This window comes from Tenrec ecaudatus, chromosome 17 (genome assembly GCF_050624435.1).
Source record: "Tenrec ecaudatus isolate mTenEca1 chromosome 17, mTenEca1.hap1, whole genome shotgun sequence".
In the NCBI taxonomy this organism is placed as follows: Eukaryota; Metazoa; Chordata; class Mammalia; order Afrosoricida; family Tenrecidae; genus Tenrec; species Tenrec ecaudatus.
The window spans coordinates 69,412,758-69,484,846 of record NC_134546.1 but is presented as its reverse complement, the minus strand read 5'-3'; the positions used below and the strand labels follow the sequence as shown (position 1 = coordinate 69,484,846).

The window sequence follows — 72,089 nt, the reverse complement described above, 5'->3', positions numbered from 1 at the left end:
ATGGGGGAATGAACTACAGAAGAGTGAGTGAATGGAATGTCAGACAGTGTAGGATATGACAAAACAATAATATTTTATAAATTATCAAGGGTTCATGAGGCAGGGGGAGCAAGGATGGAGGGGGGAAATGAGGAGCTGATATCAAGGGCTCTCGTAGAAAGCAAATATTTTGAGAATGATGGTGGCAACAAATGTACAAATGTGCTTGACACATGGATGTATTTATGGATATTGATAGGAGTTTTACAACCCCCCAATAAAATGATTTAATAAAATTTAAATTTTTTTTAAAAAGAAGATAGTAAAGGGTTATGATGATTTTTGTATTTCTACTTCAAAGAGTGAAAGTTAGTCGTTCCGCAAGCCTGCATTGAGAAGAACATTTAGACAGAATAAAATGAAAAGGCAAAATTGTCCCCGGGGATGCTGAGAGCTAACAGAGAAATCCTTAATTCCAACAAGATATCCTGTCATCCATCTGTGCCTGTTTAGGGTTGGGCATTTGTCTGTGCTTTGTGTGTCCTGGGCACCCCAGTGTCTTCCCTGCAGGGGAGGTTTGTGTCTGGCCTCACACTGACTTCCCATCACTGTGTGTTTCCCTTGCACAGTAAAACACGGCCATGTCCTCAGCAGTCACAGAACTCAGCTGCAGAAAGAACCGATTCTTCTATGTGTCTCTGTTGATGGAGAGTCGGCTTTGGAAGGATGGGTTATAATCTGTATCGCCATCAGACCATATCCATCCCATCCACTGCAGCCCCTTCCCCGAAGTCTGACGCATCCAGCTCCAGCGGTAACCACTGCTTGTGATGGAGAAACCAGAGACAGTGCAGGTGAGGGACAGCTTCTGGGAGGGCTTCACCAATCCTGACTCCTGAAGCTGTGCCTGGGAGAGGACACCTGTAAATGAAGATAATTGATTTATATTAGTCACTTGCAGTCACAACCATCACCAGATTACACACTGATATGAGACCCTCACCTTGGGAACTGCCACCAGGCACAGGAGAACACATAGCAATAGCATCTTTAGCCCACAGCTGTGCTTTCCTAAGGGACCCACACCCCTGTCAGAAGAGAACTGATAGTCTTCAGTGCCCAAGGCTGGGATTTTAACCTAGTGCCTGAAGAATTATTTGAATAGGAGGGAGGCCTGTGCTTATAAACAGTGTTTTTTTGTTTCTTCTAAGGGTATTGTAAGCTCTTTCTTCTTCTGAACACATCTGTGTGTTAGTCTGCAATGAGAGAACACTTTTCCTAGGAGGTGTCTGTGAATGGTCAAAGGACAGCCCAACATTTCTGAGCCTAGAATTCTCACCCTCCAGCCCTTCATTGCTCCTGTACTGACTAAGGCTCCCATATATCCTATGTGTCAAAGACTGGGCAGTATAGAGTTCCTTGAAACCATCAGCTCCATCCCACAGTGTCTCCATTACCTCACACTCTCCAAACACATTTCTTCTTTATACACTGATGCCACTTAATCAACCTCTTCAACGTCTTTAGTAATTTTCCTATGTGGTAAATATATGTTTTAGAAGAATTAATACCATACCAGTCCCAAGGAGTTGGGGATTAATGATGTCTCAAATATCCTCCTCTCCCATGATGCCATTCAGTGCCCTTTTCCACCCCCTCCTCCCTTGAGTATATGTCCTCAAGATTCTGGGGTCTGTGAATTGTTGAAATGTCCAACAGATACTAAGGTCAGGCAGCGGTAAGCTGGGGCCAGAGACTGTCCTTCACTTCTTTCCCAGTATTTTATTAATGCTCAGATGCCCTGAGGCCTCTGGCAGGATGTCTGCAGTAGTCATTGGCCTCCGACTAAAGTTAATCAGCCAGGTCTTTCCCACCTTGGCCATGATCATCACAAACCCCACCGCCCTTCCAAGCAATGCCATCACAGCATGCCAGTGCCGGATTGCTAAGATCAATCTCAGTGTAAGTAAAGTGAGTCAAGTGTCAACGTGTTTCAGGGAAGAAGCAGCCAACTAGAAAAGTTGGTCCCCAGACAAGACAAGGTTTAAACTCTGTGAGAAATGAAAGGTTCTGAAGAGAGACTCTTTGTTTGGCAGAGAATGTTCAGAAGAGTGCAGACCAGTCAGGTGTCATGACTTCACGTGTAGAGATACAGCAGAGCAGGGAGGGGGAAAGAGTTGCTCAATAGACAGGGCAACATAAGAATAAGATCCAAAAACAGTATTTCAGACCCTGAACCAAAATATACCAGTTTGAGACACAAAGGCACTCTGGATTAAATGAGGTCCTTTCAGGTCCTGAAATTTTAGGAAGGATTATAGACCATTTAACTATTCTTTACCCAGGTGACTAGGGCTCACCTGAAATTTGATCATTTACAACCAAAGTCTGCCCCTCTATTTGTGCTGTAGGTATGACACCTTGATAACTGCAGGAATCTCAACATTTAATTTATTACCCAACTCACAGATTGTCTGATTTTGGAATAATTTGCATATTATTGACCATGAACTCAGTAGTACTACCTTTAAACATGCATTTCTAATGTTCACTTTCCATTAATATTTATCATTGATATCCACCATGACAAGCATTTTCTCCAGTCTTACAGTTGACACAATTCATTTACGGAATGATTAAACTGTCTGTTAGTTTTCAGTTGAAGATCATTGGAGTCATTCCCTTTCCACATACATTCTGGTATGGCATTACGTGAATCTGGGCAATCCAGCACACACTCATCTCATAACATCTGCTGCTGCTGGCTGGCAGGACAAGTTAAGGATCACACTGTGATGTAGCTGCACACTAGTTCAGGTCACCTACATCAATGAATGTGAATGCCATGATTGTCTAAGCTAATCCTATGACAGGGGTTAGCATGGCTCTTCTTAAGTGTAAATGTGTTGACATTACCCCTGTGCATATAACTTTCACACTAATTATGCTACCCATATGCTGAATGAGCTCATAAATTCTCACTACACTCTGAAGAAGCAACACATGGATCTCTAGATTCAGATATTCTGGCCACTAAGTAATCCCAACATTCTGAAATGTGGAAATGATAGGATGTATGACTCCAAGGAAAATGTAAATGTATTTGCTCTAGTTGTAGACTGTTGTACATTAAGACTTTTCAGTACAGTGTTTTGTTTTTCTGATATTATGACTGAGAAATAGCATGGAGGAGAAGGTTTCTTCCCACAACCCATGTCGTGCCTGTTTGAAAATCTTATGGATGGATGGTCACCCTTCTTCCAAGAAGGCACATTCATAGGTCTGCCACGCTGCCCTGGCTGGAGGCCCAGAATACATTTGGGCTGAGGGTCAAGCACTTGGTCCAGAACCTCGACCTCTCCTTTGACTCAGCGTCCTCCTAGCATGGTGCATAGGTGTCTCCTGAGAGCAGAAATAGAAATAAGGTGAAATTTAAATTATATTAATTATTGAATTCTATTTGTATTCAAATTAAAAATTAAGTATAACTATTTAAATTAATATACACCTATAAAATTCTGACACGTGCACGTTTAAATGTTTGTGAGGGGTGGGGAAAATTTGAAATCAAAATACAAGGCAAACAGTGGACAAGAGGTTGCTCCAGTGAAGCACCTCTCCTTACTCTGCACAAGGTAGCACAATGCTCCAGGCCCTCAAATGTGTCCTCTGAAACCCCTCCCCTGTTTTGTCCTGATTCCCAGCCAGTGTCTGAGGATGTCAAGGGGATGAATACAAGCCATGTTTAGAGATACACAGGACAGCTCTGATGCACAACTATGGCTTGAGGACACTGTGATGTGCTTGCTGGTTCATGCTGAACTGAGCTAACTTTATGGAAATCCCAGCCACCCTTTCCTCCCAAAACCCTTACTGGGTACAGATTTGAATCATAGCTGAGAGATCCTTTATCTTTGCCTTGTACCCTCTGTGTGTATCTGACTCCATATGTGTCTTTCTGCAGTTTGGAAATGGGAGCCTGTTTCCTCCCCTGACAATGCAAAGTTTATAATTCAGCAGTTGATACAAACCCTCACATCGAGAGAAGCTCCAATGGAAGTCATAAGATGGAGAGGAAGCCCCAGACACTGACAGGAAGCCAATTCTTAACTCCTCTCCACATTGTCTGCCAGAACCGAGCACTGTGGCTGAGAGTCCTGAGAAATCCCTGAAGTCCATACCTCCCTGTAGGGAGGTTTGTGTCCAGACCCTGAAAGATTCCCTTTTCTGTGTCTCCATCAGTTAAATAGAAGGTTGTGTAATCAGTGTTGTGGCTGTACATTTGAAGATGCAAAATGTTCTTGGGTTTTCTCTGGTGACTTTCAATCAGGTATTCACAGTGTATCTGTAGGATTTGGAATAACTATTACTCACTTCAGGCCCTTCATGGAATTGGCTGATGACACCCATGTCATCACTGCTGGGAATGGGTACACTGGTTGGACAGGAGAATCTCAGAGGGGACATAGTCTCCCAGAGGGACCTCAAGTCTCCCAGAGCCTCCAGCTGCATTGGAAGCATGCGAACACAAAGACATCCTGATCAGGAACACCATCACACCTGGTTTCACGCTCTTTTTCAACACATTTTCTTTTCCTATTTAATATTGCCAGAAGGGAATCTCAGGTCAGCAAAAATTCCACTGTTACTTATGTATAATTATACCTTTCCAGGGAATGGGGAGACCTGGACATCCTATGGGGTGTGTCCTCTCTCCTAGAGTTGAGGGCTGTTGCTGGTCTCGTTTTCATCAGCAGAAAAACGTGTCATTGTGTGTGCAATTTACTATAAAAATAGTTGAGGGCATATGTGTTTCCTGGAGGAAGTAGCTGGCAACTAAATATGTGGGAAAATATGATTTCTTATTATCCCAGGTAACTGTAGTGGTAAAGTCACACAGAGACCAATAGAAACAAAGGACATCATATGATTTCCCCCCAGAATATAGGTCCTATCTTCCATAATACACAAATACCAAGATGTACAAGCTAAAGACTCCAAAATAGGAAGTTATGGTCACATGTGATAAACTGTAACAAAGGAGGGGGAAACAGATGCGGTAAAAACAGAAGAAGGTCTATCCTGGAAGGGGGTCAGGAATTTCTCCTGGGCCCATATTGCCCCTGAGGAAGAAACGTGGATGTTTGTAAGGCCACACCTCAGACTTAGTTTCACAATGTTTCCCTAAGAATGCTGCAGTCAGAAGATCAGTTAATCACCTCTCGCTTTATCAGAGCTCCAGACAAACTTACAATCACCAAAAATAAGAACACTGGAATCCACCTGAGGTGCTGAAAAGGCAAGTGCAGGTTGTTTTCCCCTTGTCAGACCGATGCCAAGACAGAAAGGAAAACAATAGCATGTCAGTAGAGGCTGGAAGTCCTTGGCATCCAGAACAAAGAGAACTTCCACAATGAAAGCCCTGAATTTAACCTCTAATTCTATTCCCTCCTCTGATCTTGGTTTTACCTTTTGAAATCATTCGGTCACATTCTGAAGCCCATGAATTTAGAATAGCAACCACCAGTCCCTCCCACACCTGGGATTTTCAGCTTTAAGTTCAACAGAGTAGTTTGGTTCCTCTGAGAACACCATTGCAGGAGACTATGGAATTGAAGTAATCCTGTGGCGCTGCTGAATGTCAGAAGCTATTTACCATTTTCCAATTCCTGCTATCTGACAAGTGCCCAAGTTTGAGTGGAGCCTCCACTGCAGGCGTTTTATGTTTTGTTTTTGCTTCATTGTTTTCTGTGTGTGTGTGTGTGTGCACGCTCAAATGCGTGTGGTTGTCTAGTTTCACTCATGTCTATGTCACAATGTGCTTTGTTGTCCCTCTAGTACTTTCTTGGCATGTATAGCTTTCTATCAACGTTTCCATATTTTGAATATATCGACGTTTCCATATTTTGAATATATCGACGTTTCCATATTTTGAATAAGTGATTTTCAGGAAACCTCCTCACAAAGTGATGGAAGAATATACTGTGAAATTTGCAGCCAATAATGTTGGCACTTAATAGTTACCTTTTCCAGTCTCCCATTTCCCCTGAGTCTGATTGGAAAGTATCTATCCGAGCGTAATGAGAACTCTGATGCAGGGACGCCTGACAGAGTCTTTTCCTGTCCTTAAGGGACAGACTGTTTGTTGCTGTAAGACAGACTATATTCTCCCGTTACAATATACTTTTTGATTTCACAGATACCAGAAGTAGGCACAGAATGAATATTTTTTAAATTAGAGAGATTCCCTAGTGAAACTGAGATTTAGCAGAATCCGCAGATACCCACAAGAAACAAGCCTTGAAGCTCCAGCTGCACCTGCTTCTGGGTCTGAATCCTGTGCTCTGTGGGTCCTGAGCGCCCCCTGGAGACCACCGTCCTCCCTGCAGGGGAGATTTGTGTCTGGGCTCTCACTGATTTCCCCCCATTGGGTGTCTCTTGCACAGTAATACATGGCCACACCCGCAGCGTTCAGGCTTTCCCTTTGAAAATAGAGTGTGTTCTTGGAGTTGTCTCTGGAGATGGTGAATCGACCCTTCACGGAGTCAATGTAGTATGTACCACCACCAGTATTAATACTTGAGAGCCACTGCAGGCCCTTTCCTTGAGCCTGGCAGATCCAATTCATGTCATCGTTATTGATGCTGAACCCAGAGGTTACACAGGAGATTTTCAGAGACCCCCCCCCCCAGACTTTCTAATATCACCCCCAGGCTCCACCAGCTGCACCTCACACTGACCACCTGCAAACAGAGAGGCACTGTGCTTAGATGACCCACATACAAACTAAATCACTCACCATTACACACACACACACACACACACACACACAGAGTACACCACAACTGCCATGTGAAATAGTCAAAATGAAAGCCAGAGTTGCTGCAAAATTCATGATGTGTCCTCTGGACTAGCTCCTGGCATGAAATGGTAACAGCAGAGACCCAGAGGCTGGACTGTCCTCTGAGATCTCCCACATCAGGGGCTGTGGTCGGTTTACCAGCAGGCAGAGAGCTGCATTTGCATCTTCCCTGATATTTAGAAGCGGATGAGTGGAGATTATGGGCACCTGTTCTCCCTCAGACTCAGAGAAACACAAGCACTCTCCTAGGAAAACAGAACTCTTAAACAGGCTCTGTACCAAGTATTTCTTTGATTGTTACACATTATTAATTTTTAAGAAAGTAACTTTCAAGTTATAAGCTGTAAATGACATGCACAACAGCCTTTGCCATCTGAGAGCTCACAGTGCATCCCCTCTAATTCCCCTCAACAGCTGGATAGGCATGATGACAGTGAGCAGCTCTATGATCCATTTCTTGTGTGAGGACACTATTAGATTCTTTTTAGCCTTTCAAGGAATTTCCCCAATTTAGTTATATTTTTAAACTGTGTGTATGAAGCTGTTCATAAAACATGCCCATAAAACCTGTGGAATGGTATCTCTTCTCTGGTTTCTGATCTGGGAGATTCCAGCCACCTTTCTTTTGTCATGAGTGGAAAAACTGGGTCTTTATCACTTTACCTCGTCTTCTCTGTTTTCGTTTAATTGGCTAATTTATTGTGTGCCTTCTGTTTCAGTTATGTGAGTTTTTATATTTATTAGTCCCTACCTGCCCACCCCTGCCCTGCTAACCTGTGATATGGCATACTTAACTTTTCTAGTTCCATTCGATGGACACTGAGGTAATTCATTTCAGAGTCATATTTCTACATTAGACAGATATCTGTGGCTATTAATCCACCATTAAGTTCTCTGCAGTTGAATCCCACAGTGTTATGTTGTTCATTCATTATTTTTTTAGTCCAATACAGCCATCCAGGGTATACAAAGCATTGAATACATGCCATAGCTATCAATGATACAAATAGAATTTGTATATAAAACAGGTAATCATGCACACAGACAATTTTGTGTGTGCATAAAATGTACAAATGGATGAAAATTATAATATTTGTGGGGCTTGGGAATAAACATTTAAGAAGACGGCATTCTTGGAGGAAATATTTTGGAGGGAATGGAAACCCTAGATGCTAACAGGAAGCTGCTTGCTCCCAGGCCTCCCCCATTGCCGACGACCCAGAAATATAGTAGCCCCTGTGCTTTCGACACCCCACGTTATCACCGTAGACCAATGCCATGAATGAAGTGATATTTGTGTCTGGGATGGCACTGAGTTCTCTCTCTGATTCTTTCCCACATGAGTGGACAGCTGTGCTCTCAGTGTGATTTAGCTCAGATGTAGGATAACTGATTTGTGGATATTCTTCTGGAGCTTGAGTACCAGTTCCATAGAGATGGGAAACTGTTTTCTGCTCCTAAAATATATTGCTCACAACTACTCCAACCTCTTCTGCAAGTTTTGGCAGATCCAGCTCTGGCATATAGCAGTCACCAGAGACAGCAAAATTTAGGTTGAGAATCTGTGAGTGATTCATCAATCTTGGGTCCAAATCGTGGACAACTATGCAGAAGGAAAATAATCACTGATGACATGTAATAGAAACCTTATTATGCCAACCCATTTTGGGAATTTTGACACTACCAGAGAAAGGTAACTGCTTGGCAGAAGAATCTCCACAGGGAATCCATAACTACGGACAAAGTCTGTGGATCCTAGAGAACTCTGTCCATGATGTAATGTTTTTCACTAGATTTGAGATTTTATGTGGAAATTGTTATTTATTGTTTGTTTCCTTTCTTTTTAGTAACTTGATAGTGATTGGTAGACATTGATGATCAAGGAATGTACATATTATTTACTATTCTGTTCTTCCTTCCAATGACAAACAAGAGCTTCGGTCAAAAATTAAAGAGTTTATTGAAGGAACAAAACAATCTAAGAATGAACAATAATAATGGTAAGGATTAACAAAGTTCCACAATGAAAGACAATGTTCAGAGTTTAAATGCAGAAGGATCCTGGAACTTAAAAGAAAATTTCAGTCCTTTGAGCTTTACTACATTTGGCTCAAACAGACAAGGCAATATCAAGGCCACTATATGAAGATTTATATAGTGTAACATTTTTTATTTGTTTTGCTTACTTGAGCTATTGGGAGAGAGAGTGAATGCTCTTCCTGGCAGCTTGTTGTAAGAGGAACTAGGAGGAAGATGGGTGTATGGAGTTTTAATGAAGTATGCTGACTTTTCAAAGTCAGTTCAAAATAAACAGTAATCATAAACAACAACAGAATTGGAATATGGTCTACATTGTTTGGTCTTCTTTACATTGAATCAAAATGCATAATGACCTTTGCAATTCTTGATCATTATCAGCAAGTGTTTCAAGTCCTCACTTTCAACAGGGAAGATTGTGTTATCTTCATATCACAGGTTGTTAATAAGCCTTTCTATAGGCCCAATGCCATATTCTTCTTTATCCCAGTAACTAACTGGTATAAGGTCTGGGATCCATGAGCAGTTTGTTAATGCCACAGTGCCACTGCTACACCAGGAGAGTTTCATAAAGCTGTTTCTTGAATCAAGTTGAATGCAGGCAACTGAATCAAGTTAAAAAGCAAGCAAAGATCATGGCTACTTATTAGAAAGAAGTTCTAGTAACATTGGGTATAGCCTTGATGAGGAAAAGGCCAGAAAATTTGAGCTGAGGAGTGTTTTTTATATTATGACAACGTACCTGCTCATTCTTCAAGAGCAGAAAGGGCTGATCTCTGAGAATTTCATGAAGAAACCTTTCACCATACACTCTATAATCCTGTGGTTAATCAGAAGTTACACAGTGGGTCACTCCATAGGGCCACTCCAAAGAACCTCTTACTGGTAAGAGGCATCAGTGCCCCCACGTGTGGAGATGTCTCCCTGTCGCATCAGTGGCCAGTGTTCTTGTTCTCATTATCTAGGAGACAGCAGACTCTGTGTCCTCTGGTGCTGGACTGAGAGATGCTCTGAGACTCCTGCTCTGCAGCTGCATCAGGCTGAGGGTTTCTGCCCCTCTCGGGAAGGGGATTCTCTCACTGTGTGTCTTGCAGAGTAATACATGGCCGTGTCTGAGTCCTTCAGGCTGCTTCACTGCAGGGACATGGTGCTGATGGAGATGTTTGTGGAGATGGTGACTTTTCCTTGGAAGGATGGGTTGTACCTGGTTTCAGCGTCACTAGGATAAATTATTCCTATACATTCCAAGCCTTTTCCAGGTGTCTGCCTAATCCAGCTGATCCAGTTTCTAATAAAGCTGTACCCAGAATTCACGCCGAAGCCTGGCTCATGATCCAAGTGAGTTTAATAAGAGTTAGAAGTTTCAGGTTTTACGCGGCACCTATAGGACTCCTCCCGACCATGCAGCCTGATGGAAACTGCTTAGCATCACACAAAGATCTGTTTCCCTGCCACTCTATGTTAGATCTCTCCTCAAGTTCTCCTCCTCCAGACTCTCGGCTCCTGCCTTTTCAAGGATTCCACAGGGAGGCATGGTGGATGACCCCAGTTCAACCCCATTGGCTGAACTGAATTCACCTGGTCCAGGTGGGTCGAACCAGGTTTAACACCCACCCATACCCACCAGGGGAAACCCTGAACCTCTGAGTGTGTGCAATGTGCCGCCCTTTGTTCTCGTGCTTGGCTCTCTGGGCATGTGTTAACGGACATCCCCATCCCTGTGCTTATCTGCCTAACAGTTCTAGAGGGCCTTGTGGGAGGAGGGGGCTGGGGGAGAGAGAGCGGTGATCAAACAATTCCATAGATTGGGGAACAACTAGGGAATTAAATCAACAATGAGGAGGACTTAGAGATCCTGGGGGTGTTCGAGCAATAGCAATTTAGCTGAGAGGCATTACTAAGATGCAGCAAAGGGATGAATGTGATGGTAGGACAGGGAGAATGTAAAAAAAAGAGAAAATATCTAGGAATCAAAGCTATGGTGAGAAGTACAAACATAAGGGTGTACATACAGAAATATATTAATTCATAAAATAGAGGTATTGTACATATATTTGTATGGCCATACATTGAGGAAGTGGATAGACTTTGGACTTCTGCTCCAACACAACACAAGAACACTCCCTGAACACAAGAACACTTTGTTCTAACAACTTGGCATTTTATTGTATTGTTATTTAAGTTCTAGTTAATTGGGTACAAACATAACAATGGTTGAGAGAGAACACTTAACAATACATTCTATGAGATCAGTAATATTCTGATACCAGTGTCAGATAATGATACTTCAAGAAGTGTAGACCAACATTGATAATGGAGCTACATAAAAAGTTATCTTTTTTAAATATTACGAACTGATGTTAAATGTTAAATGTTGAATGTTGTCTGACTCAGTCCCAAATAACTTGAACTTAAAAAACAATACAATAAAATGGTATTTATTCGTAACCGCCAGAATCTGCACTTTTAAAAACCTTACACTTAGGCTAGAGGTAGCTCATGGAATTTTATTTTTTTATTAAATACTCTTATTGGGGGCCTTTACATCTCTTATCACAATTCATATATTCATCCATTGTTTCAAGCAGATTTGCACAGGAATTAACAAGGCTAACAATAACATTGACCACACATGCTAATGCTCCTGAGAAGTTGGGGATGGTGACATGTCTCATGTAATTTGAATATGTTATCAGGAGAGATCCATCCTGGGAATGATATCATGCCTGGTAAAGTAAAAGGGCAATTGAAAAGAGGAAGGCCCTTGTGAGGGACTGGATCATTGGCTGCAGCAACAGGCTCAAACATACATAAAAAACACTCTGAGGTGGAGCAGGACTTGGCAGTGTTTCATCCTATTTTACCTAGCTTCTCTGTGATTGAACCTACTTGAGGGCAACTTACAATAACAACACACTATCCACTTTGTCCAATACACTCCGGCTTCCATTCTTACCCATCAGCTAAATCCTGTCCTTGATCTTACTTACATTACTGGTTAGCCTAGCAGAGGGTGAGTTGAGTTCTGGGCATGAAAGTGACCAAAGGCCATTTTCTTGAGGGTCTCTTTTGTGAGTCTGAGTTTGGGTTCACATTTTTCTCCCATTCTCTCCAGGATTTGGGTCCACATTTTTCTCCCACCTTCTCGGGTAATCTGATCACAGGCTTACACACCAAACGTATATGGTTGTATTTCACCCATGTAACCCATACACGCTCTCTGCAAAGGGGAAAGTATTGGTGCCTCGGCCATTGTTATCTGAGTTTTTGCAGCTGCAGTCTCAGCCACAGGTGTTGGCCCTTTGGCGGAACCGCCTCTCCCTGGCTCCTCCCCGAGCCCCACCCGAGGCGTGCCAGGCCCCGCCCACCCTCTCACCAGTCACCTGTGTTGGTGCAGCAACAGAAATGGGCGGGGCAAGAGCTGCCTTGAGAGGAAGGGAAGGCAGAGACCCTACCCCTCTCTGACCCCACTAGCTCCTCCCACCCTGGGTCACGCCCAGAAAGGGCCGGAAGTGGCGGTGTCTTATACTGAACTGCAGAATGACAGTGAGGATTCCACTGTCCGTGCTCTGCTCACGTTGCCAGAGAAGCGCCCACAGCCTGAGCACCCTGTTGCCTGCGATCCCAGGTGGGAGGCTCTGGGCTCTGGGACATGTATGTGCGCGGAGGACATTTTAGTCCAGCTGGCTAGGATGCAAGCGCCCTTTCTTTTCCCCCAGGAACCCTGCCGGGGCTTCTCTTGGTGAGAGGTGGGCGGGTGTCCCCGAGGCCGGTCCTATTTCCCCACTTTCGAATTGATTGGGGTCCATGGTGGGAATCCCTGTTGGAGAAAGAGGATCCCGCTGGGGTTTGGGGCTTAGGGGTTCCCTGATTCTTTGCGGGTCTCCTAACCCCTATCCCTTGTTTCCTTTCACACAGTGGCGCATCCTCCCCAAAACTCCTTGCGCCTCCTCAGCTCAAAGGTGAGCCCAGGGTCTTGTTCTGCTGACCTCCCTCTGGACCCGACCAGAGTCTGTTCTAGGCTCAAGATCTCTTGCTGGTCCATGACAGAAACATCTTCCCTGGTTTTATTTTATTTTATTTATTTTATTTTATTTTTTTAAATTTATTGGGGCTCATACAATTCTTTTCACAGTTCATACATATACATACATCAATTGTATAAAGCACATCTGTACAGTCTTTGCCCTAATCATTTTTTTCTCTTTTCTTCTTTTACATTTTATTAGGGACTCATACAACTCTTACCACAATCCATACATATACATACATCAATTGTATAAAGCACATCCATACATTCCCTGCCCCAATCATTCTCAAGGTATTTGCTCTCCACTTAAGCCCCTTGCATCAGGTCCTCTTTTTTTCCCCTCCCTCCCCATTCCCCCCTCCCTCATATGCCCTTGTTAATTTATACATCGTTGTTTTGTCATATCTTGCCCTATCCGGAGTCTCCCTTTCCCCCTTCTCTGCTGTCCCTCTCCCAGGGAAGAGGTCACATGTGGATCCTTGTAATCAGTTCCCCCTTTGCAACCCACTTACCCTCCACTCTCCCAGCATCGTCCCTCACACCCTTGGTCCTGAAGGTATCATCCTCCCTGGATTCCCTGTACCTCCAACCCTCATATGCACCAGTGTACAGCCTCTGTCCTATCCAGCCCTGCAAGGTAGAATTCGGATCATGGTAGTTGGGGGGAGGAAGCATCCAGGATCCTGGGGAAAGCTGTGTTCTTCATCGATACTACCTCACACCCTAATTAACCCATCTCCTCTCCTAAACCCCTCTATGAGGGGATCTCCATTGGTCGACACTTGGGCCTTGGGTGTCCACTCTGCACTTCCCCCTTCATTTAATATGATATATATATACATATATACATAAATATATACATACACACATATATACACATACATACACAAACTTATATCTTTTTTTTTTTTTGCATGATGCCTTATACCTGATCTCTTGGGCATCTCGTGATCGCACTGGCCGGTGTGCTTCTTCCATGTGGGCTTATTTGCTTCTGAGCTAGATGGCCGCTTGTTCACCTTCAAGCCTTTAAGACCCCAGACACTATCTCTTTTGATAGCCGGGCACCATCAGCTTTCTTCACCACATTTGCTTATGCACCCATTTGTCTTCAGCGATCCTATCATGGAGGTGTGCAGTCAATGATATGATTTTTTGTTCTTTGATGCCTGGTAACTGATCCCTTTGGGACCACTCGATCACACAGGCTGGTGTGTTCTTCCATGTGGACTTTGTTGCTTCTGAGCTAGATGGCCGTTTGTTTATCTTCAAGCCTTTAAGACCCCAGTCACTATCTCTTTTGATAGCCGGGCACCATCAGCTTTCTTCACCACATTTACTTGTTCACCCACTTTGGCTCCAGCCGTTGTGTCGGGAGAGTGAGCATCATAGAGTTCCAATTTAATAAAAGAAGGTATTCATGCATTGAGGGAGTGTTTGAGTAGAGGCCCAAGGTCCTTCCGCCACCTTAATACTTCACCTATAAATATAGACACATAGATCTATTTCCCCATCCTCCTATATATATTTGCATGTACATGTCTTTGTCTAGACCTCCATGAATGCCCTTTGACTCCTAGCTCTTTCCTCCATCTCCCTTGACTTTCCTCCTGCCCTACTACCATGCTTCATCGCCACATGGGCTAGAGTATACCTCTTCACTAAGCAACCTTACCCTTGATCATTTCCCACCAGGCCTGCCACTCCCCCTTCTCTACCATTTGGGGTCCCATGTTTTTCCCTTGTCCCTGGGTTTGTTAACACCACTTCCTTACCCCCCCTAACCCCCACTCCAAGTCCCCCCGGAACTGTTGGTCCTGTTGTTTTTCCTCCAGATAGTTCATCCAGCCTGTCCTATTCAGACAGACCTGTGGAGACACTAACATGCACGAAAACTAGACAGAGGAAAACAAAGCAACAGTATACAACCAGACAACAAAACAACAAAAACAAATCACCGACAAAGAACAGAACAAAACAGTTCACAAGAGAAAAGCTTGCAGTTAGTTCAGGGATCGTTTGCTGGCCCTTAGGAGCGTTTTCCAGTCCAGTCTGTTGGGGCACCACGCCCTGGCCCCAAAGTCCACTTTCAGCATTCCCTGGGGACCTTGCCACTCCATTCCCTTGCTGTTCCGCTGCACTCCCCCAGTGATTTGCCTCGGTGTGGTGGGATCAGGTCAGGTGCAATTCCCACACTGTGTCTCCGGTGCTGTCCCCTGTATCGCCCTTAGTCACTGAGGGGCATCATGTCTCATAGTGGGGCCAGCCATGTTGTTCTCTCTGTGGACTGGCTGCTCTACTCAGGAACATCATCCTCACCGCCTGGTGGGCCAGGCTGTACTCCCCTCTCTCCTCCTGCCCCTTCATCTGCTCCCGTGTGCTCTGATCAAATATGTCCATCTCCCAGAGCTGCAGAGTCAATGTCGTCCTTTGGAACAAATTCTTTTCGGGGGAGGGGCAGGAATCCACTTAATTTATGGTGCTGGGGCCAGCCTCCCAGACCTCTCCACCGGTTCCCTCCTCCACGCCGGGATATTGCATTCACACCTTGCGACACTGGGTTGAAGTCTGGTCCCACTTTCCCTGTGGAGATATAAACAATACCCTCCCCTTGGGTGGATTAATGCCCCATGACGCCACTACCCTTTTCTTCCTTGTATTCATCCTTTTGTTTTCCTTTCCCCACCTCCTCCACCATTGTCTACCATGTACATCCCTGGTTTTGGTCTGGTCTCTTCCATACTACCCCGTCTTCACCCCTAAAATGTTTGTATACAGTAGCTTTTTTCCCTATGCCACTTTTGCTTTTTTTAAAAAAATTTTTTTTTAATTCTTACCTCAGCGGACTCATGTTGTACTTGTCCTTTTGTGCCTGACTTACTTCGCTTAGCATGATTTCCTCCAGTTCTTCCCATGCCGCTATGTGCCTCATACGTTTATCACTGCTTTTTAGTGATGCGTAGTATTCCATTGTATGTATATACCACAGTTTTTTATTCCAATCGTCAGTTGATGGAAATTTGGGTTGCTTCCAACTCCTTGCAATTGTGAACTGTGCCGCAATGAACATTGGAGCACAGATGTCTGGTCTTGATTTGTTGCTTGCCTCTTTTGGGTATATGCCCAGTAGGGGGATTGCTGGGTCATATGGTAACTCTATTTCCATCTGTTTTAGGTATCGCCAGATTGATTTCCATAGTGGCTGTACGTACTTACAGTCCCACCAGCAGTGGATGAGAGTTCCTGTCTCCCCACAGCCCCTCCAACATTTATTGCTTTCTGATTTTTTTAATTGGGCTACCTTTGAGGGTGCCAGGTGGTACCTCATTGTTGTTTTAATTTGCAATTCTCTTATGGCTAAAGATCGGGAACATTTTCTCATATGTTTGTTGGCCATTCGGATTTCTGCCCCTGTGAAACTTTTGTTTAAGTCCTTTGCCCACCTTTCAAGTGGGCTATTGGTTTTTTTCTTTTTGGAAGCTAGCAGAGTACTGTAGATCTTAGTAATAAGGCCTTTGTCTGATGTGTCTTTTCTAAAGATGTTTTCCTAGTCTGTGGACTCTCTTATTACTCTCTTGGTGAATTCTTTACATGTACACAAGTGTTTTATCTTCAGTATATCCCATTTGTCGATTTGTGCCTCCTCTGTGTTTGTGTCCTTCCCTATTTCTGATAGCCTGTGTATTCCCTGCGCCAAAGTTCTCAAGTTGGTCCCAATTCCCTCATTGATGGTCCTAATAGTTTGGGGTTTAACTTCAAGGTCTGTGATCCACCTTGAGTTTATTCTTGTGCATGGAGTGAGATAAGGGTCTTGTTTCATTTTTCTGCATGTTGATATCCATTTTTTCCAGCACCACTTGTTAAAGAGGGCATCTGCTTCTCATTTGATCTTTTTGGGGCCCTTATCAAAGATCAGCTGTGTGTATGCTGATGCTTTTATTTCTGGGTTTTCAGTTCTTTTCCATTGGTCTGAGTATCTGTCATTGTACCAATACCATGCAGTTTTGAGAACTGTGGCTGTATAGTATGTGCCAAAGTCAGGTAGAGCAAGCCCTCCCACAGTGTCCTTCTTCTTGAGGAGTTCTCTGCTAATTCTGGGCTTCTTCCCTCTCCATATGAAGTTGGTAATCAGTTTTTCCATTTCTTTGAAGAAAGATGATGGTAATTGTATTGGGATAGCATTAAACTTATATAGTGCTTTTGACAGAACTGACATCTTAACTATATTAAGTCTCCCAATCCAAGAGCATGGAATATTCTTCCATTTGTTGAGGTCGCTCTTGGTTTCTTGTAATAGTGTTCTATAGTTTTCCCTGTATAGATCTTTTGTTTTTTCAGTCAAGTGTATCCCTAGATATTTCAGTTTGTGTTTGGCTATTGTGAAGGGTACCACCTTTTTGATCTCTTATTCTGTGGTCTTATCTGATGTGTATAACTGTCCGATGGACTTCTGTTTGTTGATCTTGTATCCTGCCACTCTGCCAAACTCTTTTATTGCTTCCAGTACTCCCCTTGTGGAACTTTTGGGATTTTCCATATATAAAATCATATCATCTGCAAATAACGATAGTTTCACCTCTTCCTTCCCCAGACGAATACCTTTGATGTCACTTCTTTGCCTTATGCTGTTAGCTAAAACCTCCAGCACGATATTAAATAGGAGTGGAGACAAGGGGCATCCTTGTCTGGTTCCCTTTTTCAGTGGGATTGTGTTAGTCTTTTCTCCATTGACTATGACTTTGGCTGTTGGTTTTTCATATATAGCTTGTATTGTCTTGAGTAACTTTCCTTCCATTCCTATCTTCGCTAGTGTCTTAAACAGGAATTGGTGTTGGATGTTGTCGAATGCTTTTTCTGCATCTATTGATATCATCATGTGATTCTTATACTTTTTCATGTCAATGTGACGAATAATACTAATGGTCTTTCGTATGTTGAACCATCCCTGCATCCCTGGTATGAATCCCACTTGGTCATGGTGAATTATTTGTTTTATATACTTTTGTATTCTGTTGGCTAGTATTTTGTTAAGGATTTTTGAATCAATGTTCATTAGGGATATCGGTCTGTAGTTCTCGATTCTTGTGGGATCCTTGCCTGGTTTGGGTATCAGAGTTATACTAGCTTCATGGAAGGAGTTTGGGAGTTTGCCATCTTTTTCTATGTTCTGGAAAAGTTTGTGTAGGATTTGTATTAGTTCTTCCCTGAATGCTTGGTTGAATTCTCCAGTGTATCCATCTGGTCCAGGGGATTTTTTTGTTGGTAATCCCTTGATAACCGTTTCTATTTCTTCTATTGCGATGGGTCTGTTGAGATTCTTGATGTCCACCGAGGATAGTCTAGGGAGGGATTGTTTTTCCAGGAATTTGTCCTTGTCTTCCAAATTGTTGAATTCATTGGAGTACAATCCTTCATAGTATTGTGTCACTATCCTTTTGATTTCATTAGGGTCTGTTGTTATGACCCCTCTTTCATCCCTTATTCTTGCTATTGAGATTTGTCCCCTCCTTTCTTTGGTTAGGTTTGCCAATGGTCTATCGATCCTGTTTATCTTTTCAAAGAACCAACTTTTAGCGATATTAATTTTTTCCATAGTTTTTTTATTTTCCCTCTCCTGAATCTCAGCCCTGATTTTTATAATTTCTTTTCTTTTGCTATTAGTAGGGTTGTCCTGCTGACTCAGCTCTAGTTTTTGTAAATTTTGTGTCAGTGTATCCGTCATGAGTCTCTCTTCCTTTCTCAGGTGTGCTTGTATTGCTATGAACCTTCCTCTGATGACTGCCTTTGCTGTGTCCCATAAGTTTTGGTACGTCGTGTACTCATTTTCGTTGGTTTCGAGAAATTTCCTGATTTCGTCTCTGATCTGCACCAGTATGCACTCCTTTTGCAGTAGAGAGTTATTCATCCTCCAATTATTTGCTCTTATTTTCTTTGTCTTCCTTTTGTTGATTTCCAGTCTTATGGCACAGTGGTCAGAGAGAGAGGTCTGTATTATTTCAATGTGCTTAACTTTATGTAGATTTGCCTTATGCCCCAGCATGTGGTCTATCTTCGAATATGTGCCATGAGGACTTGAAAAGAATGTGAAATTTTTTGTATTTGGATGAAAAGCTCTGTAAATATCTATTAGGTCAAATTGTCTAATTGTGGAGTTTAGCTCTCTAGTCTCCTTGTTGAGTTTCTTTCCCTGTGATCTATCTTTCTCAGTGAGTGGTGTGTTGAAGTCACCCACTATAATTGTCGAGTCTGTGATTTCTTTCTTAATCTTTTGGAGTGTTTGGTTCACGTATTGAGCTGGTCTCTTATTCGGGGAATATATGTTTACAATGCTTAGTGGTTCATTGTCTATCATTCCCTTGAGCATTATATAGTGTCCCTCCTTATCTCTTTTTATGGTTTGCACTTTGAGGTCAATTTTTTATCCGAGATAAGGATTGCAACCCCTGCTTTTTTGTGTTGCTGTTTGCATGGTAGGTCCTTCTCCAGCCTTTGATTCTCAGCCTATTTTTTTCTGTAGCCTTGAGGTGTGTCTCCTGTAGGCAGCAAATTGATGGGTTGTGTTTTCTAAGCCATTCTGCTAGTCTCGGTCTTTTAATGCCTGAGTTCAGGCCATTGATATTCAGGGTTATTATCTCCATGTGCGGACTCTGTGATGCCATTTTATACTTTTTGTGTTGGGAGTTTTCCTACTTTCCTTTCTCATTAGTGTGTGTTTTGTGTGTGTATGATTCTTGACTTCTTTCCATCCTTAAGTCATTGCTATCTTGGGGTCTGTTTTCTCTTTGTTGTGCTCTGGGTGAGGTTGTTCTATGTGTTGGTCTCTTATTTGTGCTTGGTGAGTGTTGTTCTTCTGCCCATACTGAGTCGGCGAGGATCTTTTGTAAGGCTGGGTTTGTTGTAACATATTTTTTGAATTTTTCCTTGTCTGGGAAGACTTTTACTTCTCCATCGATCTTGATCGATAATTTGGCTGGGTAGAGTATTCTTGGATTTGCGTTGTTTTCTTTCAATTTTTGGAATATGTTACTCCACTCTCTCCTTTTTTTCATAGTTTCTGCTGATAGGTCTGAGCATATCCTTATGTGGGAACCTTTATATGTGATTGCTTGCTTTTCCCTAGCTGCTCTCATGATTTTCTCCTTTTCCTCAAAGTTTGAAAGTTTAACTATTATGTGCCTTGGTGATTTCTTCTTGGGGTCCCATCGTGCTGGTGTTCTTTCAGCCTCCTGGATGGTTGCTTGTTTTTCATTCATTAGGCTGGGGAAGTTTTCCTCCAAGAATTCTCTCGCTATTGTTGCAGATGACTTCTTTGTTGTGTCTTCCTCCGGTTGGCCAATAATTCTAATGTTGTTCCGCTTCATAGCATCAGACTTAGCTCTTAGGTTTTCTTCGGCTTCTCTGATGCTCTTATTAGATTTTTGTTCACGTTTATTAAAGTCTGCTTGGCTGTCCTCCACGCCACTGATGCGGTTCTCTGATTCCTCCAATCGATTCTCAAGGAACATGATTCTGCTATTGTTTTTCGTTACCTGCTCCTCAAGCTCCTGTATTTTCCTTTGGTATATGTCTTTTATCTCCTCTATCATTTCATCCTTTTTCTGTAGTGTTTCCCTCATATTCTGCATCGCTCCAAGCACCATTCTGAGAGCTTCTTTGTATGGCATCTCAATGTCTGCTTCTTCTATGTATGTTGTTATGTTCAGGACATCTTCTTCCTTTGCCTTTTGTTTCTCCTGTTTTTTCGTTGAGGTCGTTGGGGGTGATAGCTGTTTGCGTTGAGTTGTTTTTGAGGGACCAGGTGCCATTTTCTAGTCTCTCTCTGGAAGACTTATAGGAATTCTTCTTCGATCTGCCTACAGCTTATTTTGCTATGGGATTAACCTACCAATTTATCTTCCTGTAGCTTCCCTATCAGGGGAGTGCCCCAGATGGCAGATCAACTGCCTGCACCAGTGTTGCAGAGGCTGGGCTGAAGTTCCCGCTATTGGTTTGAATGTCAATAAGTGTTGGCTGAGCTGCCTTATGTCCCCAGGTACCCAAGCAGGAACTCCCTGGTGAGAAGTCTGAGGAGTATCCCCTGGAGAGCAAGCAGGCCTTACCTTAGCCTTGAGCTATCTATGCAGGGTGGAGCTCACCTAGCTGGGTGTGTCCCAGGCGCAAATGCCCTAGGGCAATGGGAGTGCCCCGTAAGTCCGCAATGGAGTGTGAGAGAGCAGGGCAGGAACAAGGGGGGTGAGAAAAATCAAAAAGTGATACTAGACTGTGCAGGGGTACAGGGAAGCGAGGGAAGCAAAAGAACCTATGTAGCTGAGTCCCACTCCCTGCCTGTGGATCTATAAGGGCTTACTCCATGCCCCAAGCCCCAGCGGTAGTTTGCAGCTGATCCCCAAGAAGGGTCGCAAGAAAACTGCTGAGTCGCCCCCAGAGAAATGGGGGGGACAGAGAGCAGAGATGTTAACAGACGCCGCCGTGTAGCTGAAGCTTGATCCCTGCCTATGGAGCTGTGGGGGTTTGGGTTTAGTCCCTGCTCAGACCACGCGGCGTGGCTGCGGCTGCGGCTGTGCCTTGAAAAAGCCCCTGTGCAGCCCTCCAAGGCTGTGTGGGAATATAAAGCAGAGACGCAAACAGAAGCAACAATGTAGATGAACCCCGATCCCTGCAGGTGGAGCCGCAAGAGTCCTGTTCCTGCCCTGAGGCAGATAGGGAAAAACTGTGGCTGTGCTGAGACCAAGCCCTGCTACAGGCTCCAAATGGTCCAGGCTTGGGCAGATCCGGCAACTGGACTAGGGTCGAGCCCCAGCTGGTTTCCACTGAGGTAAGCCAAAAGCCCCCAGCCCCTCAAAACCCCGTGGATCTGTGCCTACTTATCTTTATGATGCACCTCCTGCAATCCAGTGGCTTTGAATTTCACTCTGAGCAACTCTCCTGGGCTGGATTCTGCGGAGTCCCTCTGGTGTGTGTCACTCCGTCGCCATCTTCCCGGAAGTCCTCTTCCCTGGTTTTAAAATATTGGTTGCAGCCCCTTTTTTCTTGCTTCTTGTTTCGATTTCTATGTATTACTATGGTTTTTAAAATCATTTCCATTTCATTTCCTTTCTATTCTGTATTGTTTATGTTGTGTTCAGTTTGTGAAGCACAGAAGGAGTGGATGTCTGGAGATGAAATAACATGCGAGTGTCTGTAAGGATGTCTGGGTGGGGTGGGGTGGCTGGGTGCCGGAGTTGGAAAGGGTTAGGGGATGTGGGAATACAGAATGAAGGAGGGGACTGAACACTAGAACTGAAGGTGACTAATAAGCCTTTTTAAAGGCGATTTAATCATGGTGGGAAAATAGACAATGTGAAATCGTTTGAGGTAATGATTGTGCAATGCTTAAGATGGCTGACTGGAATTGTGGGATTATTTGGGATGTGTGCCCCCAAAAGTGTTTTAAAAAAAGGAAGAAGCTCTCCATCACAAAAGCAATCTAACTAAACTATGCACAGAAGAATCAAAAACCAAACTGAACCAAAGAAACCAAAAACAAAGTAATGCTAAAGTGTTCAACCTCTATTTTGGGGATGAAAATGGAAGCGACCCTGTTACGGGCCCTTGGGTTTTGAACGTTGTGAGGCTGAAGGACAATTTACTTGGCCTAGGGTAGTGGGCGTTGGCCCTGGTGCCCTCAGCGTAGGCGTGCTCAACCAGCTGTCTAGGCAGCAGCAGGCGCACGGTTGCCAGGATGCCCCAGACCTTGATGGTCGAGCAGTTTGGAATGTGCCAGTTGAGATGCCTGGTAGGCGATGAACCCAAAGGTGTCGTTGATCAATGAGTGAATGATGCCCATGGCCCTGAATGAGATGCTGGGGTCTGAATGGACCTACTGGGGCACCTTGTGCACACACACAGAGTAGGTCCCTTGCTGCTGCACTGGCATTTCTTGCTGTGCTCCCTCTGAGCCTTAGCTGCAGTCTCCATGGTGCCCCTCCCTGTGGCAGGCAGGGACTTAGCAGGGTCAGGTGGATTGTTTGACTGGGACGGTATACCTGGCAAAGGTAATGTAGGTGTCCTAAGGTGAGCTGATGGAGGATAAAATCCTTCCCTGGAGCAGAAGGGCTAAAGCTTGCTGGATCTTGATTTTCAGGAATACAGACTGTGAACGTAGGACCCTAGATCCCTCTAACCTTTTGGGTTTTCAGCAGGAAGTGTTGGAAAAGTTACCACAGGCATAACTGGCTTGTGGTGGCCAGTTTTCATAGTGATATCACTTTTTAATCCTTTAATGTTGAAATGATTTCATCTCATCTTCCTTGTAAGATGGGGGTGGAAGGGTGAGGGGCTGGGGGAGACAAGAGAGGAGGGAGGACAGAGGAGGGGAAGGAGGAGAGAGGGAGAGATTGGAGCAGCCTCCACACTCTCTGGTGGCCCCTAACCTGGAATCTCGGGCTGCCCCCTGCTGGACAAGGTGGGTAGCCCAGCCACTGAGTGGGGACTTATTTTTCTCGACACTATGTAGGTGGTCAACTAGGAGGACCTATTAGGAAAACGGGTCAGAGATGCTCACATTGTGCACTTGTATGTCAGCACGCTGGTTGGATCTCTGACCTGCTGTCAGCGCTCTCCCACCCTGGGGTCCCCAGGGTCTCCCTCCTGTTCTCACAAACTTTTAAATAGTTGAGTTGGATTCCATTTTACTTTCTTACATCTTACCATTGTTTCAAAATATTTCACACACAAAAAAATCTGTTTTCAATTCCATTATTTTACTTATGTGATTTCAGTGTATACATACGTGCATGTGTGTGTACCATACACACGTTTTTGTAGAATCCTTCTGGATAACCAGTAAGGAAGTCGACCAGTAGTCTTGTTCAGGAAAAATGTGTGCTACCTGCCAAGTGTGTATATAAATCCTCTAGTCCTGTTTCTGCCCGTTTTAGCCCTGTAGACAGGCTGGCCAGTTCTCACTGCTCTCTGGCAAAGAGCATCACCTCCTCTTCCTCTTGTGTTTTAGGAGGGTATCGGTGTGTTGGAAAGATGGTCAGCATCTTAATATATAAGGGGTAAAGTTTGGGAGTTGGAGATTAGCAGTTAATCATTAGGGATTTAAGTACCAAGTTTTTTGTGTGTGTTGAAATATATCCTACAACATTTTTACATTTATTAGCTATAGTATTTATCACCTATTTGACATCTTTTTATATGAAATCAATTTATGATGAATAAGGAATTTTCATTTCTTCTTTTTGGAAGTTATTTTTCTTCCTTTTATTCTTTTTTCTGATTAATCTAGCTAGTACAATTTATAATATGAGTGGTGAATATGGACATGTATGTTTATGCTGATTCTGAGGTAGGGTGAATTTTTTTCTTCTGCATGTGATATTTGCAATTTTTTAAATGAATGTATATTAGGATATTGGATTTGACCTATTTCATGTTAGATTTGTAGTTGTTTTGTTTTTAACATGAAAAGCTTTTGACTTTGTTTAGTATGCATTCTGTGTCTATTTAGATAATTGATAATTTCCCCCATCAGTAGGCATATTTGAGTGTTTATTTTCTTGTGTTAAATCAATTCTAGGATGAATTAGAATTAATCATGATACATACTTATTTTAATTTGTCTGCCTCAGTTTCCTACTTTTAAAGTAACTTTTTCATTCAGATCCAATATCAACACTGGTCTACAGTTTTCTTAAGGTATTATTATCTGATATTGGTATCAGGTTATTTCTGGTCTCATTGAAGGTGTTACTAAGTGCTCTCTCAAAACTATTGTTATGTTGGAACCCAATAAGTTGAACTTAAACAACAAAACAGTAAAAAAGTGTTTATTGATCTCATGTGAATACTCTGACTGCCAGAAGTTTTTAGTTTTTATCTATCTCACAGTGAGGATGGAGGTTTCTCATGAAATTTTATTTTGATTCAATTGATTATAGACCTTCTAAGCATCCTGAAATCCAGTGAGTAATTTTTGTCAGTCCCTTGCTCTGCTGGATCCTCTGATCTTCCAGCTGAACCCTCAGTGTACAGGACTGCATGATTTACTGTTTCCTTGAAAGACAAATAGCTACTCACAACTTAGTGACTGTGCTGCCCTTAGACTATAGCCCATGTTCGTGAAAGTACTCTGCCGTATGGCATGCTGTGAGGCCCATAGAGAACTGACTTGAGCTCACCAAAAGAATGGATTAATGAGGGGTAGAAATGTCTCAGTGATTTTGTTGTCACCTTGTTTGTTCTAATTTAATTAACTGAAGAATCCTCTTCCCTTTTTGAATGAGAGAAATAATATCCTTTGTAATAACAACACACTAATTAATGTCTTTGTGTTTGTGCTGGGTGTATATTTGTAGTTTCTGAGACTGTTGTCATATCAGCTCTCATTGAGTCAGTGTCATCTAACCGGGACCCATTGCACAACAGAACAAAACACTGCACTCTCCTGTGCCATCTTCACAATTGACGATGAACGCATGTTTAAAAAAATAATTTATTTATTTATTTTAACTCATTTTATTAGGAGCTTGTACAGCTGGTATTACAATCCATGCATACATCCATTGTGTTGAGCACATTTGTACATATGTTGCTATCATTGTTTTCAAAACATTTTCTTTCTACTTGAGCCCTTGGTATCAGCTCCTCATTTTTTTCCTCCCTCATGAAGCCTTGCTGATTTATACTTTTTTTTATTGCTTTTTCATGTCTTATATTGACCGATATCTCCCTTCACCCACTTTTCTGTTGTCCATCCCCCTGAGAAAGGATTATATGGAGATCGTTGTATTCATTTCCCCCTTCACCCCCACCTACCACTTACCTTCCTGGTATTGCTACTCTCTTTATTGGTCCTGATTGGTTTTATCTGCTCTTGATTCCCTGTGTTTCCAGCTCTTATTGGTACCCATGTGCATTCTCTGGTCTAGCCAGATTCGCACGGTAGCTTTGGGTTCATGATAGTGGGGGTGGGGGTGGGGAGCACTAAAGACGTAGAGAAACGTTGTATGTTTCATTGGTGCTATCTATACTGCACCCTAACTGGCTCGACTCATCCTTGTGACCCTTTCTGATAGGTTGGTTTATTGTGCCAACCTAGCCAATAGGAACATGGTATTAATAATGTTTCAGTTTGATTGGAGGGCAAAGAGATAAATGGCTAGGCAAACTCCACCTCTCCCTCCCCCCACTCTCTCTCACTCTCTTCTGATCAGATCAGGGGGCGCCAGCTAGTTTTCCACCCCAACTTGTGAGCTACACTAACTGTTGGACTGCCAACCTGTGGATCATGTCACTAGAACTTGAGATTCCTTTGAGAAGTGTTTCCTCATGTTGCTGGTGTATACATCACTTGAGCTTGGGACTGTTGGATCCTATCGTCTTGCTGAATGTTGATGACCTGCCTTCTATTTGCTGCCGGTGTCCAGACTGCCTGCATTGCTCTACATAAGATGCACCTGTCTGCTTCCTTGACCTTGGACCCAGTGACTCTCATGAGTTGAAGAACTTCCAGTGTATTAAATGTTTCACGGAAGTGAGTTGAACTCAGCACTCTGTACAGCTGTGTGGACTAATTAGCTGCTATATTCTTTTGTGCTTTATGTCTATCCATTATATATAATACATAATAATATATAATGATTATATATTATAAAGAATGATTTTATATATAATTATTATATTATATATAATAGGTATATACAGCACATAAATATATATATATATATATATATACATATACATATGTATATGTATTCACAAGTGTCCTGGTTTTGTTTCTGTAGAACACACCCTTCTGTAAGGGGGTGTCCACTTGCCTACAGATGGGCTGTATGTCTCACTCTACACTCCCCCTCTTTCACATTGACAGGATTTTTTTTGTGTGTCTCTGATGACTGATACCTGATCCCATATGATCACACGGGTTTGTGTGCTTCTTCCATGTAGACTTTGTTGCTTCTCAGCTAGATGGCCTTTAGGACCCAGATGCTATTTTTTTGATAGCCACACAGCATCAACTTTCTGAACCATATTTGCTTATCCACCATTTTGTCTTAATCGATCGTGGCAGGAAGCTGACCATTATAGAATACCAGGTTTTAGAACAAAGTTTTCTTTCATTGAGGGAATACTGGATTAGAGGTCCAATGTTCATCTGCTACCTTAATATTTAAAATTTAAATATATGTACATAGATTTATTTCCCTTTGGTCATATATATATTTAAATATGTAAATGACTGTATTTAGAACTCTATAAATGCCCTTTGTCTCCTAGTTCTTTCCACTATTTCCTTTTCCTTTCCTCTTGTCCCTCTATCATGTTTGGCCTTCATCAGTTTTGAGTAATTCCTCTCATTACATTGCCCTTGATCATGTCCTACCGGGCATCCTACACTATCCTCAACATTGATTTTAGATTACTTGTTGTGTCCTTGACCCCAGGTTAATACCCACTTCCTTTCCCCCGCTTCCCCGTGTCCTGCATCCCCCCAGAAACATCAGCCCCATTGTTTTCTCCTCTGGTGTATTTATCCTGCCTATCTTATCTAGGTAGACATGCAAAGACAATAGTAAACACAAACACAAGACAGAGCGAAACAAAACAAAGCAAAACAAAAAAATAACCACCAGAGAAAAAGAGAAAAGACTAGAAATCATTCCAGGTTGTTAGTTGACCATTAAGAGTATTTTACTTTTGGTTGAGTCTGATGTGGTACCGTGCCTTGGCCACACAGTCTATTTTTGTATTCCCAGGTGACTTCATTGCTTTCCTCCCCTTGCTGCTCTGGTGCATGCCCTTAGCGTTTTGCCCCAGTGTGGTGAGTCAGATTGAGTACATTTCCCGCAATGTGCCACTAGTTTTGTCCCTCATAGCACTATAGGTCATTGAGGGATGCCATATCTTGTGGTGTGGCTAGCCCTATGGTTCTCTCTGTACATTGGCCAATTTGAGCAGGAATATCATCCTTGGGGTTTGGCAGGCTCTGATGAGAGGGTGAACAAATTGTTGCAGTCACTTTCTTAATCCATTTAGTAGAAGGATTCATGTTTTTCACTGCCCTTTGTCTTTTCCAAACAGAATATCGTTTTCAAGGAATGATCTTTTCTGATATGTCCAAAGTATATAATATGAAATCTCACCATCCTTACCTCTAAGTAGCACTCTGACATTTCTTCTTCCAAGACAGACTTGTTTGTCCATTGCCTGTCTATGGTATGTGGGATATTCTTGACCAGAACTACAATTCTAATGCATTTATTGCTCCTCAGCCTTCCTTTGTCCATCTTTCAAATGCACATACATCAATTGACAATAGCATGTCTTGGTCAGGTGAACCAAGTCCTCAAGGTAATTTCTTTTCAATACTCTAAAGAGGCTTTGTTCAGCAGATTTATCTAATGCAACGTAACTATTGATCTCTTGACTGTTTCTTTCAGTATTCAGGGTTTTTGTTTGTTTGGTCTTTTTTCCATAAGCTAACCATTTTTCTGGAAGGAGTTAAAATTTGCTCAAGCTTTAGATTAAGAATTTTGATAAAGGAGGGGCTGTTGGATCCAGCCAATGAGTCAAAAAGTCCTGAAAAGGGAAGTGAGGAATTAGGAAAACAGGAGAGACAAAAAGTATTGGGAGGGCAACAGGGGATACTGAAGTCTCGAGTTTATTTTACATACTCCTTTTATCCATGCAGAAACAACCTGGGGTTAATGATCTCATTGTCAAGCTAGTACATTTGATACACTTAGCAACTCTATCTTCTGCCAAGCAAGACATCCTTGAGAAGATTAAACAACCTATCTTCCCAGACCTTGCATAATTTTTTGTTTTTGTTCTTAACAGTCTTTTCTAAATGTGAAGTCACAGAAGAAATCAGCACACACTGACACATAGGTCATGAGACTTCTCAGACGTTTCAAGGCTGAGTCTTAATGGCCTTTAACATCTCCCCCTTTTTTATTTACTGAAGATGTCTTTACTCAAAACGTCGGCAGATGACTGTGCCTGTCTTAGGTTGTCGAGTCCTCAAATTGCCCTTACCCATCATCAGTCAGAGTCCTGAAGGCGACTATGACCTGTCTTAGTTTGGGAGACTCAGACTCAATCTTACGCATCTCTGACTAAACAGCCTCCACCTTACACCCCTGTTTGGGGAGGGGGCAAAGTGCATAGGTGTACTTCATGAAGCTTTGATTTTAAGGCTAATAATTCAACCATAACCCTGCACAGTATCATAAGGAGTATACATAAGATCAACAATACACACACTCCCACTTTATCTAGAGACATAAGCATGTGAGGTAGGCCTCTGCGATTTCTTAACGAAGGGAAAGCATCTCAAAAATGCTGGAACTAATCCTCAGCAAGTTTAGTGGCTTCAAAATCAAGAGACTTAGCATCTTTTATGGCTAATATTTCTTGATGGAGTTGTAATAAATCTAAAGACTTATTAGCATTGTGCCAAATACCTTGAAGATGATTCTTCACTTTAATCCAGTTATATTGTACTATTTAGGTGTTACACAGATCCATGTATATAAAACATGACACTGTAGAGTAGACCTGGCCTTAAGCCCCTGAACCTTGTCTCCTAAATACATGACCATGTCATATAGAGTATTTACTTTTTGTTCTAACTTCCTGTCTATATCTTCTTGAGTATCCAACACAGTAGTCACATTTTGGGATAATTCATTTACACAGTGGGCAGTTTTTATGTTTTGTGAAAGTGCAATTGCTGCAGTAGTAGCAGTAGCAACTAAACTTAATATAGCTAAAATACTTGCTATAAGCAAACCTACAAAGTGCTTAGGTATGGTTAATGCTTTTTCAATCTCTTATACCTGTAACCCTCTTTCTGAATATCAAGGCACAGTAATATCCACTGGCAGTATAACAAACGAAGGTTTATACAAAGTGGCGATGACAATACCTTCAGGGGAAAAGGTAATACAATCAGACAAATTACAATTATTACAAGACATATTAAACTTAGAATCATCATGATCTATTGTAACATTCCCTGCCAAAAATACATAAGGTAATGGTACCCAGGCAGTAATGTTTCCCTGCTGTCTGGAGGAAGGGCCCATAAGCGTCATGTGCCCCAAAGCAGTCCCTATTTTCCACCATTGAGTTTGTGGAAAACCCGAGTCTGACCACCAGAGTCCTGCAGACAGCCCATTTTCCCATTCGGCAGTATTTTTTTGAGTACTGACATGATTGCTGGACCAATCGATATATCTCTCTTTTGTGATGTCTACCGGATGGGTTTGTCCATGAAAAACAATATCTACAATATGGTTTTATTATTCTTTCGAGTCTCTAGTCTACAAGGGGAAAATGATTGTGGAGTGGCAAGGATTTCATTTCCTTCACTTTGTACGGGGACGGCGTGAGTCATTTACCCACACCTTGATTTCTGGACCTTCCCAGAGAGCAGGATGTAAGAGGGGTGGATCAGAAATGTAAGCTTAGTTCTGCTTACTGCGCAATGTCCCCAGAAGCACTCCAAGGCAAATTACCATCTGGATAGTTTTCAAACCACAATTGTACATTAAGAACGCATCTTATTCCAGTCACGTCCAAACCCATAAGTCCAGTATTAGCCCATATGTCTGATACCAATGTATAAAGCCAACTTCAGATTCACAAAATGCATGCAATGATCCTGAATGCAAGATGATCACAGGCCAGTGGGCAGAAAGTCTTTGGTTCCAGTAGCATTGTAAGATTCTCAGTGCTGACAGGGGGCTCTAGATGACTTATCCAGCAGCCAGGGCTGCATGAGGTAGGTCCACATGGCTTCTACCCAGGGATGTCTCACAGGGAGTCACCCTTGTCAGTAGGGTGTCTCCCAGGGATTAGAGAGAGTGTCTTCCTCTCCAAGATGGAATAAGGGATTTCCCAAGATTCTCAGGAGAAGGTCATGCCCACACAGAGGCGTCATTGGCTATGATCCAATTAACAGACTCCAACCGTTCCGGTTTTATCCTCTCAAGTTCCAAGTTTACACTAGATTATATAGCTACCATACTGTGATTCTTTTCCACAGAACTACAGAGCTGTGTCCTTGAATTTCAGATTGTCCATTTGAAGTTATAGTATGTTCTTATCATTGTCTCTGGAGATGGTGAATTGGCCCTTCGGAGTGTCTGTGTGACTTTTCCTACCAATACTATTAATGTATGAAACCCACTGCCACCTCTTCTCTGAGGCTAGGCAGACCCTGTGCATATTATAAATACAGACAATGAATGCAGAGATTGCAGAGGAGAGTCTCAGAGAAGCCTCAGGCTGCCTCAAGTCTCCCTCAGATTCCATAGCTCCACCTCACACAGTACACCTGAAAACACACAGACATCCTGATCATGAAAATCATAACATATTCACTGCCTCTCACTCATGCCCCCTCATACACACTTTCTTTCCATCAAAACACCTTTTGAAATTCCATAAAGGAAAATTGAGCTCAATACAGATTCCATGGTGACTTGATGTGTTCAGTCCTGAATGTTGGCACATGGGAATTCCAGAGTTGGAGCACCTCTCCAAGAGCTTCACAGTTGGGACTTGGATGGTTTTCATCAGCAGGGAAGATGTCTGTTTGCATACCTTTTGCCTATATAGTCATAAGTAATGTTGAATGACTTCTAAGGGAGTCACTCCAAGAGTAGCTAAGGATGTTCTAGATATCTTGGAGAGCTCTGCGTGTGGAGTTCATCATGCAGTGGGGTGCTAAATGCAAGGTCAGTCATTTTAAATCTCCAATGGCTGTGCAGGGGAAAGAATGCTCTCCACAGCCATGAAGGTTTATAGACTCAGAAGCCTAGAAGGGAAGTCCTATTCTATCCTATGGAGTTGTTATGAGAAAGAATTGACTTAATGGAAATGTCAACCTACAGTTAGAGACACTGCCTTGAAATGTGCCCTCCTCCACCCAACCCCTTAAGTGTGGTGCTCATTCTTTTCTTGATGCAGTTAAATATTCCCCGTAGAAATATATATTTAAACTGACACAATCTTCCCTTGTCTAATTCTGTTTTAAATGATCTTTTGGGAAAGAAAATACATATGCTAAAGTAAAAGCCTCCCCAGCCCCTTTTAGACCTGCCCTTAATAGTTCCCTTGAGCTGAATATGACAGTGGCTCCTGAGTCTCACTCCTTCCCTGCAGGTTTGTCTTGCCTTAAATCAAGCTTGCCTTCCCTTCACAAAGCTTTTGAACACCAAGAATTTTAAGGTACCAAGTTAAACTTAGAAGTTCTGTAAATGCTGAAGGTCTCTACATCTCCCAGAGAAGCCAATGTTGTTTGTGAATTTGCATAACACATCCGGACATTCCCAGGGTATCTTCCAAAAATGAGAGGAAGTCTCCCATGGTTGAGGAGTTGATTGTACTTTCCAAATCTAGTTATTATGCTTTATAATTCTAATGCTTTCTTTGTTATTAAATACTTTTATTGGGGGCTCTTATGGCTCTTAGTACAATCCATGCATTCATTTATTGTCAAGCTCATTTGTACATATGCTGCCATCATCATGTTCAAAGCGTTTGCTTTCTACTTGAGCCCTTGATATCAGCTCCTCATTTTTCCCCTCCCCCGCCCACTCTTCCTCCTTCATGAACTTTGATAAATTATAAATTATTTTCATATTTTACATTCTCCGCTGTCTCCCTTCACTCACTTTTCTGTTGTTTGTCCCACTGGGAGGGAGTTATATGTCAATCTTTGTGATCAATGCCCCCTTTCTACTCCCACCTTCCCATTACCCTCTTGGTATCTCTATTCTCATTATTGGTCCTGAGGGGTTTATCTGTCCTGGATTCCCTGTGTTGGGAGATCTTATCTGTAGCAGTGTACATGTTCTGGTCTATTCGGATTTGTAAGGTAGAATTGAGGTCATGACAGTGGGGGCAAAAGCATTAAAGAACTAGACGAAAGTTGTTTGTTTCATCGGTGCTGTAGTGCATTCTGACTGGCTCTTCTCTTTCTTTTGACCCTTCTGTAAGGGGATTTCCAATTGTCCATAGATGGGCTTTGGGTCTCCACTGCACACTCTTCTTCATTCACATAGACATGCTTTTTTTGTTCTGGGTCTTTGATGTCTGATACATGATCACATGGACACCTCATGATCACACAGGCTGGTGTGCTTCTTCCATGCGGCCATTTTTGCTCCTCAGCTACATGTCTGTTTATCTACAAGCCTGTAAGGCCACAGACACTATATCTTTTGATAGCCATGAGCCATCAGCTTTCTTCACCACATTTACTTATGCACCCAATTTGTCTACCGCCATCGTGTTAGAAAAGTGAGCATCACAGAATGCAGGGTTTCAGAACAAAGTGTTCTTGCATTTTGGGAGTGCTTGAGTTGAGGCCTAGTTTCCATTTTCAACCTTAATACCTAATATTTAAATATAAGTGCACACATCTATTTTCCTACCATTACATATAAATATATTTACATAGATACATGCCTATATTTAGACCTCTCTAATTTTTCATACTTTTCCTGTTACTTTCATCTTGTCCCACTACCATGTTCAGCCTTCATTTGGGTTTCAGTAATTCCTCGCTCTTACTTTGCCCTTGATTAATCCCCACTAGGAATCCTGTGCTTTCTCTCCATTGATTTTAGTTCATTTGTTGTTAACCTGTCTTTGGGTTGCTTGACCCAACCCCCACCACCCCGATTTCTTTTCTCCCACCTCTCCTTCTCCCACACCCCCCTGGGACCACTGGTCCTGTTTTTTCCTTCTCTGAATTGTTTATCCCATCTTCTATCTAGATGGACATGCTGAGACATTAATAAGTACACAACAAGGCAAAGCCAAACAAAACAACAAAAGAAGAGTAAACCAACCAACAAACAAAAATAAAAACTAAAAGATAGCCAATGACAAAACAAGAAAAGACTTTAAATTGCTCCAGGTCTGTTTTTTGACTTTTAGGAATGCTTTTCAGTCAAGTCTGAAGGGGTCCTGAGCCACACTTTGTCCCCAAAGTCTAATTTGGGTATCCCCCACGGACTTCATTGCTTTGCTTCGCTTGCTGTTGCATGCCCTTAGTGTTTTGCCCAAATGTGATGGGGTCAGCTCAGACACAAATCCCATCCTGAGTCTCCAGTGTTTTCCCCCATATTGATATGGTTCAGTTAGGGACATCATGTCTTATAGTGGGATTGACCCTATGATCCTCCCTGTGCATTGTCTGCTATGAGCAGGAATATCGTCCTTGGGGATTAGTGGCTCAGGATGTGTTCTTCTCACTCTCCTACCCTCTTCGCTTCTCCTGTGTGCTCTTATCACAGATGCACCTCTCCCCAAGTTTCAGCTTCAGTGCCTTCTTTGGGTAGGGCTGAGGGGAAGGGAAGGGGGAGAGTCCACATAGTTGGGATTGTGGCCAGGCCCATTATATGATTTCTAATGACTATGAGACACTTTGATGCTTTATTAAGAATCTCAAAATGTCAGTTTCTCCAAGTTTCAAAATAATATACAACTATCAATTATTTCAGAAATGGTAAAACCAGGTTTGCTTTTATTTTTCTTCACAGGAGATATTTGGACTGGGATTCACACACATATAGTTTCAACCTACAGTAACTTGGTAAAAAGAATTAGGAGGGAGAGTAACTGATTGTGTTGAGAGAACCACATGGAGGTCAGATTTTAACGGCCTAGAGAGACTACCAGTCCTTTTGGGATTGATTTCTACTTGGCCCAAGTGTGATTTCTTTCTCCCCGGTCTTCTCAGGAAGAACAATGAATTTTAATTTTTAGGATCTTCCCTTCAGGAAAATTAGAGACATTAGAACTGTAGATGCTGAAGTGTCCTTGAAGAGGTGCTCCACGTGGGTGAATTGGGAAACTCCAGACACAACAGAAAACAAACACTTGGCATCCCCTGCACCTGCTCCTGTGGCAAAGATTGTGTCCCATGTACGCTGAGCTCCCTCTGCTGCACAATTAGTGCTGTGATGCTTGAGATGCTTGACCATTTAGCCTTCATTGTGTCTCCTGGTATGTTTCTGACATTTACATGTAATTGACCTCAGGTTTCAGATTGTTCAGTTAAAGCACACCCAGCTGGTTGAGCTATTGTGGTTTCCATCCATCAATATGTGAAGACTGAGTTGTTGCTAAGACTCTCATCACAAGGCTTCTTTACCATCTAACACAGGTTGTGTTTCCCAGAGCCTGACAGATCTAGAAACTGATATCTGCAGACCTGAAAGTTAGACCTAGCACTTTGAGACATAGCACATAGCTTTCCCAATTCATGACTGGTCTGTAGCAGCTCTACCTGAATGATCACACCTAGGAATAAGGGGTGGGGGATATAATTTAAAACCATTCTTAGATGAAAATCACTGTTTTTGACATGATGGTGCTTACAGGGTAAGACATTCATGTCACCAAGAAGAATCTAGAAGGGTGTCACCTCCACAGGCATCTATGATCAATATGGTAAGGATGAAGGCCTAAGAAGCCTGATTTTCATGTGTGACTTGGAGCTCTGTTACCATATTTTACTGTAGGTGATTCACATGTGCTGTGCTTGTGGAAGCAGAAGGAGGATGGCTCTGAGTAGGAGCAGTAGGGGCCTCTAGAGGGGATTTTCCTGACCCCTGCTATGCAAAGTCAATTTCTACCCTTCATCATTTGCACCGACTGTGGACAAACAAGTCTTCCTGAAAACCATGTGTAGATTTGTAGAAATGCACGCAGTTGGCCTGAGGTGTGAGCCATAATGAAGGGAATTCCTGGGGATACTATTGTCCTAGGAATGTTCCACTTTCTCTCTGGGCAGCCCAGTTCTACCCTTATGAGATGTGCAGGCTGTTGAGTTAAAGTGGAAGGTAAAATGTTGAACATTTCTGAGCATCCACTTCTCTTTTTTTTAGGTTATTTTATTTTATTTTTTAAACAATTTATTAGTGTCTAATACAACTCTTATCACAGTCCATACATATGCATACATCAATTGTATAAAGCACATCTGTACATTCTTTGCCCTAATCATTTTCTTTTTTTTCTCCTCTTTTCTTTTTTACATTTTATTAGGGACTCACACAACTCTTATCACAATCCATACATATACATACATCAATTGTATAAAGCACATCCATACATTCCCTTCCCCACCCATTCTCAAAGCATTTGCTCTCCACTTAAGCCCTTTGCATCAGGTCCTCTTTTTTTTCCCGTTCCTCCCCACTCCCCACTCCCTCATGTGCCCTTGGTAATTTATACATTGTTATTTTGTCATATCTTGCCCTATCCGGAGTCTCCCTTCCCCCCCTTCTCTGCCGTCTCTCTCCCAGGGAGGAGGTCACATGTGGATCCTTGTAATCAGTTCCCCCTTTCCAACCCACTCACCCTCCACTCTCCCAGCATCGCCCCTCATACCCTTGGTCCTGAAGGTATCATCCACCCTGAATTCCCTGTGCCTCCAGCCCTCATATGTACCAGTGTACAACCTCTGCCCTATCCAGCCCTGAAAGGTAGAATTCGGATCGTGGTAGTTCGGGGGAGGAAGCCTCCAGGATCTGGGGGAAAGCTGTGTTCTTCATCGGTACTACCTCACACCCTAATTAACCCATCTCCTCTCCTAAACCCCTCTATGAGGGGATCTCCATTGGCTGACACTTGGGCCTTGGGTCTCCACTCTGCACTTCCCCCTTAATTCAATATGGTATATATATACACACACACACACACACACACACACACACACACACACACACACATATACAGATACACACATATATCTTTTTTTTTGCATGATGCCTTATACCTGGTCCCTTTGGCACCTCGTGATCGCACTGGCCGGTGTGCTTCTTCCATGTGGGCTTTTTTGCTTCTGAGCTAGATGGCCGCTTGTTCACCTTCAAGCCTTTAAGACCCCAGACACTATCTCTTTTGATAGCCGGGCACCATCAGCTTTCTTCACCACATTTGCTTAAGCATCCACTTCTCTTAAAAACAAAACAAAGCACTTTTATTGGCACATTTCCACTTATCATATAATTCAATACTTCAACCATATCAAGAAGTGTTGTACAGTCTTTACCACAGTCAATTATATAACACATTCTCCCCTCCATAATCATTATGAATGTAATATATTTCCCATACTTGCAAAAATGTATGCAAAAAAACTTTGACCAGTTCAACAACTTCTACATATGTAATTCAGTGCCATTGAGTATTCTTTTCACGGTGTACAATTATTATTTTTATCCTCCTGCATATTGTTCCACCACCATTAAAATTAATTCACTGCCCCTAAGCAAAAAATCTTCCACTTCTCACATGACAACCATAGATCAAGTTTTCCTTTTCTTTCTTTCTTTCTTTCTTTCTTTCTTTCTTTCTTTCTTTCTTTCTTTCTTTCTTTCTTTCTTTCTTTCCCTTCCTTCCTTTCTTTCCCTTCCTTCCTTTCTTTTCTTTCTCTTTCTCTTTCCTTTTTATAATAAATCATTTTATTGAGGCTTATAAAACTATTATCACAATCCATACATACATCAATTGAGTAAAGCACCCTTATACATTCATTGCCCTCATCATTCTCAAAATTTGTCTTCCACTTGGGTTTCTGGAATAAGCTTATTTTCCTTTATTCCCTCCCCCGCCCTCCCTGCTCCTTCCTCCCTCACAAACCCTTAATAACTTATAAATTATTACTCTATCCTGTCTTACACTGCCCAGCGTCTCCCCTCACCCACTTTCCTGTTGCCCATCCCCAAGAGAGGAGGTTACATGTAGTTCCCCAAGATCGGTTCCCCCTCCCCTCCTGGTGTCGCCACTCTCACCGCTGGTCCTGAGGGGTTCATCCGTCCTAGATTTCCTGTGTTTCCAGATCCCTACTGCACCACTGTGCATCCTCTGGTCTAACCCGGTCCGCAAGGTAGAATTGGGATCATCTTGATTGGGTGGGGAGGAAGTGTTCAAGAACTAGAGAAAGGTTTTGAGTTTCATTGTTGCTTCACTGAACCCTGAGTGACTCATCTCCTCCCCACTACCCCTCTGCAAGGGATGTTCAGCTGTCTACAGATGGGCATTGGTTCTCGATCACACACTCCCCTCATTCACGGTGGTATGATTTTTTCCCCACACCATTGTTGTTTTAAACCTGGTCCCCTCGGCCATTCATGATCACACATGTTGGTGTGCTGCTTCCATGTGGGCTTTATTGCCTCCGGGCTAAAAGGCCGCTTGTTTACTTTCAAGCCTTTAAGTTCCCAGACGCTATATCTCACAACAGCCGGGCACCATCAACTTTCTTCAACGCACTTACTTATGCACACATTAGTTTTCAGCATTTATGTGGGGAAGGTGGTCACACAATGATGATTTTTGTTCTTTGGGGTCTGCTACCTGGTCCCTTCAACACCTCGTATTTACTTAGGCTTGTGTTCTTCTTTGCTATGGGCTTTGTTGCTTCCGAGCTAGATGGCCACTTATTTGCCTTCAAGCCTTTAAGACCCCAGATGCTATATCTTTTTGATAGCCGGGCAACATTAGCTTTCTTCACCACGTTTGCTATGCACACGCTTGTCTTCAGCAATCATGTTGGGAAGGTGGGTATCATGGAATGACTGTTTAGCTAAGCAAGGTGTTTTTGTATTGAGGGAGTGTGTGCGAGGAGGCCCAATGTCTACCTGCTACCCTACTACTTAATCTATAAATATATACACATAGGTCTATTTCCCACATAATCATAAATACATTTACATATGTACACATTTGTATTTAGGCTTCTATGTATGCCCTTGGCCTCCTACTCCTTTCCTCAATTTCCTTGTTCACTTGTTTTTCCCTTGTCCCTAGGTTGGCCAATACCACCTCCTTTCCCCCACCTCCCCCTCTCTCATCCCCTCCCCCAGCTCCGGTATCCTAGGTTCCATTGTTTTCTCCTCCAGACTGTTTATCTAGCCTATCTTATCTAGATAGACCTGCAGAGATAACATGCACAAAACAAGATAGAGCAAAACAAAACAACAACAAAAAACCCAATGACCCAAAATTAATTAATTAATTAATAAAAAGAAAACCTATAAATAGTTCAAGGTCTGTTTGCTGACCTCTAGGAGTATCCCCCAGTCCATTTTGATGGGGCGCCAGGCCCTGGCCCCAAAGTCTATCCTTTGCACTCCCTCGGGACCTCCTATCTCTGTTCTCCCCATTGCTCTGCCACATGCCGTTAGTGTTTTGTCTCCGTGTGGTGGGGTCAGACTGCGCCAATCCGGACACTGTGTCTCCTCCAGTGTTGTTGCCTATAGGGCTATGGGTCAGTGATGAATGCCATTTCTCTTTGTGGGGCCAGCCATTTGGTCCACTCCGTGCATTGGCTGCTCTTAGTGGAGACATCATCCTCCAGGCTTGTGGGCCAGGATGTGCGCCACTCTCTCTTCCTCCTTTTTTATTTGGTCCCTTGCACTCTGATCAGACATGTCCCTCTCCCTGAGCTGAAGCTTTGGTGTTGTCCTTTAAAGTAAATTCTTCCTGGGGCAGCAGCTAGTGTCCACATAGCTAGAATTGGGGCCCGGCCCTCAGGTCCCTCCACTGGCTCCCCACTCCATGCCAGCATGCTGCATTGACATCCGGGAACACCGGGTTGAAGTCCGGTCTCTCTTTCCCTGTGGAGATATAAACAATACCCCCCCCCTTGGGTGGGTTAATACCCTATTCTCCCACTACACATTTATATCTTTCCCCCCTCCTCCTTTTTTATTTGGCTACCATGTGTACCCCTGGATTTAGTCCTGCCCCTGCCATACTACCTGCACCTCCCCCAGGAACATTTGTATACAGTAGATTTTTCCTATGCCTCTTTTGCATTTTTTTGCAATCTTATTCCAACGAACTCAAGCTACACCTGGCTTACTTCACTTAGCATAATTTCCTCCAGTTCTTCACATGGGGCGATATGTTTCATGCGTTCATCACTACTTTTAAGCGATGAATACTCCATTGTATAATATGTACCACAGTTTTTTAATCCATTTTTCTGTTGATGGAAATTTGTGTTTTTTCCAACTCCTTGAGATTGTGAACTGCACTGCAATGAAACTTGGAGCACAGATGTCTGGCCATTGTTTGTTTCTTGCCTCTTCTGTGTATATGCCCACTAGAGGGATTGCTGGGTCATATGGTAGCTCAATGTCCATCTGTTTTAGAAATCACCAAATCGATTTCCATAGTGACTATACATACCTACAGGTTCACCAGCAATGGCTGAGAGTTCCTATCTCACCACAACCCCTCCAACACTTGTTGCTTTCTGATTTTTTGAATTGGACTATATTTGAGGGTGTTAAGTGGTATCACATTGTAGTTTTAATTTGCATTTCTCTTATGGCTAATGATTGGAAACATTTTCTCACATGTTTATTGGCCGTTCTGATATCTGTCCCTGTGAAACTTCTGTTCAGATCATTTGCCCACCTGGTTGGTGGGCAATTAAGTTGTTTTGTTTTTTTTTCTTTTTGGAAGCTAGCAGAGTATTGTAGATTTATACAGCCTTCATTTGATGTGTCATTGCCAAAGCTGTCCCAAGTCTGTGGGTCTCTTATTACTCTTTCAGTGAATTCGTTTGATGTACACAGATGTTCTATCTTCACTATATCCCACTTGTCAATTTGTGATTCATCTGTATTTGTGTCCTTCCCTCTTTCTGATAGCCTATGTATTCCTTGCACCAAAGTTCTCAGATTGGTCCCTATTCCCTCATTGATGGTCCTAATAGTTTGGGGTTTTACCTAGAGGTCTGTGATCCACTTTAAGTTCATTCTTGTGTATGGAGTGAGGTAAGGGTCTTGCTTCATTTTTCTGCAAGTAGATATCCATTTTTCCATCATGACTTGTTGAAGAGGACATCTGCTTCCCATTTGATATCTTCTGGGTCCTCATCCAAGATCAGTTGTCTGTATGCTGATAATTTTATTTCTGGGTTTTCAGTTATTTTCCCTTGGTCTGGGTAGCTGTCATTTTACCAGTACCATGTGGATTTGACCACTGTGACTGTATAATATGTGCTAAAGTCAGGTAAATTAAGCCATCCCACTGTATCTTTCTTCTTGAGGAATTCTCTGCTAATTCTGGGCTTTTTCCCTCTCCATATGAAGTTGGTAATCAATCTTTCCAATTCTTTGAAGAAAGATGATGGTGATTGTATCGGTATTGCATTAAAATAGTGCCTTGGATAGAATTGACATCTTTACTATATTGAGTCTTCCAATTCACAAGCATGGGATATGCTTCCATTTGTTGAGGTCATTCCTGATTTTTTGTAATAGTGTTCTGTATTTTTCCTCATACAAATCTTTTGTTTGTTTTAGTCTGGTATATCATTAGATATTACCATTTGTGCTTGGCCATTGTGAAGGGTCCCACCTTTTTGATCTCCTCTTCTGTGGTATTGTCTGATATGTATAGCAGTCCAATAGACTTCTGTTTGCTGATCTTGTATCCTGCCACTCTGCCATATTCCTCTATTGCTTCCAGTACTCCTCATGTGAAGCTTTTGTAATTTTATATATATAAAATAATATCATCTGTGAATAGCGATCGTTTCACCTCTTCCTTCACCAAGACGAATACTTTTGATGTCTTTTCTTTGCCTTGTGCTATTAGCTAAAACCTCCAGTATGATGTTAAATAACAGTGGGGACAAATAACACCCCTTTTTCAGTGGGACTGTTTTTGTCTTCTCTCCATTGAGTACCATGCTGGCTGTTGGCTTTTCATATATAGCTAGTATTATATTGAGGATTTTTCCTTCCATTCCTATCTTCTCAATTTTCTTACACAGGAATTGGTGTTGAATGCTTTTTCCACATCAATATTATTATGTGGTTCTTATAAATTTTCATATCAATGTAGCAGATGATACTAATGATCATTCATATGCTGAACCATTCCTGCATCTCTTGTTTGAATCCCACTTGGTTATGGTGAATTTTTTTGTTTTATAGTCTTTTGTATTTTGTTAAGGATTTTTGCATCAATATTCATTAGGGATATTGGTCTGTAGTTCTCGAATCTTGTGGGATCCTTGCCTGGTTTTGGTGTCAGCGTTATACTAGCTTCGTGAAAGGTGTGTAGGAGTTTGATGTCTTTTTTATGTTCTGGAAGAGTTTGTGTAGGATTGGTATCAGTTTTCCCTGAATGCTTGGTAGAAATCTCCCATGAAGCCATCTGATCCAGAGAATTTTTTATTGGTAATCCCTTGATCACCTTCTCTATTTCTTCTATTGCTGTGTGTATGTTGAGATTCTTGACATCTATCTGGGATAGTCAAGGGAGGAATTGTTTTTCCAAGAATTTGTCCATTTCTTTCAAGTAGTTGAATTTATTAGAATACAATCCTTTGTAGTACTGTGCAATTATCCTTTTGTTTCATTAGGGTCGGTTGTAATGTCCCCCCATCCTTGGTACTGAAATTTGTACCTTCCTATCTTTGGTGAGGTTTTCCAGTAGTCTGTTAAATCTGTTTTTTTCTTTCAAAGAACCAAATTTTAGCAGCTTTAATTTTTTTCAACAGTTTTTCTATTTTCTCTCTCCTGAATCTCAGCTCTGATTTTTATTATTTCTTTTATTTTCCTATTAATAGGATTTCCCTGTTGACTCTGCTCTGTTTCCTGTGAATTTTGTACCAGCATATAAATTTAATCTCTTTTCTTGTTTCATGTGTGCATTTATTTCAATGAAGCTTCCTCTGACAAATGTCTTTGCTGTGTCACATAAATTTTAGTACATTGTACTCTAAATCTCCTTGGTTTCTAGAAATGTTTTAATTTCAACTCTGATCTGGGTCAATACACATTCCTTTCGCATAGAGAGTTATTCATCCTCCAATTGTTTGCCCTTGTTTTCTTCATCTTCCTTTTGTTGATTTCCAGCATTATGGTCATTATGGTCAGAGAAAGAGGGTTCTGTATGATATCAATGTGCTTAAATTTATTCAGATTCATGTTATGCCCCAGCATGTGGTCTATCTTCTAGTATGTGACATGTGGGGTTAAAAAGAATGTGAAATATTTTGTACTTGGGTGAAAAGATCTGTATATATATATCTATTAGGTTAAATTGTCTAATTATAATGTTTAGATCTCTAGCCTCCTTGTTGAGTCTCTTTCCCTGTGATCTATATTTCTCAGAGTAGTGTATTGAAGTCCGCTATTATAATTGTTGAGCCTGTGATTTCTTTATTCATCTTTTGGAGTATTTGGTTGATGTATTCAGAGGTCCCTTGTTCGAGGAGTATATTTAAAATACTTAGTGGTTTTTCGTCTTTCATTACTTTGAGCGTTATATAATGTCCCTCCTTATCTCTTTTTATGGTTTTCACTTTGAGGTCAATTTTATCCAAGGTTAGGATTGCAATCACTGATTTTTTTTTTATTTCTTACTATCCTTTTCCCCAGCCTTTGATTCTCAGCATATTTTTGTCTGTAGCCTTGAGATGTGTCTCCTGTAGACAGCAGACTGATGGGTTGTATTTTCTAAGCTAGTCTGCTAGCCTCAGTCTTTTAATGCTGAGCTCAGTCTATTGCTATTTAGGGGTATTATCTCCATCTGTGGATTCCGTCATGTCATTTTATACCTTTTGTGTTGGGTGTTTTTCTACATCCCTTTATTATCAGTGCGTTGTGCGTGTGTGTGTGTGTGTGTGGTGTTCATTCTTGACTTCTTTTCACCCTTACTCCAATGCAATCTTTGGGGCTGTTTTCTCTTTGTTGCCCTCTGGGTGGGGTTGTTCTATGTGGTGGTCTCTTATTTGTGCTCATTGAGTGCTGTTCTTCTGCCTATACTGTGTAGGCAAGCATCTTTTGTAGGGTCGGGTTTCTTTTAACATATTCTTTGAATTTTTCCTTGTCTGGGAAAATTCTTATTCTCCATCTACTTGATAGATAATTTGGCTGGATTCTTGGGTTTGCATGATTTTCCTTCAATTTTTGGAATATATTACACCAATCTCTCCTTTTCTTCGCAGTCCCTGCTGATAGGTCTGAGAATATTCTTATTTTGGAACCTTTATATGTGATTGCTGTTTTCCCTCATATTTTTCTCCTTTTACTAAAAGTTGGATAGTTTATTATGTGCCTTGGTGACTTATTGGGATTCAGTCTAGCTGGTGTTCTTTCAGCCTTCTGAGTGGTTGCCTGGTTTTCATTCATTGAGCTGGAAAAGTTTTCCTTAAAAATTCTCTTACTATTTTTGCTGATGATTTCTTTGTTGTGTCGTCCTCTGGTAATCCAATTATTCTTAAGCTGTTCCTATTCACAGCATCAGATACAGCCCTTAGGTTTTCTTCAGCTTCTCTGATGATTTTATTAGATTTTTTTTCACGTTTGTTAAAATCTGCTTGGCTGTCCCCTATGTCACTGGTGTGGCTATCTGCCTCCTCCGGTCGGTTGGTGAAGTCCATTTTCCCTTTGATTTATGGTCTTTATTTCCTCTATCATCCTATCCTTTTTCTGTATTTTTCCCTCATATCCGTATGACAAGCAGCATTCTGAAATATTCTTTCTGTGGCAGATCATTGTCTCCTTCTTCTATGCATGTCATTACATTCAATATATTTCTGACATTGCCTTTTGTCTCTCGTGATTTTTCGTTGAGGTCATTGGGGCTAGTTGCTGTTTGCATTGCGTTGTTTTAGATGAGCTATTTTCCAGAGTCTAAGAGCACTGGACTCTTTCTGGGAGACTTATAAGAATGCTTCTTGAAATTTTCTGCTGCTAATTTCACTATGGAATTGGACTACTTCTTTTAGGTTCCTGTGGCTTCATTCTTTCCCTAATCAAACAATATTCTGTTATTTGGAGGACACGTTGGATGGTCCTCTCAGAGGACAGTGGTTCGGTGGTTGTGGATCCATGAGGATGGTGTTTCATTGGATGATCGCACAAGAAGCTGTGATGGTGTCAGCCACAGCAGTTTGGAGCACCACAGACGGTTGTGTGGGTGCTAGCTGCAATAAAAGTACCACAGAAGGTAAAAAGAAGGTGAGTGAGATCATCCCAGCCATATGTTAAGCACTGCAAAGGGAGGGTATATTGAATTTTCCCAGAAGAAGATGGGCAGAATTTCCCCCAGAAGAAGGTAGGTGGAATTTCCCTGGAGGAAGGTGGGCAGACTTTCCCAAGCCTGGGTTTATGGTGTAGAGAGTGGAGGTCTCCCAGTTAGGTGGAAGACAGTCATAAATACCCTAGGCTAAGGGAAGTGGCCTGGAGTTTGGCAGTGGCATGTGAGATAAAAGGGAAGAGAAAAAAAAATAAAACAGCCTGGTGAAACTGTGGAGGGAAAGAGAGAAGAGAGGGAAACAAAAGTAACAATATAGTGGAGCACTGATCTTTGACCATTGAGCAGTAGTGGTTTAATCAGAGGAGGCTGAGACTGTGGTGGGAAAGAGAGAAATAAATGTAACCATATAGCTGAGCCCAGATCCCTGACAGTGGGGCTTGAGGAGTTTAACCCTGCCCAAGGCCTCATCAAGCTGTGGCTGTGTTTAAATGAAGCCCCTGCACTGGCTCCAAAAGATCCTGGCTCCAGCTGAGGCAGTGATGGGGCTAAGATCAAACCCTGGCCAGCCTCCACTGTGGTAAGCCGAAAGCCCCCAGCCCCTGAAAACCTAGTGGATCTGTGCCTACCTATCTTTATGTTAAACATCTCCTCCTGCAACCCAGCAGTGTGGAATTTCCCTCTTAATCACTCTCTTGGGTTTATTTCTGCAGAGTCTCACTGGTATGTCTTAGTCAGTCGCCATCTTTCCAGAAGTTGACTATTAATTTTTATGGGGCCAAATCATTTCTATCTACCACAGAGGGGCTGGTGTGTTTGAACCACCAACTTTTTACTTAGCTGCACAACACTTAGATGTCAGCACGTCCAAGGTTGATTATATTTTAATATATTAAACCTTTATTTATTTTTTTCACTTTTCAGGACATTTTTATTGATTTATCACACTGTCTCCGTCAGGAAGAGCTGCACATGAGTGGGGACACTGGGCACCAGCTGCCTGACATGCGTCACTGGGGTGGCAGCAGGACTCAATGAGCAAGGCTCGTGATGCCAGACTGTAAGACCTTTCAGTCAGTGCCCCAGGGGCACTGGTGCCCACTCATGGGTGAGCTGGGGCATGCAGCCACCTCATTGGTCACAGATAGACGTGGCCACCTTGCCCTGTGCCCACAGAATGTTTTCCTGGGATCTCAAGCAGGTGGTGGGCTTTGCTCTGCTCCCCCCAGCCCGTACCCGGGGCCCACAGAGAAAGTTGCTCACTCCTCACCAGGGGTGCAAGCCTGCCGCTCAGGACCCACTTCTGCACTCGTGGGTCTGTACGATCATGCAAGGACCAGGGGGGCACAGCAGGCAGGATGGAGACTTTTGGATGGACACCCATGGGGGAAGGGGGTGAGATGATGAGGACAGAGGGACACACATGGGCAGCAAGCCCATAGCCTGTGCAGATGCTGTCTGGCCAAGTGAGAGCCAGGGTGCTCTGAACACAGCTAAGACAGACCCCTCTGGGGCTTGAGTCTCAGATGAGTTTTTAAAGGAACTGGAATTCTTCGTCCACTCACAGGGACCCTGCACGCATCCACACCCAGCTTCTCGGCCTCGAGGGACATCAGGCTGCAGCTACATGGCGCCATCAAGCAGCCCCCTCCTGACCCAGGTCTCGCACTGGCGGCTGGCCTCAGGCCAACCCACCCAACAAGGAAAGAAGGGATGAGAAAGAGCAGGGCAAGGCAGGTGGTACAGGCCTGTGGGCTGTCCTCCAGCCACACCAGGCACTCAGAAAAGCCATTTAGTCTAGTCACCCAGCTGGAGGGCCCCAGAGGGGTCACAGCAGGCAGAGGGTGGGCTGAGTCATTCCAGGGCGGCCAGCTGCTCAATGGCAGAGTGCACTTTCTTGGCACTTTTTTCAAACTCCTTCTGCTTGTTGCTGGTCTCCTTCACAATTTTGTTCTTGGCTCACTCTTTGTCCAATTTCAATAATTCACTCAGGGTCAACTCTTCAAACTGCTTCTTGACAGAAAGGAATGTGCAGCCAGACGAGTGCTTTCTATGTTCCTGTTTGGGGTGATCGCCCGGCTCCCAGCCTTCCAGCTCCTTGAAGCAGAAGAAGCACTGGGCCAGGTTGGGCTCATTCTCCGTGGGGCAGTGGATGAAGCCAGCCTCGGCTATCTGCTCTGGGGTACAGGAGCAGCCATCTAAGAAAGGCCAGTTCTTGAATGTCGAGATGCGGTGATCCTTAAGATACAGCTGCCAGGCCAGGGGCAACTTAGGGACGCTCATGCTGCCGCCCAACGAACCCGTGATTCAAACGCTGCGGTGGAGGCACGCCGCTAAACCTTTATTTTTTTAACCTGTGTTTCTGTGATTAGTTGCTGCTGAGTACCCTGACTCATGGTGACTCATTGTGTTAAGCCGGATTGGCTAAGGAAACAAATCGAGTGATGTGCATATATGTGTAAGAAGAAGCTTAGTATCAAAAGCTTTATATATCAGGAAACCATCCCATTCCAATCCAACTCAAGTTTATAAGTCTGATACTGGTCCATAAGTCCCTCTCCAGATTCAAGCAGCCAAAAACAATGATGCAGAATGGAGGGGCATCACATGCCAGTGGTTGAAAATCATGTGGACCCAATGACAGTGTCTGGTTGCCATTATGGTGAGCCAGGAGCAATGTGAAGGCAGAGAGAGAGGGGAAGGTCCTCAGGGCCCTCCTGGTGAGAAGGTCACATCCACAAGGAGGCTATATCAGGTTGTGATCTAATTGAAAGGTTGACTATCACCCATAAACTTTCAAGTTAACATGAAATTATATAACTACCTACCCATGTTCAAAAGAGCAAGTCTTGTGCCACAATTTAGGGGATACAATATTCTGTTGAGGGCCCTATGTGTTTTGAGAGTGTAAAACTCTGTAAGAATGATATCTTCCATCCCTATATTACACAATATTGTATTCTGATCTACAGGCTTTACCATGCTGATATTTAAAATTCTTGTAATGAAGTATCAACATCATAGCCACATGTAAGCAACCACAGCATAACTGAATATCACAAGGGTGGTCGTTTTAATATGCTTATTCTCTTTTTACATACCTAAGAACTAAAGGAAAAGGAATGTAAATAAATGTTTGAAGGGATAATATGTATCTTTCTCCTGTTCAAAATTTTCTACTTTTTATTCATTAGGGGCTTTGCGTTGCTTCCTAGATTTCTCTCAGGACTCCTTTCATGTCTTTTCTAATTTGCTCACCATGAAAATGTAATGAGTATGTGTATTTAATATTTAGACTTTCAATCAAAACATACATTTTCTGTTTCTTAGCCTTAGAAATCTAACCTCCATTGGAAACAAACTCATTTCCTTATATAAGTAATTCATCAGAATTATTTTCATCATACACCGTGAACAGATTTAAGTAGTGGAACTTTGAGCATTAAGATCATTGGTGTTTGAAATGCTCAGTGACCACCATAGACATTGGGAAATTTCTGTTCTATTTCAGAGCATTCCCTTAATATTGGGAAAACTATAAAATCCAGTCCACTTCACTTCCATGATGGTGCATGGGCAGAAGAATAAAATTTGCCACGCCTACTCTTCTTACCCCTCATAGAGAACAGAATATTCAACATCAAACAGAAAACAATAAAAATCAATATCATGCAGGCACAGGTGGCATCCCATAGAAAATGGGAACTAGGGGCCAGGAAATGGAATAGAATAACCCCCCGTTTCATCTCTAAGCTTTAAGACCTTCATACTGAAGGGGAAGGATACTAAAAATAAAAGCTAAGGCTCCTTCTCTAAATCTTTACAGCTATGGAGGGAACAACTTGGAATTAAAAACACTGTTTCATGGTCAGAAAAGGAACAGCTGCTAGGTTAGAATTGTCTCCAGAGGAGAAGTATAAACACTTGGTGGGTCCAATCTCAGATCCAGTTTCACAATACCTACATAAGAATGAAGCTCTGATGAAAGATCGTATAACAGCTCCTTAGCCCAAACTTCAGCACAACACTAACCACCAAGTAAAAACAATAATTGGGTGCATATGGAAGGTAACAGACAATCTCTGTGGAAAGCATGTTAAATAGAACCTCTAGTGCTAATATCAAAGCAAAGTTTAACTCTGTAAGCCAGAAAGAAGGAAATGATGTCAAATCCATCACCGAAAAGATTCGCTCACACCTGCATTATAAAGTTATACCTGGAGGCACAATGCAATCATATTAAAGGTAAAATGAAACTATATAAAACAACATGCTGATATCTACAGTCTGTCAAACATGCCCAACTTTTAACAAAATAAACAAAAACTCCCAAATCACTGTCTTTTCAGTCAATGCTGACTCACATAAGTCACTTATGGATCCCCAAGACTGAGACCGTTTTCAGGAAGAAAAACCCCAGTCATTCTCCTAAGGAGCTGATAAATATGTAACTCATGCCACTCTAACCAAAGGATCTAGGAAAAATAACTTCCAAAATTCCCTGATCCCACAATTTTCATTCTTTCTTTAGGCCCCCATTCTCAATGGCCTCAAGAACACACTAAAAACCCTCTTTTCAGTTGGTATTTTTTGTCAGGGTAAAACTTCCTTCACTGCCTCCATGCACAGACATTCAGTCATGTCATCAGCAGCAACAAGGCTCAGCTTTAAATAAAAACATGAGTCCTAAAGGTGCCCCTGACGATGTGTACCCAAGAATCAGAGTGAGTTATAACTCCAACCTCTCCATATTGTAATGACATATTTTTTTTATCTCTAATGGATCCTGAATGGCCAATCTTTCAGACATGCTGATTGAGGATCACCTTGAGAAATCACAAGTGAAGGAAAAGGTGTGTGAATCTCACTAGACCTGGTTCAACTCCTGCATCTGCAGCTCGGCCAGGAAACCTCCGGACAAGGAAGAATTCAGTGAACCACTGGGTAGAATGAAGCATTTCCAGACCTTCATGGCTGAATCCCTGAGCTATTGCATCTGTGAGCTGCCACCAAAACGAAAATGACACAAACACATTCCAAGTTCTTGTGAATAAAGTCCAACATTCCCATAAATATTACACAGACTTACAATGAGCATAAATATAAAGAAATGTATTATGAAGTTTCATGTGATGAACGAAGTGGAGATTTGCATGTGAGTGGGATCTTTTTAATAGTTTCATCTAGGACTGGCATGTTGACTGTTTCCTCAGGAGAACACAATCCTCTACCTTTGTTTTCCATTCACTAAGCACAGAGTCCTCTTCATCTAGAACCTGGCTGATGTTAGAAGAATTGGTCAAAGAGGTAGAAAACTCCAAGGGGCAGGATAGCTTTAGAAGTAAGGTCCATGATGCTCAACTCCCAGGGATTTACAGATTATAAAATATGCATCATTTCCCTTTCTCCAGTATCTAATGTTTGTCTTTTCAGACTGAAGTTTAGAGGAGTGACTCAAATCTTCAAGACTTCACTGGCAGTAGGGACAGAGCAAGATTTAATTAATTTAGTTAGGTATGAGCTCATCCGTAATCTCAGGACTCAGTGACACATAACCTTAAATAGGGAGTGTTCAGATGTTTTGGTAAATTGACTATATAGGCCTACATTTATGAATCATTGAAATCTAGAAATCACACTGAATTGAAAAGTAGGCCCTAGTCATTATTTTCTATACATTAGAATGACTTTGAGTGAGTAACTAACATAGAACAACATTAGTTCAACTAAAACAACATTACTGCTATAGAAATTTAAAACTTACTGTGGAGTACAAAGAATTCATATCAATTCAAAGCAATTAAATTATTTAGGAAAGTTGCCTGTATTAAATTCTCGGGTAGTTCTCACCCCTTTTCCAGCTTTTTCTCTGCACCCTGTTGGATATCTACAATAACATCTTGAATTTGAAAACTCTCATTGAAGAAAATATGTGAGAAAAATAAACTCTACTCAGCATACAAATTATGACAACTTATAGATGTCATTTAGTAAAAAATATACATCAAATTGATTTTGTTTAAAAAGTATAGTTTTTCTGGTTTCCTGGGTCTCTTTCAGTGGATTGTGGACACATCAAAGTAAAATAGGTCAGACTATCTTAAGGGAAATTGTATGAATGATTTGGGGCAGTAGAGCTCCCTTCTGAATGATATCAGAAAGGGCAAGATCACTGCTCAGAGATGAACACTTTGCACCAGGAGGCAGAAGAAGCTATGGTGGCTATCTGCTCCCCAGAAGATATAAGTCCTTCAAAAGGGAGAAGTCATTTCTACTCTGCTTTACAGGGACACTGTGAGCTCACATCTACTCTGTGGCAGAGGTTGTTTTTAGGAACTTGGCCAGGAGGCCTGTTATAATGAAAAATCATATGAACATTCCCCATTCAAGGTTATGTGTCACTGACTCCTGATATTATGGATGACCCCATACATAAATAAAATAATAAAATCTTGCTCTGTCCCTACTGCCAGTAATATCTTGAGGACTTGAGTCACCCCTCTAAACTTCAGTCTGAAAATACATACATTAGGAAAAACAGAAGTAACACAATGTATTAGTTTTACAGATATTATCCTCACTTTAATGAATTGTGTAACAACCATCTGAGAACCAGAGATAACTTTCTGTGACAAGCAGGATTTTCAAGGAACACCATTGCTAGCTGGGCTCATGCTTGGAGTCAAATCTAGGTTTATCGCATGATGATATATTGAATATAGAGTGATTTAGGCAGGTCAACTTGATTCCCACACACCTATGTGAGGCAAAGTGTGAGATATCAACACCATCATGCTATTTGATGTTACTGTTCTTGAACAACCCAGCCTCTTATTCTAACTTGAATCCCAGAGAGTATCATATTGAAGAAATCACACTCTCTTGTAATCCCTGAAACTAATCCTTGCCAAGTAGATCATGCTTCCTGCATTCATTAAAGAATGATGCAGTCAGTATCATGAAAAGATTGACAGAATACACAGAGTAATCATACCAAAAAGAACTAGTCTACATTCTACTATTTCAGAATGTAACATATGAGCCAGATCCAATGGTGCCAAAACAAAGCTACATGAATTTGTGGAATACCTATTGAAATGTTTCAGAAACCTGATGAAGTACTAGAAGCTCTTCCTCATCAATGTCAGGAAATTTGGTAGGCAATTATTTGACCAATGGACTGGAAGAGATACATGTTTCTGCCCATTCCAAAGAAAGGTGGTACAAGAAAATGTTCCAACTATAGGATGATAGCATTGGTATCACACACAAGTAAAATTTTGCTTAAGATCAACCAACACTGTTTGCAGCCGTACATGGACAGGCAACTTTCATGCCAGATTCAGAAATGGATGTAGAATAAGGGATATTATTGCTGAAGCCAGATGGATCTTGGCTCACAGTTGAGAATAACTGAAAGATGGTTACTTATGTTTCATTGACTGGCATTCAACTGTGTTGACCACGAGAAACTGAGGATAACCTTGAGAAGAAAGTGAACTTCTGAATACTTCATTGTACTCATGAGGAATTTTCATATGGATCCAGAGGCATCCTTATGAATTGAACAAGGGAATATGCACAGCTTAAAATCAAGAAAGGTGTATATCAGGGTTGTATTGCTTTAGCATACTTGTTTAGTCTAAAAGCTGACCAAATAATCAGAGTAGCTGGCTTATATGAATAAATGTATCAGGATTGGATGGAGGCTTATTAACATCCTGTGATATGCAGATGAGACAACCATTCTTAATGAAAGTGGGGAGGGATAGAAGAGCTTGCTGATGAAGATCAGGGGTTTTAGCCTTCGGTATAAATTACAACTCAATGTAAGGAAGAACAAAATGCTCACAACTGGACCAATAGGTAACATCATAGTAAATGAAGGAAGGATAATGAATGGAGAAAGGGTTGAAGTTGTCAAGGATTTTGTCAATGCTAATGATAGCAAGAGACAAAGACCAAATCATAGACTTCATTGTATAATCTGCTGCACAAGGCCTGCACTGAAGAGCAAGGATGATGCTTTGAGGAATAAGGTGTTCCTGACCCAAGCCATGATATTCGCCATTGCATCATACGCCTGTGAAATTTGGACATTAAATAAGGAATAAAAAAATCAATGCATTTGGATTGTAGTGGAGAAGGATATTGAAAGTACCGGGGACTGCTAAAAGGACACACAGATCTGCATTTTAAGAAGTAAGGCCAGAATGCTCCTTAGAAGCAACGATGACAAGACTTCATCTTACATACTTTGGCCATATGATCATGAGAGACCAGGACCTGGAGAAGGACATCATGTTTGATAAAGTTGAGGATTGGTGAAAAAGAAGAGGGCTTAATGAGATTGATTGACACAGTTTCTTCATCAATGGGCTCGGACATGGGAATAATTGTGAGGATGGTGCCGCACATGCAGTATTTGGTTCAGTTGTGCATAGGATCGCTATGGGCTGGAAGCAATTCGACTGCACCAAACAGCAAAATGAAGCAGATTGTGAGTCCTGTGTCCGAAGGCATTACTGGGTGCACTCAAACTAACCGCTCAGACATGAGTGTACACTCACGATTAGCACTAGCTAGGGACTGCATTTTCCTTGCATCTGATTGTAAAATCTATTCTTGAGCTTTATCAGATATCTGATGCTGGGGCGCCTGTCAAGGTCTTCCCCATCCATAAGGGACAGCTGCTTTTTCTGCAGGTGATAATGCTTCCTACTTTAAAAATACTGTTTTTGAATTAAGAGATATCAGGGGTGGGTACATAATCACGAAATAAAAATAGAGAGATACCCTTGAGAACAGTGAGATGGGGCAGAATCCCCAAGTTGAAACCATCCGCACCTGCTGCTGGGACTGATCCTGTGCTCTGTGGGGCCTGTGCTCCCACTGGAGACATGCTTCCTCCCTGCAGGGGAGGTTTGTGTCTGGGCTCTCACTGACTTCTCCTCACTGTGCCTCTTGCACAGTAATACATGGCCGTGTCCTCGGCTTTCAGGCTGTTCATCAGCAGATACAGCATGTTCTTGGCGTTGTCTCTGGAGATGGTGAATCGGCCCTTTACGGAATCTGTGTAGTATGTACTACCACCAGTACTACTAATGGTTGCGACCCACTCCAGGCCCTTCCTTGGAGCCTGGCGGACCCAGCTCATCCAGTAGCTACTGAAGGTGAATCCAGAAGCTGCACAGGAGAGTCTCAGAGACCCCCCAGGCTTTCTCAAATCACCCCCAGACTCCAACAGCTGCTCCTCACTCTGGACACCTGTAAACACAGAGACACTATGATTAGATTACACACATACAAACTAATGTACTCACAATTATACTCACAATAACATCAAATTAGACCATTCTACATGGGCTGCAATGATTACCATGTAAAATGGCCAAAATGAAAACCAAAGTCAGGTAAAAATTCATTATATGTCTTCTGGACTAGCTCCTGTACAAAAATAGAAACAGCAGAGACGCCAGAGACTGGGATTGTGATCTGAGATCTCACACATTGGGGGCTGTGGCCAGTTTATCAGCAGGCAGAGAGCAGAATTTGCATGCCCCCTGATATTTAGAAGCAGAGGAGTAGAGAATATGAACAAGAGTTCTCCCTCAGACTCAGAAACACACGCACTCTCAAATGACAACCAAGCTCTTACTCTGTTTATCAGGCATTGCTTTACTTGTCATATATGTATTTTTAATTTTTTAAAACATTTTATTAGGGGCTCATACAACTCTTATCACAATCCATACATATACATACATCAATTGTATAAAGCACATCTGTACATACTTTGCTCTAATCATTTTCTTTTTTTTTTCTTTTCTTTTTTTACATTTTATTAGAGGCTCATAAAACTCTTATCACAATCCACACATATACATACATCAATTGTATAAAGCACATCCATACATTCTTTGTCCTAATCACTCTCAAAGCAATTGCAATCCACTTAAGCCCTCTGCATCAGGTCCTCTTTTTTTTTCTCTTCCCTCCCCACTACCCCCTCCCTCATGAACCCTTGATAATCCACAGATTGTTATTTTGTCATATCTTGCCCTATCTGGAGTCTCCCTTCCCCGCCTTCTCTGCTGTCCATCTCCCCGGGAGGAGGTCACATGTGGATCCTTGTAATCAGTTCCCCCTTTCAAACCCACTCACCCTCCACTCCCCCAGCATCACCGCTCACACCCCTGGTCCTGAAGGTATCGTCCACCCTGGACTCCCTGTGCCTCCAGCTCTCATATGCATCAGTGTAAAACATAAGCCGTATCCAGCCCTGCAAGGTAGAATTCGGATCATGGTAGTTGGGGGGGAAGAAGCATCCAGGATCTGGGGGAAAGCTGTGTCCTTCATTGGTATTACATTGCACCCTGACTGACCCATCTCCTCTCCTAAACACCTCTATGAGGGGATCTCCAGTGGTCGACACTTGGGCCTCGCGTCTCCACTTTCCCCTTCATTCACTCTGGCATACACACACACACACACACACACACGCACACACACACACACACACACACACACAGCCTTATACCTGGTCCCTTTGGCACCTCGTGGTCGCACTGGCTGTCATATATTATCAATATATTTTAAAAGTAGTTTTACATTTATGAACTTTATATCACATACACAATAACCATTGTGGCATGAGAGGTAACAGTGCATTCTGACTTGTACCCTCTAAGATGTGGATACAGGTACATATACTGAATGGCTCTGTCATCTCTTTTTTGTTGGAAACATTGGTTTCCTTACCTTCCAAGAATTTTCACATTTCAGTGATATTTTTAAACAGTGGGCATTCAGTTGTTCATAAAACATGCCTACACACCATGCACAATGGTGTTTCCATTCTGTTTACTTTTCTAGGAGATTCCGGTTCTCTTTCTTTTGTTATGATCAAGAAAACTGGATATTTATCATTTAACTTTATCTTTTCAAATAGTTTTTGTTCAATTGGCTTACTTACTGTGTTCCTGCTATTTCATTTAGTTGAGTTCCTTTATTTATTATTTTCCCCATACTAATCTATGCTGTGGCATGCTTCAAATTTTTCTAGTTCCATTAGATGGAAACTGAGATGATTAATTTCATAATTTTGTTTCTATAATTTACATGTTTGTTGTTACGAATTCCCCACTACGTTCTCTTCTATTGAATTCCACACTTTTAGTATTACGTTTTAATTTTAATTCAGAACAGCCATCAAGGATATGAAACCCATTGAATGCATGTTAATTATTCATATAGTATTTGTATATATTGGTGTATTTATCTCTCTCACTCACTCTTTGTATTGAGTCAATGCAGACACATTGTGACCCTATAGGTAAGGGTATATTTGAACATTTCTGAAACTGTAACACTATATTAGCAGAGTTCACTACATTCTGGAACAGAAAGCTCCATGTTTCCTTGTGGAATAGCTGGTGGTTTTGAACCCCTGAACTTTCAACTCACAGGATAAAGAGAAGCCACAACACCACAGGGTTTATGTATGCATGCATACACATATTTAATTGTGTTTATTTATACGACATATGAATGAATATTGGAGTTGATGTGTTTTATAATAAACATTATGGAAGATAGAATTATTGGAGAAAATGATTCGGAGGGAAAGGAAGCCCTAGATGCCAATAAGGAGCTCCTTGCCCCCATGCTTTTCCCATTGCCCCGGGAGACTGTCTCCTGTGCTTTGTGCAGCCCACGTGTTCCTATACACCAATGTCCTTACTGTATGGAAGTTTGTGCATGGGATGGCCCTGAGTCCTCTCACTGTTCCTCTCACACAGAAATTGATGCTGTGCCTTCAGTGGTCATTGAGCTCAGCTGCAGGGAGAACTGCTTCGTGGACGTGCTTTTTGAGCTTGAGAGTCAACTCAATTTTGATGGGTAATTGTTTTCTTCTACTACAACATATTGATAACATCAACTCCAGTCTCTTCTCCAGGTTTTGGTAGATCCAGCGCCAGAAATACGAGACAGCAAATTTTAAGTGATGAGTCTCTGTGAAGGATTCATCACTCCTGGATCCAAATACTGATGCTGAACCTGTCACAGAACATCAAAGATAATCAATGACGACAACTATTGCAAACTTTTTTTATGCCTACACATTTTAGAATCTCATGATACTACTAGAAAGAAGTTATAACTAGGCCAAGGAATAGCCAAGAGAAAATCAATACTATGGACAATTATGTAGTTCTTAGAGAACTCTTCCCCAAAAGTGATGCTTGTCACCAAGTTTTGAAATTTAACCTGGGAACTGAAGGGGAGATGGGTATGTAAGAAACCCCAGAAGAAAAAAGGAAAATGGTGGAGAAATCTCCAGTGTTTTCTCAGAAACTGAAAAGAAAATGTCTAATTTCATCCTCTTTCTTTGATTTGCCTCCATTTATTGAGAAATCAAAGAAACTGTAGACACAGAAAGCATAGAGAATATTAACAAATTTTTATTTTATTGAAACTCCCAATTAATAATGGATATTTATTCTATGATGTTTTCTCATTCTCTGCATATTTTCTGGTGTGATAACTCCTATTTCTTGATCATGCCATCTCACTTAATAACAGTCATGACAGTAGAACATGTACAGAGGTTTGAAATTCAAAATAGGCAAAGGACATGAAATGGTATTTGACTGAATGAGACTTTTAAGTTGTAAAGATACAAATATATTAACTCACATTATTGATTGGTGCTATTTTTGTTTGTTAGATTGGTCTTGTTTGATTTTGAAACATTTTCTTGGAATGGGTGGTTATACAATGGCCATATTTTCTGGAAAACATTTTAAGCACTTTCATGAAGTCTTTTTTCATATATTTGCTCAATGCCATCTGTGGTGTGATTTCTTGTTTGTTGCTTCCATGGGTGTTCATTGTGCTTCACATCAATACAGAATGATTGGAAACATCAGCAGTTTCTCTGTGCACCATGCTATACTTAAAAAATAACATGAGAAGCTGTACTAAATGGAAAACAAAACATCAGGAAGTAGTAAACCCCGCTAATAATCTGTGATCTGCAGGTGACATAAAACTACATGTTCCAAAATAGCATGACTTGAAAACTTACTAATGAAGTTCAGAAATTGCTGCCTTCACTCTACATTACAAATCAATGCAAAGAAAATGAAACTTCTCACTATGGGACCAATAGAAAATGTGGTAAATGGAGATATGATTGAAGCCATGATGGAGTTCACCTTGCTTAGATTTACAATCAATGTTCAGTAAACTACAGTCACTCAAATGATGCATTCAGTGAATCTGCAGCACAAGACCTCTTTAAAAATGAAGAGCAATAATGTCCCATTGAGAACTAAAATAGACCTAGCCCAAGCTATGAAATTTTCAATGGTCTAATATGCATGTGAAAGTTTGACAATGAATGAGAAAGATCAAAGAGGAAACAATGTATTTGAATCATGATACCGGTGAATAAGTTGACAATGTGGTGGACTGTCAGAGGAGCAAAAATCCTATATTGGATGATGTACACATGTGATGCTTAATAGAAAGAAGTGAGCATAGTATTACTTCATCTCAAGTACTTTGAACATATGTCAAGGAAATCAGAACTTGGAAAAAGACATCATGCTTGATAAAGCATAAGGTCATTTTTTAAAGGATGATCTTTAAGAATATAGATTGGCACAATAACTGCAACAAAGGCCTCATACATGACAATTGTGAGGACAATTCTGTTTCATTCTGTTTTCTCTAGTGTTGCTGTGAGATCAAACTGATTTGACAGGACTTAAAGCAGCAACATACAATGTCAATGTCAAACATTGCACTCCGTGGAGAGGAAGTACAAGCATTCACCTTCCAAATTGGAAACAGATAAGGATACCATTAAATACAAATCTTATTTCATATCGTTCTGCAAATTTAACTATAACTATAAATCAACAAGTGATAAACGAATGCATCCAAAATGGTAATAAAGAAGTAAAACTCTCTATAATTGCTGATGATATCACTCTAAACATAGAAAACCCAAAATCTCTATAAGAAAATTATTGAAACTAGTTGGAAGGTTAAGTAATTTCACAGGTAAACAGGGAAACACAGATAATCAGTTTGAGTCCCACGTACCAATAGAGAAAGCTCTGAAAAGAAAATCAGAAAGTAATACAATTTACAATAACCACTTAAAATATAAAGTAAATTGGAGTAAGCCCAAGCAGAGAAACAAAAGTCTTGTAGAAAGAAAATGATAAGAAAACATATTCCAAGATACCAAAAGACACAACCATAATTAGAATAATGGGTCATGTTCATGAACAGGAAGCCTTAACTTTGTGGAAGTATCACACTCTAAGTCATCTATAACATTAATGCAATTCTGAAGAAGCTCCCAGGATCTATGTTTAAGAACATGGAGACTACTGATCAAATTTTAAAAGAAATTACTCATCAAGTTAAAAAGAAAACAAAAAATTCCGCATATGATCACAAAATTAGCCCCACACCCATACTCTCCTTGGGCAGTTTCTACTGGTGTTTACTCACAATCTGCTCCTAAGCAGTGGGAACAAAACAAAACCAAGACACAGCAGAAGATCTCATATGTGCTCACACACCCACCTCCTTCTGGTTCCTGGCTCTGAGCTACCCCTGCTGGTATAAGAGCTCTCTTAGTTCAGCCTCCAGCTGTCCTGCATGGTGGGTTGTGTGGGGCCTCACATTGATTTTCCCTCTCCTTATCTCCTTGCACAGTGCTCGTAAGTGGTCAAAGAGCTCAGCTGCAGGAAGAACTGGTTCATGGGTGTGACTAGATAGTCTCTGAGAAATGATGTGTATTTGCTAAACCACTCTGACCCAGAAAAGGTCCTTCCCATCCACTTAAGACTTCTCCCTGGGCTCTGTCTGATCCAGTCCCAAGTAGCACTGGTGTTGGAGACAGACTCCCTAGCCATGGTAGAGGTGAGAGTGAGGGTCTGAGAAGCTTCACCATCTGATCACCTGACTCCTGTAGCTGCATGTGTGACAGAGCCCCTGGAGTCTACGGAAACAAGTATTAAAAGCCCCATATGTCTTTGAATGTGCTGTGATCCACTGCATCTCCCTGCCAGTGACCTGATGGGAGACCCAGCACCATCAGGAGGAGGAAGAGAAAGGAGGCAGACATTTCTCTATCAAAGGCACCCTTACTCAGAAGGCTCTGGTATACCCTGGTTATAGGGCATTGATGGTGGTGGTCTCATTAAGTAAGAAACCACAACAGGTATCTGCCTATGAGTGTTCTTGACTGTTACACGAGGTGGGGACTATGAACAATGTGCAAATGCACAGGCACCATAGCTCCACAACAAAGTATCTTCAGAGCTGATTCATGAATCAAGATGGATGACAGAGATAGGAGTGATGTGACCCACAAGCATACATTGAATTAGCTGGCTCCCCAGATTCCAACATTTGAAATTACAAAATCAGAGTTCCAGTGTAGCAATCTTGTTTGATTTAAACACAGTCATCCACTAATTCATGAATTTATTTTTCTTTGTGAGGTCTGAGAGCTAGGAACACACCAGATATTCTTCTGACTGAGGGAATATCAGAAAACCAAGCAACTGAGCTAAAAAATGAACAACCTCTTCTTTCAAAAGCAAATCTACTCTGACTCGTAGGAACCCTAGAAGACTGATTAGAACTGCTTGTTAGGCTTTTGCTGAGTGTAATTATGTACAGGAATAGAAAATGTCATCTTACTCAGGAGGAACCATTGGCTGGTTTGAATCCCTGACCTTATTTGTGGTGAGCAAATCTTAACCCACAGCACCACCATAGCCCTTGACATCTCTGCACCGACAGGTCCATATTACAGGGTTTCAAAACTGTCACTTTCAAAAGCCAAGTCATAATATTTTCAATATTAGTATATGCATATGAACTCTGCACTATAAAAAAAAGGCCATGGGGAAAATGATGGCCTGTGACTTAGGGTGTTGAAAAAGAATGAGGAAAGTACTGTGGGGCGGGCTGGCATTAAAACAAACAGATCTGTTTTGAAAGGAGGACAGCCAGAGATTTGCGTAGAATCAAGGATGGGGAGACTCTTGATACCAGTCCCTTGAGAAAAACATCAACCATGATAAAGTAGGGGATCGGTGAAGAACAGGCACATCATGAGATGGATTGGCACATTGGCTGTAACAATGAGCTCAAAAATATCCATTGTGAGTGTAATGTTGAACTAGGCATTATTTCATTCTGTTGTACATTGAATCACTTAGAATTTGGAACTGACTCTGGGACTTTGCACCATCAAAAAGAAAATATAACAGAACAAACAACATTCTTCCTGGTTTGAATAACAGTGCTGGGGGTAAGGTACATGTTTCATGCAGAAAAGCACGTCTAGCAAAGGGAAATATGTAACAGAATACAATGTCTTTATAAGTGCTCTTATGTTGATGTTCACTGTACTTTGGCTAATTATTGGTAACCAATGTCTTGTCCACATATTTAAAGAACTTTGTACATCCAAGGCTGTTTGGGTGCTGAGACTCATAGAGAGCCTGCATGGAAGAGAACTGTCTGAATAGGATTTTCTTTAATACTGATGGGAGAAAGTTGTCAGATCTTTATCCAAATGAGTCATCATTGAGTGGTTTTGAACTGCCAACCTGTTGCCTAAAAGTTGATTACTTAATCATTGTGCCACATGATTTTGTGGTCCAGGTTGCTCTAAGTATAACTTACATACATCATGACCTTTATTTTCTGCAGATGAACATTTCTCCTCATGTTGACTGGTGTTAAGACATTATATAGATTTCTTCAATGTTGGCACTACTGCTATCTTTTTGCTCCTTGAGTACTTATCGTAGGATGCTCTCCTATACATTGTGTGATTTTAGTAGCAACCCTGGACTCTATCTGTAGTGCCAGAAACAGCTGCCGCAGTCGTGATAGCTAAGAGTGACTCTAATAAAGGCCAAGTGGTGATAGCTTAGAGTGACTCTAATAAAGGCCAAATAAGAATTTTTTTTTAAATGAGGAGCTGATACCAAGGGCTCAAGTAGGAAGAAAATGTTTTTAAAATGATGATGGCAACATAAGTACAAATGTGCTCGACACAATGGATAGATTGATTGTGATAAGAGCCATATGAGCCCCCAATAAAGTGATAAAAATAAAATAATAAAGAATATCCAACCCACATGCAAACAAGAAGAAAAAAAGAGAAATGCCAAAGAAGAATTGATGCATTTGAGTTATGGTGTTAGAGAATAATATTAAATATACCATGGGCTGCCTGCAGGACAAGCGGGTCTCTTTCAGAATTAACGCATCTGGAATGGTTCTTGGAAGCATTCAAGTAAGACTTTATCTCACTTATTTGGGAATGTCGTTAGGAGGAACCAGAACCCAGAGAATGGTCTTGTGCTTGCTAAATTGGAATGCCATTGAAAAAGGGGGACTTTCCAAGAGGTGGATTGTCACAAAGACTGCAATGATGAGTCCAAATAGAGGAATGACTGAGGATAGTGCATTTCGGGGCAGCAGTTCGTCCTTGTACATAGGATCTCTGGGAGTTGAAGCCAACTCAAGAGTACCTAACAATATCAACAGTATTATCCAGGTTATTCTAAGTTAAAATTATTACATAAGCATATATTTGTTGGCATTCACTGGAATGAAAACTTTGGACACCTATTTGATAGCTTGGAGAAAATTTGGGGCTCACATGAGCATATTTTGCGGCATTGATATTTTTATAACGAGGCTGGTGGCGTACTGGTTAAGTGTTGGACTGAGATTTGTGTGTCCACAGTTTGCAACCCTCAGTCTCTCAAGGAAGAAAGACGGGGCTTCTACTCCCACAACAGTTACAATCCTGGAAACCTACAGGGGCACCAGCATAAATTGTCATCAACTCGATGGGAGTGAGCTTGCTTTTTTGGAATATTTCTAACTTTTGCAACAAACAGCAGTGATTAATGCCCTAAATGGTAAATGGAGATGTGATCAATACACACTAGTATTTCTATGAATTCTACCTTTGGATAGATGGTGAAACACAAAGTCCATTCTGATGAAAAGAAAGCAGGTTCAGATACATGAAGGTTCCCTAGAGTCTGTGCTTGGTGGTCACTTACAGAGGTGCTGACAAGGTGGGGAAAGCACAGCTTCTGAGAGGAAAACAACATTGACTTCTCTCTCTTTTGCATCTGCCAAAACCATGGCCTGTTGCCGGGAGGTTTGTGTCTGGGCTCACACTGACTTCCCATCACTGTGTATCTAACACTAATACATGGCTGTGTTCTCAGGATTCACAGAGCTCAGTTTAAAATAAACTTTGCTCTTGGAGGTGTCCCAGGTGATACTGACTCAATATCAGAGAGCTGGATTATATCTTGTGCTCCCATCAATCCATATTGGACCATACCACTCAAGTCACTTTCCTGGAGCCTGGCAGATCCAGTGCACACTGTAGCTTGTTAAAGAGAATCCAGAGATGGCACAGGTGAGAGGCAGGGTCTGTGATGGCTTCACCAGTCCAGGGCCTGACTCTTGTAGCTGCACCTTGGCTAGGACACCTGGGGATAAAGAGAAACACAAAAAGTCATGTGCTCCGATGCTGCATTGCCTGACTGCATGTGTGAATCCCTGAAGCACTCAGCTCCTGGATTCGCGACCAGGAATAGGAAAACCCACACACAATTTATGTTCATGTGGATAAGATTCATGATATGCAGAAAATGCACTCCAGAGTGAGAAAGAATATGAATTTAGGTACAAGCACGCCGTGGTTTCATGTGACTAGTATTTGCATGTGACCGGGAGGTGCACTTGTATGTAAAGTTGGAAAGGGCTAAATGGAGACCGTAGCTCTGGGACTCAGACTAGAAAAGCGATGCTGCTGGAGTCCTTGGGAGAACACAGTCCTCTCTCTGAGGTCTTCACTCTATCAATCACATGAACATCTATGCAGATTTTAAGTTTAATGTAACTTTATGTCTATTACCATCAAAATGACCCAGATGATCGATTGAAATTAATGACAAGCTCTATCCTCACCCTATTTTGGAATCAATACAAGGTCAACCTGCATCTTTTCATACATATAAATGCATATGGAAACAAGTGCATGTCATCCCAAATTCTTCTTTCCCCTATCACATTTCACAATATTGGGAAAGAAGTAAAACATTCTTCAATGTTATCTTCTATATTTAGAGTTGGAATTAAAAGGTTTCCTAACAACAGGGTTATTTGTGAGTTAAAAAGTAACCACAGAAATAAGAAGAAGCTCATTTATCCTTCCATAAATTAGTACCGGGGGTGGGTGTTGGATTCAGTGTATTCAGAGAGTTCCCTGCTGACAGCATCCCATCACACACAAGGGAGCTGTTTCCTGGGCTTACACTATCTTCCAACTTATGTGGGTCCCACAGCAATATTTTCTCTGGTCCTAAGTATTCATAATATTGGTCAGGAGTGTTACCTGGGGTTGTCTCTGCAGGTTTCCTGCCATGAGCAATAACGCTACCATAGTGGTCAGTGCAGCAGTTCTAGCTGACCAGGCACTGCAGTCCTTATCCAGGCTCCTGTCCTCACTTCTTTCTTCTCTTGGTCCAGAGCTGAGGGGTCCTTAGCAACCCTGCAGCTTGGCTTTCTCCCTGCGATTAGTTTTATGCCTGGACTCGCACTGATTCTCTCTCACTGTGAACAGCTTTGGAGGTAGAGAATGCTACAACTTGGAAACAACCTAAATTGGGTACAGCAGAAGGAAGTATGATCTACAGATCTAGATATTTATATACATATATGATATTGAGATATTTTCCACAATAAAATACTGATAAAGCCGAGAGGAATTACTGAAACCAAAATGAAGGTTGAGCATGTTGTGGGACAGGAAGAAAGTAATAGGAAATAGAGGAAAGAGCTAGGAGGCCAAGGGCATTTATAGAGGTCTAAATAAAGGTATGTACATACGTAAATATATTTATATATGAGGACAGGGAAGTAGATCTATGTGCGTATATTTATAGGTTTAATATTGTGGTTGGAAGGGGTGCCGGCCCCTAACTACTAATTGAAGGTTCAACAGGCACCATTGTAAAGTTAAGATATATAAATATTATATTAAAGTCATCGAAGAGCATGAGAGATAAAAGAGAGGTTGAAATAATACTACATTTCATGGTAGTATGCTTACCTAAGCTTTGCTTGGCCTTCCATGTGGATAGAGGTGGAAGGGAAGGAGGACAAGGGGAAAGGGAACAGAGGAGCGAGGATGAGAGAGGAGAGGGGGAAGCTGGTGAGAGATCAAGGGAGGAGCCGTGAGAGAGGGCGCTCTTTATTAACCCTGCACATATATCTCTGAGTGGAGTATGCAAGCCCACTAATTATAGGTAAAGACATATGTCACAGGAAGGGTTTGCAACATAGGTTATATAGCAATGAGAGGGGGACAATCTAGGGGTATACACGCAATAGGAAGAGGACGGATTGGGGGTATCCATGTGACAAGACAGGCGGATCCTATATTCAAGATGGTAGCCTAGCTTGATGTCACAGAGAAGGGTTAGATATGTTCTCTGGATCTTCATAGGAAACATTATCAGTAGGTGTAAACCCCACCTACAGGAACCAAGCTAATGGTCACAAGCACCAGGGAGAAGTAACCCATTGTCCTTGGCAGCAGGGAGGAGGCCCACCTGAGGTTGGAGGAGACAGCAGTCTGGCAGCTAATTGCCTCAAAGGAAGTAACTTTTACTATTAGCTGCAAGCAGTGTAACATATTTGGGGGAGACAACTTATGAGAAATATTTCTGTTTCCCACATAATTTTAAAGTAGCAGATGGACATTGGGCCTCCACTGAAGTACTCCCTCAATGTAAGAATACTTTCTTCTATTAAACTGGCATTCCATGATGCTCACCTTCCTGACACGATAAAAGAAGAAAAATGTGTGCATAATCAAATGTGTGAAGTAAGCTGATGGAGCCCAGCTATCAAAAGATATAGCACCTTGGGTCTTAAAGACTTGAAGGTAAACAAGCAGCCATCTAGCTCAGAAGCAACAAAGCCCAGGTGGAAGAAGCTCACCAGCCTGTGTTATCACAAGGTGCAAAAGGGATCAGCTATCAGGCATCAAAGAACAAAAATTCTTATCATTGTGTGCTCACCTCCCTGATACTATTGATGAAGACAAATGGGTGAATAAGCAAATGGTAAGAAAGCTGATGGTGCCTGGCTATCAAAAGATATATCATCTGAGGTCTTAAAGACCTGAAGGTAAACAAGCGGCCATCTAGCTCAGCAGCAACCAAGCCCACATGGAAAAAGCACACCAGCCTGTGTGATCTCAAGCTGTTGAAGGGATCAGGTATCAGGCATCAAAGAACAAAATTATCAAATAATTGTGAGTCAGAGGGAGTGTGGAGTGGGGATCCAAAGCTCATCTGTAGGCAACTGAACTTCCCCTTACAGAAGGGTCATGGGGAGGAGATGAGTCAGTCAGGGTGCACTGTAACAACGATGAAACACATAACATTTTTCTAGTTCTTAAATGCTTCCTCCCACCCCAGTATCATGATCACAATTCTATCTTACAAATCCAGCTGGACCAGAGGATGTACACTGGTACAGATAGGAACTGGAAACCGAGAATTCTGGACAGATGATCCCTTCAGGAACAGTGCTGGGAGTGGAAGGTAGAGGGAGAGTGGGTTGGAAAGAGGGAACCAATTACAAAGGTCTACATATAACCTCCTCCCTGGAGGATGAACTACAGAAAAGTGGGTGAAGGGAGTGGGTAAGGTATGACAAAATAAAAATAATTTATAAATTATCAAGAGTTCATGAGGGTGGGGGAGCAGGAAGTAAGTAGATGATCCCAAGGGCTCAAGCAGAAGGCAAATGTTTTGAGAATGATAAGGGCAACAAATGTACAAATGTGCTTGACACAATGGATGGATATCTGGATTGTGATAAGAGGTGTACAAACCCCAATAAAATGATTGAAAAAATTACTGATTAAGAAAGAAATCTGACTGAAAGACAATGAAGGTATTGAACAGAGTTTAGGGTTCATTCTTTTCACAGGAAGAGAAAGGTACTTAAAGCAGAGTTCTACTCAAAATAATTAGAGCAAGAAATTAATAGAGTTATTTATTCCATGCTTAGGAGGAAATTGTCAAGTCAGAATTATTTTTATGGGTTTCTGTGATGTGTGTGATAGGAAATTTTACAGTTTTGGGCAATTGTTTGACACGATGATAATTTAATGCCACTGAATTATGCATGAAAAGAATGTTGAAAATGTTATTTTTGCCTATACATGAGAAAATACTATGAGAAAAAAAGTTTTAAAATGAAGATAATTTCTTCATGCATAATCAAAAAACTAGCTAAACTATTGAACTAGAAAAGATATTATTATATAAGCCAGAAATTTGAGATTAAAAAGGGTTCTCAATGGCATAGTCTTTATTTAATATTTAATTTATTTTCTCATTTTCCCTCTAAAACCATTGTATTTGTGATAATAATCATATCAATTCATAATTCAAGTGCATCAAGCAACATTGTACAATTGCCACCAAAATTACTTTCAAAACACCCTCTTACTTATTGAACTCTTTGGCATCAGCTCCCTTTTATCCCAACCCCCCACAGTAGGTCCCAGAATCCCTTATTCTCTTTGCTATCTCTATATGTTCTTCAATCTCGGGTTTCATCTAATGTAAAACAGAAAAACAAAGACAAAAATTCAAGAATGTTACCACCAATGACAAAATATATCTGAGATAAACCCAAATAGGAATTGGAAATTGAGAAAGCAGGAAGTTCAAGTGCCCTCTGCTGTCCTTCCCCAGAGTTCATCACAGACCCAGGTGTGATTAGGTCAAATATGTCAGTCTGGCTGCTGTAAAGTGATGACCTTGCTGTCTGACTGCCTTTCCCATGACTTCTAGATCCCCAAACACTCTTTAGTCTCTGGTGTCCTACAATATCCCTCTTATACCTTCTTCTGAACACATGCTAATGTTCCCCAAACTGATTGTTACACACATTACATGGACTATACAAAACAACAACAACAAAACCACTCACTGCCTTCCAGTAGATTCCACCTCATAGCACAACCCTATTTTTCTGTCTTTGTTGTTGAGGAGGGAACACTGTTCTTGAACTGCAGCACAAACAAGGGATCTTTGCAAACCTCCAACTCTGCACTGGCCACAGTGTGAAACCGCAGGCTGTGGAGACTGGTGCCCACTCCTGATGATGAGCCAGCTCAATATCTATTCTGTGTGTGAAAAAACTATTTTGTGTGCAATGCCTGTGTGTAAGCTTCACTTTTTCTGGAAACTCAGACATTGGTTTAACTGAAGCACACTGTTAAGATGTCCTTACACTACAAAAGAGGGGAAACATACAAATGGAAGGAAGAATATGGTTATTTTTATCAAGCAACTTTGGAAATTGAAGCAAAACCAGAAAAATATATATTTAGAAGGAAAACCATCAAAATGTTAATAAAGATATTATAATGCCATAAACGATGCCACAGAAAAAGATGGCATCATTAAACTAAAACTTCAATGTAGGCAATTCTATGGAAATCAAGATTATGGGTGGGGGGGAGAATAATTCCTGACAATAGTATTAAATATGATTAAACAAAATACAGAATACACAGAAAACAAACTAATGGAGATAAGCAACTGTGTTGGACAGGGTTCTCTAGAGAGACAAAACCAGATTGCTAGTAATTATATAAATATATTTATAAAGATAGATATATAACACAAGAAATGAACCATTACATTATATACAGATAGATAAAACAAGAAATTAACAGTTAAATTATAAAGCAGTGAGACACTAGCAGTCTTTTAAGTCTTGAGAGCTGCCAGTCCCCAGTCCCTTTCTGTAGAGAGAGCTGGGCTATATATACCCAGGCAGCAAACAGCAAGCAAGTCACCAACTGTCACCAACTGTCGGTCCCCAGCTCCAGAGACGAACATTCCAATCGTGTGGGCTTAAAGGGACCTTAACTTACAGCAACACAGTCCACAGTCTAGGCATCCCACAGGTAGTGTACCCCTTTAAATTGAGGCACAGAACAAGAAAGGCAGCCGCAAGCAGGTCCGATGATTAAAGAATGAGAGACAAGCAAGGTGAGGCTCACCGAGCTATTTATCCCTCTGCCCTTCAATTAATCCTACTTGTGTTATCGGCCAGGCTGGCACAATAAACTATCGCAGCAACCAAAATAAGAAACAAATTGGAAACACAATTGACATAATTAGCACCATGTTAATTCTGACTCATAGTGACCATCTAGAGCAGAGTGGATCTGCTCGTTAGGGTTTTAGGCACTGTAAATATTTTTTTTTTGTTTTGATTTTATTCTGTGGTTTTTTTATTATTTTTTTTTAATTTTAACAATTTATTGGGGCTGATACAATTCTTTTCACAGTTCATACATATACATATATCAATTGTATAAAGCACATCTGTACAGTCTTTGCCCTAATCATTTTTTTCTCTTTTCTTCTTTTACATTTTATTAGGGACTCAAACAACTCTTACCACAATCCATACATATACATACATCAATTGTATAAAGCACATCCATACATTCCCTGCCCCAATCATTCTCAAGGCATTTGCTCTCCACTTAAGCCCCTTGCATCAGGTCCTCTTTCCCCCCCCTCCCCCCCCATTCCCCACTCCCTCATATGCCCTTGGTAATTTATACCTCGTTATTTTGTCATATCTTGCCCTATCCGGAGTCTCCCTTCCCCCCTTCTCTGCTGTCCCTCTCCCAGGGAAGAGGTCACATGTGGATCCTTGTAATCAGTTCCCCCTTTCCAACCCACTCACCCTCCACTCTCCCAGCATCGTCCCTCACACCCTTGGTCCTGAAGGTATCATCCTCCCTGGATTCCCTGTACCTCCAACCCTCATATGTACCAGTGTACAGCCTCTGTCCTATCCAGCCCTGCAAGGTAGAATTCGGATCATGGTAGTTGGGGGGAGGAAGCATCCAGGATCTGGGGGAAAGCTGTGTTCTTCGTCGATACTACCTCACACCCTAATTAACCCATCTCCTCTCCTAAACCCCTCTATGAGGGGATCTCCATTGGCCGACACTTGGGCCTTGGGTCTCCACTCTGCACTTCCCCCTTTATTTAATATGATATATATAAACATATATACACATACATATATACATATACACATATATACACATACATACACGCACTTATATCTTTTTTTTTTTTGCATGATGCCTTATATCTGGTCCCTTGGGCACCTCATGATCGCACTGGCCGGTGTGCTTCTTCCATGTGGGCTTATTTGCTTCTGAGCGAGATGGCCGCTTGTTCACCTTCAAGACCTTTAAGACCCCAGACACTATCTCTTTTGATAGCTGGGCACCATCAGCTTTCTTCACCACATTTGCTTGTGCACCCATTTGTCTTCAGCGATCCTATCATGGAGGTGGGCAGTCAATGATATGATTTTTTGTTCTTTGATGCCTGGTAACTGATCCCTTTGGGACCACTGGATCACACAGGCTGGTGTGTTCTTCCATGTGGACTTTGTTGCTTCTGAGTTAGATGGCCGCTTGTTTATCTTCAAGCCTTTAAGACCCCAGTCACTATCTCTTTTGATAGCCGGGCACCATCAGCTTTCTTCACCACATTTACTTGTTCACCCACTTTGGCTCCAGCCGTTGTGTCGGGAGAGTGAGCATCATAGAGTTCCAATTTAATAAAAGAAGGTATTCATGCATTGAAGGAGTGTTTGAGTAGAGGCCCAAGGTCCTTCCGCCACCTCAATACTTGACCTATAAATATAGACACATCGATCTATTTCCCCATCCTCCTATATATATTTGCATGTACATGTCTTTGTCTAGACCTCCATGAATGCCCTTTGACTCCTAGCTCTTTCCTCCATCTCCCTTGACCTTCCTCCTGCCCTACTACCATGCTTCATCGCCACCTGGGCTAGAGTATACCTCTTCTCTAAGCAACCATACCCTTGATCATTTCCCACCAGGCCTGCCACTCCCCCTTCTCTACCATTTGGGGTCCCATGTTTTTCCCTTGTCCCTGGGTTTGTTAACACCACTTCCTTACCCCCCCTACCCCCCCACCCCAAGTCCCCCCGGAACTGTTGGTCCCGTTGTTTTTCATCCAGATAGTTCATCCAGCCTGTCCTATTCAGACAGACCTGTGGAGTCACTAACATGCACGAAAACTAGACAGAGGAACACAAAGCAACAGTATACAACCAGACAATAAAACAACCAAAACAAACCACTGAAAAAGAACAGAACAAAACAGTTCACAAGAGAAAAGCTTGTAGTTCAGGGATCGTTTGCTGGCCCTTAGGAGCGTTTTCCAGTCCAGTCTGTTGGGGCACCACGCCCTGGCCCCAAAGTCCACTTTCAGCATTCCCTGGGGACCTTGCCACTCCATTCCCTTGCTGTTCTGCTGCACTCCCCCAGTGATTTGCCTCGGTGTGGTGGGATCAGGTCAGGTGCAATTCCCACACTGTGTCTCCGGTGCTGTCCCCTGTATCGCCCTTAGTCACTGAGGGGCATCATGTCTCATAGTAGGGCCAGCCATGTTGTTCTCTCTGTGGACTGGCTGCTCTACTCAGGAACATCATCATCACGGCCTGGTGGGCCAGGCTGTGCTCCACTCTCTCCTCCTGCCCCTTCATCTGCTCCTGTGTGCTCTGATCAAATATGTCCATCTCCCAGAGCTGCAGAGTCAATGTCGTCCTTTGGAACAAATTCTTTTCGGGGGAGGGGCAGGAATCCACTTAATTTATGGTGCTGGGGCCAGCCTCCCAGACCTCTCCACCGGTTCCCTCCTCCACGCCGGGATATTGTATTCACACCTTGCGACACTGGGTTGAAGTCTGGTCCCACTTTCCCTGTGGAGATATAAACCATACCCTCCCCTTGGGTGGATTAATGCCCCATTTCTGTCATGCTGATTGTACTTACCTCAGGGGACTCATGTTGTACCTGTCCCTTTGGGTCTGGCTTACCTCGCGTAACATAATTCCTTCCAGCTCTTCCCATGAAATAACGTGTTTCATGTGCTCATCGGTGCTTTTCAGTGCTGCATAATACTCCATTGTGTGTAT

The 72,089-nt window shown here is 41.9% G+C and overlaps 1 pseudogene; it reads right to left on the bottom strand.

Annotated features, from left to right (window-relative positions):
• Positions 1-46,784: 46,784 nt before the first annotated feature.
• Positions 46,785-47,213, bottom strand: LOC142430855 (baculoviral IAP repeat-containing protein 5 pseudogene; annotated as a pseudogene).
• Between the last annotated feature and the right edge of the window lie 24,876 nt (positions 47,214-72,089).